We start from the raw sequence: 72,089 nt of genomic DNA, 5'->3' as shown, positions 1-72,089 counted from the left end.
AAAACTGTCAAAAAGTTACAAAAAAGTAGCAACATGTTTTCTAATGCCCCACATTTTCTAAACCTTGCCTGTATTTATTACAGTAAATGCGTGTATTTATCAAATTGGCAGGCACTGAAAGTACTTTAAAAGAATGTTCTCTCTCATACTTTATGAAAGCTTCAAAGTTATCTGCAATAGCTGGATGTGCAGTTAGTCCAATGAACAATAATAGACTCATTGCTGTAGTTCATCTGCGGGGAAGTAAAAATCAGTATGAATATGTTAATCACTATGAGGAATTCAAACATTTAATTTTATATTTTGAAAACTGATTATAAAAAAGTGACAAAGGTGCCACTAAATTCTGTGTTTTTCCCTCTCAGACCTTAAGTAGAATTGCAGTCTATTTAGTTTATTTAGTAATGGTAGTATAAACTGTATAAAGTTTTGATCTTAACTGAGTTTTATTTTATTGACACGCTATTATGAGAGTCAGCTGAGTAGAGCTGGATTTTATGGGTTTGGATTTTTTTATTTCATACTGGATAGGGTTGCTTTATTTTTTTTAATTTATCCCACATGAATGAACTCTAGAAACAAAATCAATCTCACTTCTAATGTCAATTTCTTTTCCCTACTGTCTTTTCTCTTTACAAAGTGAGATAGATAGATAGATAGATAGATAGATAGATAGATAGATAGATAGATAGATATAGATAGATAGATAGATAGATAGATGGAAGGGCAAAGAGATGAGCAGCCCTTCAACCCTTACCTTTATCAAAATGTTAAAAAATATTAAATAGTTGTTGTATGTTATTTGTTGCATTTATTTAACATTGCTTTTACAAAAACTACTAGAAGCACCAAAAATGTTAAAACAGGAATTATGAAAGGAGATAGGAAAAGACATGAGAAAATACAGCTGAAGAAGCATGAGCAATTACGAACCAAGAACAGACACAACACTTTGTCAGAGCAGTAATGAGTGTTTATTGGAAGTAGTCTACTGATTTTAAAGCAGAAGGATCATGGAACAGTGAAAGAAGCTGGTATTTTGGTAAAAACTTTGAAATTTGTCAGCTATATTAAAGTTATAGCTGCTCTAATTTAGACCTGTTGTGAGGGGAATATGGGTTTAAATCTAGAAACGCTTTGGATGTGTCTGTACTTCATAACAGAACACACCATAAAGATACTTAAACTACTGCTGGTCCAAGCTGGTATATGTACATGATTCAGAGAACACTATGCAAAGATAATAGTTTAATCCTGAAATTAAAACATTAAACCAGCTAAAACAGATTAAGCATTTTCTCAGAGTCGTGTCTGATATAATATTCCCTCCTATTACATAAAGACTAAGAAGATTCTAGAGTACCACAGACAAAGTATTTTTAGTACAGAAGAGATAGTGGTACTGTTTTTCTGGCTAATTTAAGAAGACTGATCAAAACCTCTTGCCTTCCTAATATATCAGAAAAATATTTGATATCATTTTATAAGTACCTAAATATCAGAGAAACTAAAAGGATATGTTAGGACAGGATCACATTGTTATAAATCAAGTCAACCTGAACTGAAAATTAGAAGAATAATCTTTCTGGAATAGACTGTCAGTTAAAATAGTAGGGTAAGCAACCCTAATTTTTTTAGGGAAAGGTTTGGTGTTTTTATGGGCAGGACTGCAGAAGTGGAAAATTATGACTGTGCTGTGAGTACTTGGGTATTTTACATGTTGATACCTCCATGGAGGATCAAAACCAGAATGAAGAATATATACTTTTGTTTTTACTGGTTTTCTATTAACCCTATGCTTCAGGACTTTTATTAGTCACCAGCTGAAGCTAGAAAAGGTATTTTTCTCCCTTCATGCACAATTTAGTTTAAAAATATGTATTCTGCAACACCTGAGACTGCCTATTCTAAAACCAAGATATGACACCGAAGGATTTGTGCATGTTCAGAGTGATATTTGAATCTCTCAGGCATCTGATACATTCTAACTAATAAGTTCAAGTCATCATTTTATGATTTTTGGTGCACAGTTTGGAAATACAACAATGAAAAAAACAAAGTAAGCTGCTTATTTTTATGGTGCCTGATTTTATGGATAAGATTCAATAATCCTAGTGAGGTCTTCCAGTTTTGCACTGCCAAATCAGATGTAATACCGAATGTTTGTACTGCTTTTAGGTCTGGAGCTAACACTGTTGTTGTTACGTTGAACATTTCATCCGTGTGAACCTCATGAAGTGCAACAAGGCCAAGTGCAAGGTCCTGCACATGGGTCAAGGCAATACCAAGCACAAATACAGGCTGAAAATTAGTGGATTGAGAGCAGCTCTGAGAAGGACTTGGGGGTATTAGTGGATGGAAAAACTGAGTATGAGCCAGCAACGTGCGCTCACAGCCCAGAAAGTCAGCTGTACCCTGGGCTGCATCAACAGAACTGTGGCCAGCAAGTCAGGGGAGGTGATTCTCCCCCTCTACTCCACTTGTGTGAGATCCCACCGGAGTACTTTGTTCAGCTCTGGGGTCCCCAACATAAGAAGGACATAGACCTGCTCGAGCAGGTCCAGAGGAGACCATGAAGATGATCAGGGGACTGGAGCGCCTCCCTTATGAGGACAGGATAAGAGTGGGGTGTTGTTCAGCTTGGAGAAGAGAAGGCTCCAGGGGGACCTTATAACAACCTTCCAGTACTTAAAGGAGGCCTACAGGAAAGATGGAGAAGGACTTTCTCAGGGAGGTGCAGTGATAGGATGAGGAGTAACGGTTTTAAACTGATAGAGGGTAGATTTAGATTAGATATAAGGAAGAAATTATTTTCTGTGAGGGTTGTGAGACACTGGAAGAGGTTGCCTAGAGAGGTTGTGGTGCCCTCTCCCTGGAATTGTTCAAGGCCAGGTTAGATGGGGCTTTGAGCAACCAGATCTAGTGGAAGGTGTCCCTGCCCATGGCTGGATGATCTTTAAGGCCCCTTCCACACCAAACCATTGCATGATTCTAAGATTCTGTGATTTCTGTTGTGTTTTCTTCAGCTCAGTATGTCCTCCTCTCATAGCTGACAGTGATACTCTCGAAATATTCAGAGGTGTTTTATAGCCTTGTAAATGCCCATACCTCCTCAGAATTTGAGAGTATGTTGTATTGACTCTGCATAGCAAGGTTTTGGTAGCAGGGGGCTACAGATGTCAATTCTGTGAGAATCTTCCCCTATGTCTAATGGAGCCAATGCCAGCCAGCTCCAAGATGGACCTGCTCCTCTTGGTAGTGCTCTGTGATAACATATTTAGGAAGAGGAAATAACATCTGCACTATAACAACAACCAGAATAGAGGAGTGAGAATATGTGAGAGGAATGACTCTGTAGATATCAAGGTCAGTGAAGAAGGAGAGGGAAAAGGTGCTCCAGGTGCCAGAGCAGAGATTCCCTTTCAGCCTGTGGTGAAGACCATGGTGAGGCAGGCTGTGCCCCTGCACCCATGGAGGTTAACAGTGGAGAAGATATCCACCTGCAGCCTGTGAAGGACCCCACGCAGGAGCAGGTGGATGCCTGAAGGAGGTTGTGACCCCATGGGAAGTTTCCTGGCAGGAACTGTGACCCTGTGGGCGATTCACACTGGAGCAGTCTGTTTCTGAATGTCTGCAGCCTGAGGAAGGGACCCATGCTGGAGCACTTCATGAAGAACTGCAGCCTATGGGAAGGACTCACTTTGGAGAAGTTCATGGAGGACTTTTTCCCATGAAGGGACTGCACGCTGGAGCAGGGGAAGAGTGTGAGGAGTCCTTCCACCGAGGAGGAAGAAGTGACAGAAACAACATGTGATGAACTGACCACAGTCCCCATTCCCTGTCCCCCTGCACTGCTGGTGGGGAGAAGGTAGAGAAATCGTGAGTAAAGTTAAACCCAGGAAGAAGTGATGAGTGGGGGGAAGGTGTTTTAAGATTTGTTTTATTTCTTGTTATCTTACTCTGATTTGAATGTTAATAAATTAGATTAATTTCTCCAAGTTGAGTCTGTTTTGCCTGTGACAGTATTTGGTGAGTGATCTCTCCCTGTTCTTACCTGAACCCATAAGCCTTTCATTATATTTTCTCTCCCCTGTCCAGTTGAGGAGGGGAGTGATGGAGCAGCTTTGGTGGGCACCTGGCATCCATCCAGGCTCAATCCACCACATATAGATATATAATGCAGGGCAGATCTTTCTCATGGTGTCATCACTCCCACTGTGGTTTCCTGCTCATCCACTGAGGCAACCTCATTTTATAGTACCATTTTTCCTGCCTGAAAACCTTGGATTTGTTTTGATGAAAACCAGCAGCATAAGAAGATATATGCAGTGAGAAACTAATAGGATATACTTCAGATTCTAGACTGATATACCCTTGCAAGTCCTATAGTACGGATACAGTGGAGGGTTGTCTTGTGCATCTATGCCCAGTCACTAAGTCTTAAAATTGCATAGTTTCAAGTCATACGGTAACTACAGAAACTCTTAAGATTGTTTTTACCTATATTTGGAAGGATTCTTGAGTCTGAAAACAGCCACAAAAGTAATGAAGAAGTCAGTATTTTAGAATTTGATTGTGAGATCAGTTTTTACCCATTGCTTTTTTAGGATGCAAAAGACTTACTTTGATTCCCCCTCCAATTGGCTTGAAGCAAGAGCTTGTACCCAGAACTCATACTATGGTGCAGTGTTTTAATCATCAAGAGGTTGGGTATTATTGGATGTTTGTCAGTCTTTTAGAAGGCATTATGAAATAGTAACTCAAGCAGTTATTTTAAATAGAGTCTTCTGGTTCCAGGGCAAGAAAGGTAGATGCTGGTCTGTAGAAAATAGCTTCGTAGTGCCGTCATTATGGAAGCCTTCAGAATATGATACTGGAAGAACTGAGTAACATAAAATGCAATAGTTTTTGAAATGCTGTGGGATGGATAAGCTTTCCTATTACAAAGGAACAGCTGCAAACAAGTGAAAAAGGATCTTAGTATATCTGGACATATTACCTTTTTTTGTTTGTTTGTTTATAAAGTATTAATCCCATTGTGCAAGGCAGTGGTTAGACTTCACTTGAACAAGTCAGACCACCCTTTCTGAAGTGGGAGGCAGTAGTTGCTACAAGGTAGAGACCTTTTTATGCCTATTTATGAAGATTTAAGCAGTGGTGGATTTAAGCAAAGGCTGAAGAGCTAGCTAACACTGGCTGAGGGAGAATTTGAGTGCTTTCTGTAAACCTGTGGAATAGGTAGGAACAATGACTGATACTAAAGATGGGAAAGAGCTTTTGGAACAAAAATGCTGTCAGAACAAAATGGTATAAACTACAAAGGACTGTATTCAGGGTGGAAGTGTAATGAGAAAGAACGAGTTATGAAACAGCCATCATACAAGAGCAGAGTAATACATGTAAGAAAATTTGACTTGAATACAGGTAACAAAACAATTCAGTGGTGCAGAGATAAAAGAACGGACTCAGTGACCCATTACGTCTTCTCCTCTGTTAATAACTTTTTCCATGTTGTGAATAGTAAGTATTTGTTGTTTAGCTAGGATTGAGGATCCCACAAGATGGTAGGACACTGAAAATGTGAGTGTTGATGTCCTCAGTATTAAAACGTGGTTATGAGCCATGTGGATGCAGCCATTGCTGTCATTGTCATAGATAGCTGTAGATATCCTTTCATTATTTCTTTAGCCTCATGGTGTGTTTAGATTACCTACTAGTCATGTGCTTGTAGGTATGCCTTGAAGATTATTCTCTTGGGTATGATTTTCCAACATCGTTATTTCTTTCATCATTAACCATTTCTAGAGAGCTTCAAGAAACGTTGTTGAGGTTTACGGTGTTAAAATGAGACCTATCATAAGTAACTTCACATGACCGTGAATTTTTTACTCAAACTGATCTTTCTAAAGCTTTGTCCTCTAGGTGAATAATAAATATACAGTACTGTATGTACTGATATCCTTTTTCATTATAGCTAATGAAAAATAGCTCAATAAATATATGACGTAAAGCACTGCATGAAGGAAGATTTAGGGAACTGAAATGTGTAAGTAATGTAGAATCTGAATCCCATTTAATAAAAATGAAATTGGAATTAAGATCTATGAGCTAATGTTGTGGTTTGAGTGAGTGGTAGGGGTTTTTTGGTAGCAGGGGAGGGGGCTACAGCAGTGTCCCCCTCTGAGGAGCTTCCTGAATCTCTCCCAGCTCCAAGTCAGACCTGCCTTTGCACAAAGGCCAGGCCATTAGCTGCGTCTCTGCAATAATGTATTTAAGAAGGGGGACCTGGGAGAAGTTGTGGGAGTTGTGAGGAGGAGTTGAGGGGAGAACATATGTGCGAACAGTGAGGTCAGTGGATGGAAGAAAGAGGAAGTGGGGGAGGTGAGCCAGAGCAGAGACTTCCCTGTATTCCGTGGTGAGACAACAGGGCCATCCCCCCTGTCACCCATGGAGGTCTCCAGTGTAGCAGATCCCGATTTGCAGCCTGTGAGGGACCCCAAGCCGGGACAGGTGACTGTGCCCGAAGGAGACCAGGACCCCATGGGAAGAAGACCCCGCTGTTGTAGTTGGGTGCTGGGAGGATTGCAACACACGGGGCTGACCCACATGCCTGTGAGAGTGACTCATGTTGGAGTTGTTTTGTGGAGGACTGTCTCCTGTGAGAGGGGGACTGTGCTGGAACAGGGGAGGAATGCCAGAAGTGCTCCCCCCACCCCGAAGTGGAAGAAGTGGCAGGAGTGACTGCACTCCCCATTCCCTGCCCACTGTGCAGCTAGAGGGAAATAGGTAGAGATACTGGGAACAAAGCTGAGCCTGGGAAGAAGGGAGGGGTGGGGGGAAGTTGTTTTCAAGATGTGGTAATGCTTCTCAAGGTCTTACACTGTCTGTTAAGTGTTGTTGTTGTTACTGTCGGTATTAAATTTATGTTCTTCTTTTCTTCCCCTAATGAGTCTGGTTTTTGCCTGTGCCTTAAAGGATGAGATCGTTCCTCCTTGTCTTTATCTCAAGTTCCTGGATCTTTTGCTTTCCTCTTTCCCAGCACTAGGGAGAAGGGGGGAGTGAGTGACCTTTTTGCTTATTTTTCCCTTCTAAGCACTGGAGGGGAAGGGGGGGAGCAAGCGGCTGCATGGTGCTCAGTTGCCCTCTGAGCTCAAACCATGACAGCTACCAAACTTGTTTTTTTCCTCCTGAATGATGTTACATTTCCAGAATAGGCATGCATGTTTGCATATCAGATGTTGACAAGTATGTACTTCATTTGCCTATGTTCTGTTACTGTAATGGCCAGCACAGTCTAAAGACTGGAACTGTCCTTTTCTGAAGTAGTGCTCCAGGTAGTCCTCAAATGGAAATGAACTATACTTGAGAAAAAATTTGTATATGATTTCTAAATTTAAGATCATTTTTTTCTAAAATTGGAAGGCACATAGTTATCACTGGGGATTGGGAATGCTTTGCTAAAATCTAAATCTGCCACTGTTAAAATGCCTACTTTTGCTGCAGTATTTTTCTTTGTTTCATTAAATATGTGTTTATATTATCTTAATGGCTAGATGTCTCAATTGTCAGAAAAGATTCATGTTGCTTCAGCTCTTTAGTAAAGCCAAGAAAATATGAGTGTCTGACAAAAGAAACTATTTCATAAGATGAAAAAAAAAAAAAAAAGACATAAAACAGGGGGAGTTATATCTATAAAATCAGTTCTTTGTTCAGTGAATTTAAACATTAACTAACATATATATTTTTATTTTGAGATTTTATGAACTTATCAAGGAAAGTAAAATCTATGTTGAGTGAACGATGAAAGGAAACTTGAATGGCTTAAAGGAAAAGCTGATTTATCTGCTAATCAGGGACATATTTCTTCTGACAAATTAACGTACTTGAAGAATACAGGTAGCAGGTCTCTTCTCTTGATAACAGAAATCTTCCAAATATGCAGCAGATGATTTGTAACAGAAATCACTATGGTACACTTGCAGCTATACTTTCTTTAATGGTACATGCTTGAAACTAAATAAATCTAGGGAACAAGAGTATTCATTTTTTTCCTTTTTTATTGCTGGAAAACATTATCATAACTCATGCAAAATGTTATAAATAAGCATTCAGTAAGATAGTGTATGCTGCTGAATAATATGCTTTCATTAAAGGACAGAGCACCCTGTGGATCCAATCCCAAGGAACTTCAAACACTTTTTTTTCTATAGGAACTTTAGGCAATATTGAGAAAAGCACCTCCATACAGTTCAAAGGAACTTTGCTTACATATTTTAGACTGAGTGAAACTGAAATAATCCATTCATCTTAGACTCAGCAACAGATAAAAACAATGATATTATCAGGTTTCTTATAGTTACAGGAACAGAAATTATAACCTTCTTATTTCATTTATTTCTTGACAAAAATAATGAAAAAATTTCTTTGGGCAGAGTTTTTTAGCAAGATGAGTCTAGAAAATGGATGTGGTTGAAGCCTTCATTTAGTATTCACAGTAAGTTATTTGGTTTCCTGGTTCCTAAAAGGGAACTTGGTATATGTACTTGGTGGGTTAATCTTGGCTAAAGGTCAGACTGCCTACCAGCCACTCACTTCCCCTCCTCAACAGGACAGGAGGAGAAAATATGATGAAAAAGCTTGTGGGCTAGTATAAAGGCAGGGAGATCACTTACCAGGTAGTCACACAGACAAAACAGACTTGGGGAAAATTAATTTATTGCCAATTAAAATATGTTTGGGTGGTGAGAATCAAAGATAAACATTAAAATACCATTTTACCTCTCCCTCTCCCAGGCTTAGGTTCATGCCTTCATGTTCAGCCAACCTCTCTTCCCACGCCCCTGCCCATCCTGCCCCCAGAGCAGCACAGTGGGATGTGGGCTGCAGTCAGTCCATAACAGCTCCTCTCTGCCACTCCTCCCTCCTCACACTTTTTTCTTGCTCTAGCTTCTGTCCTTCCAGAGGCCACAGTTCCTTCAGGAAACATCCACGTGGTCTGGCATGGGGTCCTTTCCACAGGATGGAAGGGAATCTCTGCTCTGGCACCTGGAGTCCCTCCTTCTTCTCTGACCTTGGGGTTTGCAGGGTTATTTGTCACTCTTTTTGTTCTCTCCTCCTCTCACCCTGTGACATTTTCTGCACTTACGTATGTTTTCCCCTAGACTTCCTACCCAGGGCTGGTGTCCTGCAATGGGTCCATTGCAGAGATGGCTGGAACTGGCTTGTCCAGCACTGGGTAACCCCAACCTCTCCTTACAGAGGCCACCCCTGCACCCCCCTTGTGCCAAGACCTGGGCTACTGCACCCTACCATGTACAAAACTGGGGTTTTAGTAAATAAGAATGTACTAATTTATCCAAGTTAAAAAAAAAAAAAAATCCTCATAAATGTATCCTTTAGGATTTATAAGGCCAAACATAACCACAGGATGTATTAGCTCATAGTATTAGAATTAGGAGTTGTTTATGTTGATGGAAAATTCAAGTCATTATTCAAAAATTATTAGGAAGTTTGAACTCTTCTTTCTTTTGTCTGAATATCTGTTTTCATGTGACAATTCTTTCTGGAGCATCTACTTGCTCTGCCAAGTAAAGTATTCTGAAATCATCAGGTGCAGGAAAGAAACACACACAAAGGATCAAACTTTATATAGAAGCTCAGATCACCAGCAGAAAAAAATCCAGACACACACTAAAGCTGTTGTTTAATACACTAGGTGTCAGTAGGACAATAAATAGGAAAGAACCAAGTCTTGTTTCCAGATGGGACCCTGCTTAGGCTAAGCAAGATTACAATATAAATGCAATGGTCAGGGCTGGCTAATAGGAGGAAGAGGCAGTCAAACTAGGGAACCAGATAAGTGGTAAGGCTTTCACATTAATCTGAACTGTTTGCAGAATTACCATGAGTCTTTGGCAAACCTGCAGCTATCCCTGAGAGGTTTCCGCAAGCCAGTCATCTGGGGGCCAGGTTAGTTGTTTGGTTGGTAGGTTGCCTTACTGAGACCTCATATAAGGGGATTTTATCATCTCTCGCTTTTTATCATGTCTGTAGGCTACATTCCAGAATCCTTGGCTTTGACATTGTAACTGTCTTGTTTAACTGTGGTTCTGAATTCCATCTTATAGTTTGTATTTTTTCAGTTTCCTGATGTTGTCCTGACTACTGGTAAATCACATGCTGGATTGATAATCTCCTTTTTAATTTCTTGAGTTTGCTTATGCTCATTTTATGGTGCCAGGTGTTATGTTGCATTTCTGATGTTTTCAATACCCTTCTACAATGTGTCTTCCACAGACTACAGCTATGGGTGGCATGAAAAGGTACAACCTAGTAAAATGTTGGATAGCATTACTCAGCTAAAGGTTGATTTTACCTTGTGGTGATTAAGGAACCATCTGTGGAAAGGACAAAATTCTTACAGGTAATTAACCCCACCTGAACCTTGACCACAGTTTCTAGTCTAAACCTATCTGTGGGTATGAAAGCTGGAGCTACTATGGTGGAGGTATGCTTAGGATATGTGGTTCTTCTTTTTCTATTGGATGGGAGTGCTGAGAGGTTGAACCGGGTAAGTGCTAGAAGTTTGAAAAAAGCTTTTAAGTAGTCAAACTGTGTAACTCTTTGACAGTTAGTAACTCATACATATACAGTTGTGCTATCTATGTGAACTAAACCCACTGAATTAAATCAAGATTGCATCCTCACCTAGGAAAGAGATACTAAAGGTGAGACACTTTGTGGAAATATCACAGCCTGATGGACAGCATATCTGACTGTTAGTGTAATGGTCTTTTCTGAAATTAATCTTTGAAGTATGTGACAGATAATGATAGTTTTTCCAGAAGAAACTCTCCAATGACTTCAGTGGAATTACTCATGACTGAAGTAGACACTATGTTTTGTAGACAGAATTTATGTATCTGTGCTTTTGCTCTCTTTTTATCTAAGTTAAAGCCCTGACACTTCCCTGGCACATTAATTATACTTTAGGTGTTATTCACCTGAAATAATTCTTCTATTTGTAGTACATTATCACAATTAAATCAGAGACATTAGAGCTGGAAGAGGTGATGTTCTGCTACACTTTTCTGTTCCCCAAAAAATAATAAAATAATGCTGTCTAAGCTTTAAGGCCTAAGTTTAAACAGGAAGGATTGATCATTACTTCAGGTAACAATCCAAATTCTTAGAATGGTACTTGCTAATAAATTAATTCCCCGGTAAGAGCTGGGAGATCTATGGAAAAAGTAAGCCCAGGAAACCCATTCCAAAGAGAGTAGGCTATCACAGGCAAAGATTTTTTAAAAATTTAGATGTTAAGCACACAATGCTGTGGGTAAATAAGTAGGAATGCCACCCACAACAATTCAGGTTCCATACCAGAATAACATAATCTAGGAGCACAATCCATCTTTTATTATTACTATTTTTAAATACATCAAGCTCTTAAAAATTTAGTCTGATTATGTTATCCTACCAGGATATGTTAGATAAATACATGTGGGCTAACTTGTAATTACATTTTTTTTTTCATGTCTTTACTCTTGGAAAGAGCTGGCTACTTCTTCCATGTGACGTTTTCTATCATTTTATTTTCTATTAGGGTATCTAAAGCTAAGATGGAAGTGCAAACAACTGTCTGGAATGTTTTACTCATCTCTTAAGTTGCTACTCCTCTTATCATCTTGCTCTCACTTGTAAGTTAATCTCATACCTTTTTCTGTATTATTATACTAGCATATCTACAAATGTCTTCTTGAAACTGTCATGTACAATACTTGGTACATTTTACTTGGCATGTTCTCAGGAAGTTCTCAGGGCTTTACACATAGAAATGACTTGAATAGTGTGACTGAAGTACAGGTTGCAAAGCTTTTCCTCTTTGTGGTCTGATTATTTAAAGTGACGAAAATTCAAGAAACTGAAAAAATGAATTAAAAAATTTTCTGACCTGGTGTTTGGGTGTCTTGTTGTAATGCTGGATGTAATGTTGTTTAGCAAAACGAATATATGAAATATTAAGGAAATTTTATGGGCATGGAGATGTATTTTTTTGGTACACGTATGAATTATGGGTGTTAAAAAAGGAGAAAAAGAACCACAAAACTTTCATTGGAAAATTGATCTTTCCAACATTCTGTAAGAAAACAGAAGTAATCATATTGTTTTAAATCACTGAAATCCTTACATGTGCACTGGAATTGCAATTTCTGGAAATTAATCCTCTGAAGAAGAACTTTATAGCACATGATTCAATAATAGAATCATTTAATATAGCTCTAATATTTTAAAGAGAGAAAACACTCTAATTTTTCTTTGATGTATGCTAGTTCTGAATGACAAGCATCGTGACAACATTTTTAGCTGGTATTGGTGGCAGGTGTTAAGAGAGTCTTGCAAGGAAGCATCACGATATATCTAACCTGAATATAAGGCAAGTGTTAATTAGGCTTATTTAGGGTTCTTCAGCCTCATTCTGAAGGTTTGATGCAAATGATAAGATGGAAATATGTGGAAACAAATTTGGCTCTGAGAGCAGGACAGAATGGGATTTGTAAGTCTGTAACAATGTGCCAGCTAAAATAAGATAAAATACACATAGGAAATTGTAACAGGGCCTTTGATCATAGATACTAGAAAGTTAATGATTAAGTATAACAATATCTCACTGCACACTATCAGCTTGTTAAAAGCTTTTATAGATATGACTTGTGCTGGTACTGGTAATGCATTAGTTTCTTAGCCTGGTTCTGAACATTACACATTTGAGTTTACTAGACTTCTGTTAAAACAAAGTCTAGTATCTTATTCATAAATGCATTAAAAATATGAACTGGACAGGGTCCTAAATGAAACATCTCTTTTTTTATGATAGATGTTGCAAAGATGGATTCTTAAATCCAGGGTGTGGGGGTTGTGGTTCATTCACATGCTACCTGCAGCAGAAATCAGGCCAGTCCTTGCTTATTCCCCATATAAACGTAAGTGACTAAAACTCCCCTACGTTGAACCCTCAGAATCTTGTTTCTGTTTTTATTTAGCCTCATCTTGGGATAATGGGTGTTTGTTCACTGGGATTTTGAAGCAGATCTGAATATAACCCGGGGCTGACCAAATTAGTCTGTGATTCAATATGTTGAACTAAAATTAAATTAACAGCAGGTTTCAGCAGTGTACACCTCTAAGAAGGATGACTTTGTAGTTCTTCAGTGTTCAAAGAGTAAATGTTCTGATCTGTAAAGAAATGTGGTGTGTTATTAAACTAGTTTTTTTTTTAAAAGATTATTTTTGACTAACTCTCAGTTTATTTGGATTCTGTTTCTTAATCTGTATTGTGGGATGTATTACTACATTTATCTTCCAGAGATGTTATGAATGTTTTAATTAAAAACATTAGGGAAATATGCTGAAAGCTTTGGATAATAATTGGTGGGAATGGAGTATCAGATGTTTTGGGTTTTGTTTTAATGGATATCCCACAACTAAAAGAAGAGAAATAGGAAAAATTTCCAGAGATGTCTGGTAAAAGAAAAATGACATTTAATAGCTTTTAAAGCCAAACTGCTTTGGAAGAGCTGTGACACAAGCTGTGAGCTATATACAGTGATTTAAAGTAGGATTTAAGTTTTCATAGAATATAGAAGAATTTGGACTTTCCATGTTGGCAAATTCCATTTTATGATCTACATGCTGTTTTAAGATGAGAGAAAATATAAATCTGGGTTGTCTCCTGCTGAGCTAGTTCACTCTGTGGTGGTGTTCAATGCCTCCAGCTATTTATTCAACACCACTAAATTAACCTTTAGGAGCAGCAAGAAGCAAGATTAGTTAGACTAAGGATGACTGGCGGGAGGGGGAGAGGGTGTAGGGAGAGGGTGTAGCTTCATGCTCAACTATGATTTAACTAAGGGCTTTGTTCATAAACTAATTAATCACCATTTGGACACATTTCCTGTGGCTCTGTTTTAAAAAGTAGTGCAGAATGAGTTTTTATTCTGTTTCTGTTCATTGTTCCCATCTATTTGTTTATTTTGCACTTTTTAGAAACTGCCTCAGCCCAGGTTCTGAGATGGTATTAAGAGGATGCAATTACACTACATCCCTGCAGATCAGAATTGGAAAGCCACTTGTGCTTAAGATGTACTTGATTTCAATATTATGAAGACTAGGATTTCTTGTTCTTCCTACTTCTTTGCTAAAACTATTCTGTATAGTGCACTTTCAAGTTCTATAATTGTTTGTATTGCATCTACTCACGTTTAAATGGATCCTATGTTGCAACTGCCAAAGGCAGGAAATGGAAAGGTTGAGCGGGCCGGGAACGCTAGGATCCCGACTTGAAAGACAAGTATCAGGTGCAGTGGCTCTTTCTAGGTTACAAATTATACAGGAAATAGGATTTGTTGCCTTGAGAGAGGGCTAGATTCTGCCCAGAAGGCAATTAATACAACCCAGGGAGTCCCTGCCTCCTCCTGAAGTAGTTTACCTCCACTCTGGTATTTGGCAGTAAAGGGTCTCTTCCACTGCTGGCACCTGCCAGGTCTGAGAATTATCAAAGGGTGTCATTGTATTCAATTAGGGTCAGAGAAATACTGTTTTTTAACAGGGGTCTGTGATTTACCCAGACTAAAAAACGATTCAGGTATAGACTGTGTGTGTGTTCAGAAGTAAGGTAGAGAAACAGCAATCCATGTGAAGATTCATTAATCAAACAGAAGCTTACATTATACCTTCAAATAGTGAGAACAGCACCAAATCATGGAACAAAACAGAAAGTCCCTCTGACTGCAATTTTACTTGTGGTAATTTATGTACAGAAATATGAAAACACTGCATTTAGCATGAGTACTAAGCACAAAGTACACACAGTAGGCAGGACCTTATGCCCAACAGGATTGACAGAGAATGGAAGAATCAGGACTTTGTAAGAAGAAAATGTAAAATGTAAAGTTTGCAATGTTTGACCCCAGGATATAGCTTTGCCTACAGTCTCCAGCAGAACTTCATGCAGGAGTAAGACTGCTGAGGTCTATGTTGCCAGATAATCTGCCCTGAGGTAGACACATTTGTTTATAGTACCCGGCACAATATGAGAAGAGTGTTGGAAATGTAAATAGCGTAGTTAAGAATAAAAAAGAAAAAAATCAGCAGTAGTTCCACGTCAACCACACCAGCTGGGCAGGAGCCTAGATCAATTGGAACATCTGGCCAAAACAGGTAACTCTGGCCATACTTAGGTTAGGCATGCCCCAAATCTGAGCTCTTGCCATTTTAGCAGGATAAATACTAAAAAAAGAAAAAAGTCTGCCTTGTAGTTTAGGAAAGTGTTAGGAAAATCTTAAACATCCTTTTAATGGAAGATGGGAATGTATGGCAGAATATGAAGCAGGTTAGGTAGATGAGCATTTATATGCATATAAATGCCTGCATTTGCCCTTTACTGGGGTTATTTACTAGGTTGTGACAGGTACTTCTGAACAGATAGGTTGCTATAAATATAGATTGTGTAATTTAGCACAATCAAACTAGCATTGGTTCTGTTGCCTCCAGATTTAAGTCTTAAGTTTAGTAAAAATGGTTTTTATGCTGCAAAGATGTTTTCAAAATGTTATATGGAAAAACAAGTAATCAGTCTGGATTTCATCCTGCTTTTGCTTACATTTGACAAAAGCTTTGCAACTGACTTTTAACAGCAGTTGGATTTTTGAAAATTTTAAAACCTCTGACATCTGTTTGATATAATACTGTAATGCTTGCCTGAAGCCTTGTCATTATTTATTTTGAAAGTAGTTCTGATGCAGAAATGATAGGTCAGTCAAAGAGTGTTTGTTTCTAACAGTCTTGTTAGGATAAAGAGTGTCCTATACTATTTTATTTCCTGTCAGCATCAAAAAAAAAAACCTATAATGATTTCCCCTCTGGTGCTTTCAATACACTTGTATTAACAGATTTGCATTCTGATCTGCACTATGAAAATGAAGTGCTTGCACCTTGTGCTGGAAATATAAATGTCTTCATGATGTAAACAGAACATCTTCCATCCAGAGGGTAAAGCTGAAAAGAAGTGTTCCTGGAACAAAATATTTTGAGTGAGATCATAGAGGCCTATTTTAGTCCTTTTATTATAAGCATTATGTTGACTGTTTGAGACTGTCTTAGGCTTTTGAAATATATTTGTTACAGAAAACAGTTACTCAGACTTTTTCTTTACTCCTATAGAAAGGAAACAGTTCATGGAATGAAAATGTAAGCCCTTGTTCTAATGCTCATCTCCAATATGGATGGATGTCCGAATTGCACCACCGTAATGGACTTTAAAGCTGCAACTCAACAAACCCCCCGATCCCCCCAGTTTTCTTACATTAAATACAATTATTATTAAGTAATGAGAATAAAAACAATTTTTAGAATAAAAGAAGAATAATTAAGGTGTTAAAATGTATCTAATATTAACATTAGTGGGAGGACAATTGTTTTGATTGACAAAAAGGAGACATAACAAAGACCTTGTGAGGGTGAAAAAAATAACTAAAAAGCCCCATGGGCCACTACAAGTGGAGATTGAAGTCAGGCCATCATAGCTGAGGCCTGTAACAGACCCGAATGTTATATGGAATGAAAACTAGCAGGAATTCACAGATAACCCTTTGACAGGAGTATAGTCTGAAATGTTATCCCCCCAAAACAGACCTCTTGGGACTCACAATGGTACTGCAGCACCTTATAACTAGAGCTGAATTTTGTCAGAGAGGGTAATCAAATGTTCATCACAGGTAGAGATTAGAGGCTGTACTCATAAGTTGTTTTAATCTTCAGTGATATCAGAAATTTTAGATGTATGTGGAAAAGTATCAAGCTGACAGACACATGAAATATCTTTATTATAGGAGTGACTACGGAATCTGAAGGCCTCTCCATAGAGAGAGCACTATACATGATACCCTGTAGCTTTAAAGTGACACGCTCTTATTTTTCACATAAGAAGCCTCTAGCAAAGGCAGTGGGAGGAAAAACATAGAACTCAAGCAAGAATGTAAACGTTTTGTTTATATATTTGTTTCTTTCTCTTGCCTAATTTGTTTTACAAATTTCTAGGTAGTGAAAAGAAATTAACCACTTATCTGACTTCCATACTGTAAATGAATAAATTACTTGCACAGTGTATGTTGTTGTATGGATTTGTAGACAGTGAGCGATGGGAGCTAGGCATCTGCAGATTATAGCTGAAGGTTAAAGCTGAAATTCAGTGGCCCAGCTGCTCTTTTAGTTCCATGTGTCAGTGCGAAAAGTGGTCATGGCCATACTATTTTTCTTACATTCTCTCAAATTAAAAGCTCCCTTGTTTTTCATAAACTGCAGCATTCTTGAATTTGCATAACATGTGCCATAGTCTTCAAAATACTAAGGTTGTTTTTCTTACTTTATCTCTCTCTTTATCACTGTTAAATATACACCAGAATTATTGTCCCACAATAGTAATCACAAAATCATGTCATCTTAAAGTAATATAGTTTATTAATAAGGCCTTCTGAGCTGCAGTGCCATTGGTAACACAATGCATATACTAAATCAAAATAGAACTGGGTGCCAGTAAATGATTCTGACATTTACACCTCATGTTTTTTGTAGAGCAATGGACTGTTTTTTTCTAAGTGTAATAGGAAAAGCTTTACTAAAACTTAATACTTAACAGAGTTAGGAAAAGAGGACACGCAGAGGTAATAGCTGTTGACAGAACAACCATTCTAGAAAAGCTGCTGTATGTATCTGTTAAATTTAAAGAAAAAACTGAGAAGGCATTCTGAGAAAACATGCACATGACAAGACAAACTAGCTGAAAAATATCAGAGAAATGTGGGCAGTAACCTTGAAAGAAGATCTAGAAGGGATGTGAGAGTGCCTCTCAGCATCTGAAATGGTATACTACATATAAAGCAGTTGCAATTTTTTTTTTTTTTTTTGTATTTATACTAAAAAAACAGGCAAACAAAAAAAAGCTCCAAAACCTCACCCAAAAAACAGGCCACTTTTTTTCCAATGTAGTATAGATATAAATTACTTTGGAGCCTAATACTATCATGTAACTCTACCAGATGGAAATAGAAATTAATTAGAGAAGGTAATATGCATGGAAGAGACCTATTAGTTTCAGAGGTGCCATAGAACATGGCTGTTATCTAGCATGCCCAAGTTAAACAGACTTTTCAGAATGAAGTGTATATATCAGATAGTTTTATATAATAAGAAGGAGACATCTGATATTCATATGGTATGTGTGGTATGCTCAGTAATGAGAAGTGCAGACTGTTCATATGTTAAGAACAGTGGTTCCTGCACTTGGAGATCTTTGTACTACAGAAATCAAAATTCTTGCAAGTGGTATTGGCTGAAAATGGATTTGAAATCCGTTCTGAACCTGAAAAATAAAATAAACTGGATATAACTTTTTGAATAATAGATCCTTTGGCTCCACTTACTGATTTTTTTTTTTTTCCCTGACCTAATTAAACTAACTGTATTGAATTACAAGAATATATAATTAGTTTATTGGATTTTTAAGAAACATGCAATCAAAACTGTAAAAACAAAATCATGAAGTGTAAAATGACATATTTGTCTTCTTCATACCCTTTCTTCTCAATGTCAGTTATGTATCTGTCACCAGTGTTGTACCACCTGGAAGGTTTCAATTAATTTTTCTACCTTTATGTTAGTGTTGACATGCATCTGTTGAAATATTTATGAAGTTACTGGAACAATTGTGCCTACTAAAGTTTATATAAGAGATAAGCAAGAGTTGTGTACAACAAATGCATATGGGTAGAGACACATGCAGGGTGACCTATTGTGATATGATTAAAATGAACAATTTCATTGAATTTTTAATGAATTAAAACTTTTCTTAGTTTTCAAAGAACTATAGGGAGAAAAAGAGTTAACAAACTAACTCCTCTTGATTACTCTTTAGTAAAAATTACAGAGGCTCTGTGGGACTTCACAACAAAAGCAGCTTGTGGAGCTACAATAAAAAGAAATCTATGGTGCATCCAATATACCTAGATAGAGAAGATGACTTGATTCTCTCTACTAGATGACAGTGATTAATACATGAAGCTCCTTGGAAAGGAATCACACAGTGTGCTATAGAATTGAAATGATGTGCAGAGTGAAAATCACATAGAGCTCTGAGGTACAAAATGCTGAGAATGCTGAAGTCCTCTTTATTGTCTAGGAGATTGGGACCTCTAGCACCAGCATTCAGTCAACAGATTAATTTTGGTCATGAAAGGATAAAGAGGGGAGATGGAGCATCAGATTATGTGAATTTAATTTAAAACTGTTACTTTGGGACTCTGCCTATGGTGGAGAGGAGTCAATGTTTTGTGCTGAAAGATTTTAGACATGAAGCAAGGGAAGGCACTATGCCTTGTTTGTGAAGTCAAATGCTGGAGCAACTTTTCGGGCGTATGCTACTTCTTGTTATGAAGTAGGGACAGAATTCAGCCTATAAGGGTAAGACAATTTGAGTTAAAGTCCTTCTACAAAGTTCTTCATGCAGACATGTTTTGTGAAAAACACGGATAGGAGTTTGGAACAAGTAGATCCAGAAAAACTAGCCTGATTTACTCTGGCATACTGAAGGCGGGACACATAGTTTAAGACCTTTTTTTTTTAAAAAAAAAAAACAAACAACAAAACAACAAACTCATACTACTACAGCAATTGTAATTTATGCTGCCCTGTGTGTTAGAGTATTGCTTCATTGCAGTTATTCTGAGCAGGGAATGGTATCTAACATCAACTGCAGAAATCTACTCTCATGATTTCTGGCCAGTGTCAAGTGTATAAAGGGAAGCTAACTTTTCTAGTTATATCCCTTGGTCTGCTTTTCCTATTTTGGTCAGAGCTGTCCTACTCTGTAACTTGGAGACATCCTTTTTGACTTCTGCATGGTATAGCAACCACCTGCAGGTATGGAAGAAAGCAAACTAGAAGCAGCTAAGAATTTGAGCTCTTTATCCTGATTGAGAGAGTTCTAAATGAGCAAGATCCAAGCTAGTTGCAAGTTTGGCATATTTTTATAGCCAGAGTTCTGCTTAACTCTTATTTGAGCATGCGCATCTTGGGGGCAGAGTACAGAAGCTCAAGGAGAGCAAGACTACTCCTAAGGTTCTTATAGTAAGCAGCTTAGAATTTCAAAGAGAAAGTTTGGAGGAGCTAGGTTTTGTTAATCCTCTCTCACTGTGCTACTTCAGACAAGTGAGCTGAGGAAAGGCTCATGATTCACCCTTAACTCTTCAAGAGCAAGTGCTCTTTCCTCCATCCCACAGTTCACTCGAGACTCCCACTTTGAGGGCAGTGCTGAAATACTCATAAGAACATTGCTTTTACTCTTTATTACAAAGAGATCATTGGCACAATGTGTGTAATGATATTTAGCTTAAACCCATGGATAAGCATGAAGGAGCAGAGGTGGCTTTTGAAGATTAGAAGTAGCTTGATTGTTAAGTGCTACCTTCAATTAGTCTAATCTTCCTTTTTCATAGACAGCATGGCATTCTGGGTAAAAAACTTTAACATCTTGTTGTTTGTCAGCTGATCTTTGCAAAGACCTTTTCTTTGCAGCTTTGCTAACGATGAGAAAACCAAATAATATAATAAAACTTGTTGGATGTTTATAAGTATAGGTTAAGGCTACCTAGCAGCTGCATTTCACAAGTATTTTAAAAATGAGTTCTTGATAATCTTATTGAAATGAGGTTTCCAGCATGGAGGACAGAGAATAGCAGTATCCCTGGAGTAGCAGAAATATTGGAAGGAACAGATATGATGATACAAACTAGATTATGTTTCTTGATAGCTAGGAAATACTGTCTTGTCTGTGGATAGCTGAGCAGGTACCCAATATATATGAGAAGGCTCAAATTACCTAGATTTTTCAAAACAGCACAAGTTCTCTTTTCTTACAGACTTTCATTCATCATTTAACTGAGCAGAACTGTGTGATTTATTATTTATTCAGAGCTGATTTCTTTATTGTGTTCATGAGATTTTTTTTGGTTGCTGACAGACCTGAAAGACAGATGATCTAATGTTTTCCCATGAGTATAATAATCATTAGAACGAGTTAAAAGAAAAAAGAGTCCAGCTAATGGACAAAAATTAAAATGAAGCCATAACTTCTCTGGTTCCTCAGTTACTTAATTAGATGATTAAAATAGCAAAGTGTTTTTCCCTTTCTCTTGGGAATAAAAATCCAATCTACTGGTATCTGTGTTATTCACAGAATTGTTGGGTTTTTTTAAACAAAACAGAAAACCAAACAAAACAGCTGCCTACAAGCAAACTACCAAACTGTATAATTTTGTGCTATGATCAATAGAAGGTGTTTAAAACTTCAACACTGATTACCATGCTGGATTTCAGAGACGCTAGAAAAAGCTGTATCTAAAAGTGCTCATGTCTCGTTACATCTTTATTTTAACAGCCATTTACTTATTTTGCAGAATAACATTATTTAATGCAAATAGTGATCTTGTATTGATCCAAAGAAAGGGAAAACCAAGTATCTTGATAGTTCAGGTTATAGTACTGTTGCTGCACAAAATAAATTTGTATTTTGAGGGCAAGGAATTTAAAGAAAAAAATTCTTAATTAAAAAATTTTCTTCTGGCTTCAAGTTTCAAATACAGGCATGTTATTTTAATTAAAGACATCTTTCAGTGCATATTCTGTGGCATTAGGTATCTGTAGTTGTATGTCACCGAAGTTTTGGGTATGGGGAAATGGCCGTGAATAGATTTTAATCTGTAATGTGCAGAATGAGATGCATTGGAACTACTCCCTAGTACAAAGTCATATGATTAAAAAAAAGCTTTACAGGCCATATTTACAAAATATAGATGGGAATACTTAAAAAACACCAGCTCTGAGAGGTTTGAAGATAATCAGATGTTTAGTAGAACATTAGTTTGTACTATGAAACAATTCCTTAAAAAATTTTAATGCAATCCCTAGTGATCTTTCACTGTGTATCCTGCTTGTAGTTGTTAGGGAAATAGTCTAAGGTTTTGTTTCTGTGCTCAAATAAAGGTGCTGAAAATTTAGAAGGTAAAGAGAAGAGGCATGAGTTAAAAAGAAAAAAATAATAATTAAAGACATGGCAAGCTCAAACTGCATGTTTTTTCTGAGCACGTGCTGCAGGGTTATCAGTCTACAGGTAGCTCACGTGAACAGATGAAATAATTCTTTAGATAGGTGATAAAATATATAAAGATCCCATGTTTGGAAGTTAAAGGTAGACTAACGCAGAGTAGAAGTATAAATATGGTGAAATACATTTTAACTATGAGTCATTGATTAAGTATCATTTTGGTGAATTCTCCATCGCTGGAATTCTTGAACTGAAGACGGGATGTTCTTCTGCTATATAGGATTTAGTCCAAAGAAGAATTCTGTTTTATTTCTGTTAGAAAAACTCTACTGTTTATCCGTGTAGTAAAACAATATTAACATTTTCTTACAACTATCTAAAGTGAAAGGCAGCTACTGAAACAGGACCAGAAATTATTGAGTCCAATTAAACTTATAAATATTGATATGGATTTATTTAATTGGTCTTGCTGATTAACTTTGTGTGAGTTTCTTGTACTATATTGTCCAGAACAGCTTTCATATGCTCATATGAATGGAGAGAAAGATAGAAAAAAAAGTCAGTTTCTTGTGCCAACATTTTAAATCCTTACAAAAATTTATAGGAACAAAGCAGACTGGTGTTTGTTATCTTAAAAGAAGTTCTTCATATACATAGAGGTTGTGTGTGGATTTAGTTATTACATCTGCTTCGGCACTTGGGTGTAAAAAACTCTGTAAGCCCAGACACACAGAACAAAGCTTTTAGGTGCACTTTGCTATGTTAAAAGCTCTATTGGAGTGCTTCTCAAGTGCATTCTTAAGAAGAAAAATTAAATTACAAAAGAGGATTCTGATTAAAAAAATTATTGTGCTGGGTCTTCTGAAGAAATTTGAGTGGATTATTTTGCAAAACTGGCCAATTTCCAAGAAGCAGTTATCACAGTGGGAAAAGATATAAGTTGTAACTATAATAATATCTCTAAAGGCATGATAAATATAGCTGTGATTGGACCAATTGGAATTTCATGGTCTGAAGCATTATGAATTTGTCAGTTCTGTTCAATTGTTTCCAGCAAAGTGACTCCATCATGTTGTTCATGTTATTTGGAGAAAAAAAAAATTCAAAATGAAAGGGTTTAAAATTAGATTGCGTACTGACTGCAAGCAATCGGTCCTTGTCCAGAATCATTTTCCTATCTGTTGATAGATTCTTGCTGTAATATTCACAATCCATTTGTGGCTAGTCACAGCCCATTAACCATCTGTTCCTCTATTAAGCAACTTTCTTTTTATAATGTAAGTATTTAATTTTAATAAACTTTATCTGCTAAGCATTTATCTTACATGTAATAAGGAACTGTTTCAAACATGGTCATTGGGCCATATAAAAGTGATAATATTTTTGATAGATTTCCTTGGATAGAAAAGAGAAAGACAGACGAGTTTGAAAATGTGAACTTAAAATATAAATTATTGTAAATAAGTACGTACTATTTCTTTAAAGTGTAATACGAACAAAAAGCTTCACATGCTGAAATACTTGCCTAATTTAACAATGTGTGAATAGAAAGTAAGCTGTGGAGTGTAGCTTTAGTTTTATAGATTACACAGTAGAGCAAAGGTAAAATCTGCCAACAGCATTATTTATAAAACATTTCAAACATGAGGTATAGATGTCTAGTGTGTTTTTACAAATCCATTTACCTGTCTTGTTTGTTTAAGATGATTTGGTGAACATAATGAAAAATAGCAACCAACAGCCATGAAATTATATCTATGAAGTTTAAAAAGCATAGCATACAAGAGGCAGAAAATAACAGAGTTAAGATTTCAGGAGTGACCTTCAGTTTCAAAATGTACACATAGGAATTATGGTAATCCTTAATTATCTCATCATAATTTATTTCTGACAAATTCTGAATGAGACAGAACTCTCACAGAAATTCACATATGCACCAATCTGTAAGATTATGGAGGAACACTTGGGCTTCTAGTATTTGAATTTTCCAGTAGCAACAAAATTACTAGTTTTCTTTTGTGGTACACTATGTTGTGGGGTTTATTAATTTATTTTACTTATATGGTACAATAATAGAATTCACTTGGTTATGAAGACTGAAAGTCCTATATGTAATTTGGAATTTCAGTGAACAGAATCTCACCAGCTCTGGTCAGTTTGTGGGGATCTCTGTCCTATTCACTTGTTACCTTAACCCAGTCTCTTTTTTGTTTTTCTCAATGCAGAACTCTTCATCTGCTTACCAGTCATCTTGGAAAAAATCGGTGTTTATGCTATTCTTTTATTCCTTTGTGTTTTAGTTTTCTTTTTTTCTTCCCACTTTATTTCTTGGTTCTTCATTTCTTTCACTTAGTTTCTTGTTTAAAGATGTTCTCCTGCATCTTCCACTGCAGTTATGTGGTGGATTGACCTTGGTTGGATGCCAGGTGCCCACCAAGCCGCTATAGCACTCGTCTCCTCAGCAGGATGGTGGGAGAAAATAAGGTGGGGAAAAAACCCACAACCTCATGAGTCATGATAAAGGCAGTTTAATAAAGCAGAAGCAAAGGTCTCGTGCAAAAGCAAAGGAAAACAGAAGATTTTATTCTCTACTTCCCATTAGTAGGCGATGTGTGGCCACTTGCCAGGAAGCAGGGCTCCACTACACGTAACAGTTGCTCCAGAAGACAAACATTGCAAATTATGAATTCCCCCCCTTCCTCTTCCTTTCTTTTAGGTTGAGGAGATGTCATATGGTATGGAATATCCCTTTCGTCAGTTTGGGTCAGCTGTCCCCTCCCAAGATGTTGCCCACTCCCAGCCTACTGGTGAGGGGGGAATGTTGGAGAGACAGTGAGATGCTGTGCGAACACTGCTCTGCAGTAGCCAAAACACTGGTGTGTTATCAACATCTTTCTAGCTACCAATACAAAGCACAACACTATGAGGGCTGCTATGGGGAAAATTAACTCCATCTCAGTCAGACCCAATACAAGTTGTTCTGGTTAGCACAAATCTGAATGTTGTGTTTACTCCAGGTAAATGTTTGACTTCCTATTTTGAATTCTACCTGAACAGTAAGGCTACAGAGATAAATATCTTGTCATTGTGTTATGTATAAAATAAAAAAAAATTGAACTAATGACATCTACTTTAAAGATAAACAGTTTGGTTTAAGTAAAACAATGTCTAAAAGGCTGTGGCAACAGAAAATAATCGAGTCTTGTAGAAAAGACTGTGGAAACTATGGCATTTATATTGCATAGGAAGTTGTGAGCATACATATATTTCTAAAATTTTCCCTTGAAACAGAAGAAGAACTTTCCATTGGATGAGATTTCAGAAGCTTCCATGCTTAAAAGTGAAGACACAATGACTTTGTGGTTTAAGTATTTGGACATGTCTAGAAAATGAAGTTTCTACAGCAAAATTTTCTGAATAAATGAATTTTGTTCCACTCTGTTTGTGACATGAATCTTATCCTTCTGTAACTTCTGAATTCATGTATCCAGTCTGGCTGAAATTGAACAAGGGATAAAGGTCTCAAAGACTAAGTTCCACCACATTTTATTAAAAATAAAGGGCTGGCAGAAAAGAGAAGCTTCCACAAAGTTTTTGCTAAAGGAGCTTAGTGCTTATTGAAAATTAAATTATATGGAAGTTTAGCCTTATGCCACAGAGGACGCCAATCTTCATTTGTTTGTGGCTCATGGAATTATTAGATTGATTCAGCTCAATTTTTTTATTGTTGGCAGTTGCAGTGCCTTCAGAAAGTCATAGTACAGAAATCAGATGGAATTTGAAGGAGCTATGTTCTCAGCTGTGAGATTGTTTAATGGTTTAGAGTCTTTAGCTTCTTAAATTTCATCTGGTGTATAACTGAACTTTCAGAACAAAATCCCTGTAGTTTAATGTTGAATTTTATTTTTTTTAAGTACCTATAGGGTTCCAGCACAGAGACACTACTGTAGTCAGATTTAAAGGTTTAATGACAGACAGAAAATTCTGGGTTAATAACAATACTAGAAGAATCCAATAATACACTGGGAAAGCATCGTATGTGTTTAGATTTAAGAAAGTATTCTCTCTTTCCATTGTTCCTCACCCCATTGTATTGTGTTTTTTGGTTTATTAGCATCTCATGTCACCCCCTTCATCTTTCTTCAGATATATAGATTTGTGAATGTAAATCATTCTTCTTCCTAACTGGCTGCTCTGGTAACATTCAGCTCTCTATTTTGGTGACCCAGAATTTGGCACCAATTTTATCACTAAAGGAGAAAATATATTGCTAATGAAGTTTTAAAGCTGTGATACTAATTTCAGCTCTGTTTATCTTCAACACTGTATTTCAAAGAAAAGAAAGGAAGTTATCACCTCTCAGATATGTTTAGGTCAAACCAGTACATGTAGAAGGAGCATGATAAAAATGAAGATAAATATTGCAAACAATTTCAGGCAAAAGAATAAAGTTAGATGATCTCTTGAGTACTTTCCCATATCTCTTTTTCTATTACTTTAGATTTCATTCCACCAGTTCAAAGTGGGGGAAAAAAGCTGAAAATTGAAAGAAGAGAGAGCACACAGAATCTGGCCTAACTGCCAGGATACCATTGGCCTTCTTGGCCACCTGGGCACACTGCTGGCTCCTCTTCAGCTGGCTGTCAATCAACACCCCCAGGTCCCTCTCTGACTGGCAGCTCTCCAGCCACTCCTCCCCAAGCCTGTAGCGCTGCTGGGGGTTGTGGCCAAAGTGCAGAACCCGGCATTTGGCCTTATTGAAACTCCTACGGTTGGCCTTAGCCCATCGCTCCAGCCTGTCCAGATCTCTCTGCAGAGCCTCCCTACCCTCGAGCCGATCAACACTCCCACCCAACTTGGTGTCATCTGCAAATTTACTGAGGGTGCATTCGATCCCCTCATCTAGATCATCAATAAAGATGTTAAACAGGAGTGGCCCCAAAACCGAGCCCTGGGGGACACCACTCGTGACCAGCTGCCAACTGGATTTAACTCCCTTAACCATAACTCTTTGGGCCCGGCCATCCAGCCAGTTTTTTACCCAGCAAAGTGTGTGCCCGTCCAAGCCGTGAACAGCCAGTTTTGCCAGGAGAATGCTGTGGGAAACGGTGTCAAAAGCCTTACTGAAGTCAAAGTAAACAACATCCACAGCCTTTCCCTCATCCCATAAGCAAGTCGCCCTGTTGTAGAAGGAGATCAGGTTTGTCAAGCAGGACCTGCCTTTCATAAACCCATGCTGACTGGGCCTGATCATCTGGTTGTCCCGCATGTGTTTTATGATGGTACTTAGGATGAGCTGCTCCATCAGCTTCCCGGGCACTGAAGTCAAGCTGACAGGCCTGTAATTTCTCGGATCATCCTTCCAACCCTTCTTATATATGGGCATCACGTTGGCCAGTTTCCAATGTGTCGGGACCTCCCCGGTCAGCCGGGACTGCTGGTAAGTGATGGAAAGCAGCTTGGTGAGCACCCCAGCCAGCTCCTTCAGCACCCTCGGGTGTATCCCACCTGGTCCCATAGACTTGTGTATGTCTATTTGATGCAGTAGGTAACTGACTATCTCCTCCTGGACTGTGAGGAGGTCATTCTCCCAGTCTCTGTCTTCTGGCTGAGGAGGCTGGATTCCCTCAGTACAACTAGTCTTGTTATTAAAGACTGAGGGAAAGAAGGCATTAAGCACCTCAGCCTTTTCCTCATCACTTGTTACCATGTTTCCTCCTGCGTCTAGCAGGGGATGGAGGCTCTCCCTCGTCTTTCTTTTGCTGTTGACATACTTATAGAAACATTTCTTGTTATCCTTGTCCCAGTCTAATGTCGGGGGAGGTTTCGATATGATCCCAAGAGCGAGATTAATACACAAACGAGGTCAAATACCATACACCCCAAACAATTTTTTATTATTAAAAAGTGAAGAGGGATAGAGATAGGACAGAATGGAAGGAAAAGACAGAAATCAAAGAAGCATACAGGATAGCCGCAAGAATAGTCACCACCATGGATCCAGCGGTGTCCCGTTGGTTCTCAGTCTTCAGTTCTTTGGTGGTGGGTTCACATGGAGAAAAACTTTCTGTTGTTTTTTTAAGTTCATTGTATCTGATGATTAGCATATCTGCCCACCTTTAGTTCTTTTTTTCTCTGGTCTCACAGGTTTTTGCTGCATCCAGCTTCTGGGGCAGAAACACTCGCCTCTTATCAGTTCATTAGCAATGCATGCATGGTGTCTGGTCTGCACAACAGAGCCACAAATGGCTACACGATGGAGCCAGTGATAAACATTTGGTTTCCACTCAGTCCATGTCTGCCCCTTTGAGGCTTATCTAAGGAGTTTGGCAATACAACTGCAAAGGAATGGGGGGTGCATTCTTCAAAACACTCCTGCTTCCTTGGGTGACATTCCTTAGGCTAATTCAAAGGCTGCAGCAGCTTGTCCTTGAGGTTTGCACAGACACAAGCAAGCTTTGAGACAGTCATTTGACATTTCAGACTCTCACAATCCTTGACTGCTGAAGCCAGATTAATTTCTAGCTGGGGTTTAGACCTCCTGATTTCTGCCCTGCATAGCCTCACAGCATCTTTGTAATCATTGTGAGTGGCTAGCCCCTTCCTCCAAAGGCCATAAACTCTCCTTTTCTCCCCGAGTTCCAGCCAAAGCTTCCTCTTCAGCCAGGGTGACCACCTCTGCCACTGGCTTCTCTTACAGCAGCTGGGGACCGCCTGCTCCTCTGCCACTAAGACTTCCTTCTTACAGAGTGTCCAGGCTTCCTGGACCCCTATACCCTTCAGGACCATCTCCCAAGGGATTCTGTCAAGCAGGTGCTTAAAGAAGTCAAAGCCAGCCCTTTTGAAGTCCAGGATGTCAGTTCTGCTGCCCCTCTCCTGGCCTCTCTAAGAATAGAGAACTCTATTATTTCATGATCGCTGTGCCCTAGTCGTCCTTCAACCGCCACATCATCCACCAGTCCTTCTCTGTTCACAAAGAGGAGGTCCAGCAGAGCACCTTCTCTGGTCTGTTCACTCACCAGCTGCATCAGGAAGTTATCTCCCACACATTCCAGGAATCTCTGGAACTGGTCCCACTCTACTGTGTTGTTTTTCCAGCAGATGTCTGGGAAGTTAAAGTCTCCCACAAGAACAAGGGCAAGCGATTGTGAGATTTCTCCTAAGTGCCTGTAGAATATTTCATCCACCTCTCTGTCCTGGTTGGGTGGCCTATAGTAGACTCCTACTACGACATCTGCCCTGTTGGCCTTCCCCCTTATTCTAACGCAAAGACACTCCACCTTGTCTTCACTATACTTGTGCTCAAATATCAGAACAGGGACTTCACTTTAACATTCAATGGAAAAATCATATGAACCAAATTAAATTTTACTTGGGTTAATATTGATTTAAACATTTGCCATCTTCTTGCTTTCAGAGCTGCCCATTCCCTTCAGAGGGTGTGATCAAAAAGTTCTCTCATCCTGAATGAAAGTACTATTAATCTCATACAATACTAAGGTCCTCGGCAGGTGTAAATTGTCTTTGCTCTATTGAATTTGGTGAAACTGTGTCAGTTTTCCATCGCTGGCAATGTGGCCATTTTAACTTACAGAATAGGTTACGTTCAAAGAGGTCTTCAATCAAAAGGTTTACTGAAGAATTAATCTTTCATCTGAATGTTGCCCTAACTCCAACACTGTCTGTCCTTCCCCTGAGCTCTATAGGCAGCATCAATCTCGTGATACAACAGCGATGTTTTATTACTTTATATAGCTATTAAAATTAGGTACTTAACAACTAAAGAGAGAAGGTTTTTTCCTTCATTTATAGAGTGTTTATAAATAAAATAGTCTTGTTTTTTGTTGAAGATTGCTTAATAAACTTTCCCTGGGAGTTGCTATAGTAACAGAGTACAAAAATTGAACCTTAAAGGTGATGTCTCATTTATGTTGAAAAATAATGCATGCAAAGGGAGAGAGTATAGAAGTCCTTTTACTAAATCATTTATGGTATGTTTAAGAAGGGGTATTAAAAGTGGCAAAATTCCTGGGGTTTTTTTTCAGGTTCTATTCAAGCAAAATGTGCAGGATAAAGGCCTGATCAATCTTCTTTCCCTCAGCTGTTCATGTAAAAAAAGAACACAAATATTCCTTGACTTTAATACAGAAGATTCCAATACATAATTTTAAATTTTTATTTAAGTTGTGAATACAATCCAAATTTGACTTCCCAAGAATGAAGTCTGCTTTCTCTGGAAGTGCTGCCACTCCAAAGGGCTGCACTTCCATGCAGAAATATGTAGTCATTCACTTGGGCACAAGGTCAGGAAAGAAAGAGCTTTGTTGTACACAACAATGTTCAGAAATAGTTTGACTTTAGTATAGCTGGTATTATTGACAAGGCTTGAACATCAGTTGTGTCTCAGTTAGGATAGAACTGAACTGAAAAAGTACGTTTTCCAGATTTCACTTCTAAGGATTGTATGGTGTATTGTCATCAATATCAAAAGCCTACAGAGTGTAGAAGCAAGGTCAGGTAGTCTGGGAGGAGTACAGAGAAACCGTCCAGGCAGCCAGGGATCAGGTTAGGAAGCCAAAGCCCCAGTAGAATTAAATCTGGCCAGGGATGTGAAGGGCAGCAAAAAAAGGAAGACTAGGGAAAATGTAGGCCCTCTATGGAAGAAAATGGGGGACTAGGTCACCTGGGATATGGAGAAGGCTTAGGTACCCAAGGACTTTTTTGTCTCAGCCTTCACGGGCAAGGGCTCCAGCCACACTTCCAAGGCACAGAAGGTAAAGGTGGCGACTGGGAGAAGGAAGAAATGCTCACTATAGGAGAAAAGCAAGTTTGAGACCATCTAAGGAATCTGAAGGTGCACAAGTCCATGGGACCTGATGAGATGCATTCGCGGGCCCTGAGGGAACTGGTGGATGAAATTACTAAGCCACTATCCATCATATTTGAGACATCGTGACAGTCTTGTGAAGTTCCCACTGACTGGAAAAGTGGAAACATAACTTCTATTTTTAAAAAGGGGAAAAAGGAAGACCTGGGGAACTACAGGCCAGTCAGTCTCACCTCTGTGCCTGGCAATGTCATGAAGCAGACCTTCCTGGAAAATGTGCTAGGACACATGGAAGATAAGGAGGTGATTGGTGACAGCCAACATGGCTTCACTAAAGGGAAATCATGCCTGACAAATTTGATGGCCTTCTACTACACAGTTACAGTGTTGGTGGATAAGGGAAGAGAAACTGACGTCATCTCCTGGAATTGTGCAAAGCATTTGACACTGTCCCACGTGGAATCCTTGTCTCTAAATTGGAGACATGGATTTGACAGATGGACCACTCAGTGAATAATGAATTGGCTGGATGGTTGCAGTCAGAGAGTTGCGGTCAACAGCTCAATGTCCAAGTGGAGAGCAGTGACGAGTGGCAATCCCCAGAGGTTGTTATTGGCACTGGCATTATTTAACATCTTTGTTGATGACATGGACAGTGGGATTGAGTGCACTCTCAGCATGTTTGCCACTGACACCAAGCTTGTGGTGTGGTCGACAGGCTGGAGGGAAGAGATGCCATCTAGAGGGACCTTGATCAGCTTGAGAGGTGGGCCTGTGCAAACCTCATGAAATTCAGCAAGGCCAAGTGCAAGGTCCAGCATATGGGTTGAGGCATTCCTAAGTACAAATACAGGCTGGACGATGAATGGATTGAGAGCAGCCCTGTGGAGAAGGACTTGGGAGTAATAGTGGATGGAAAACTGACTATGAGCCAGCAATGTGCGCTCACAGCCCAGAAAGCCAACTGTAACCTGGGCAGTATCAAGAGAAGTGTGGCCAGCAGTTCAAGGGAAGTGATTCTCCCACTCTGTTCTACTGTCATAAGACCTCACCTGCAGTACTGTGTTCAGATCTGGGGCCTCCAACATAAGGACATAGACCTGCTTGAGTGGTCCAGAGGAGGGCCACAAGTATGATCAGAGATCTGGAGTACCTCCCTTATGAGGACAGGCTGAGAGAGCTGGAGTTGTTCAACCTAGAGAAGAGAAGGCTTTGGGGAGAACATATAGCAGCCTTCTAGTACTTAAAGGTGACCTACAGGAAAGACAGGGAGGGACTCTTTATTAGGGAGTGTAGTGATAGGATGAGGGGTAACAGTTTTAAATTGAAAGAGGGTTGATTTAGATTAGATATAGGGAAGAAACTCTTTCCTGTGAGGGTGGTGAGATATTGGAAGAGGTTGCCCAGAGAAGTTGTGGATGCCCCCTCCCTGGAAGTGTTCAAGACCAGGTTGGATGGGGCTTTGAGCAACCTGATCTAGTGCAAGGTGTCCCTGCCCGTGGCAGGGGGGTTGGATCTAGACGATCTTTAAGGTCCCTTTCAACCCCAACCATTCTATGATTCTCTGAAATCTAGGTAGCTGGATAATGACAAATTTCACTGTCATCTATTTTTCCTTATCTGAATTATTGTCATCTACACATCTAAGCAAATTTCTTTCATATTAAGAAATTCCTGTGTAAACCATTAATTAATCTATTTTCATATTCTCTGTTGTATAGCGGTGCCCAACAATACTAAACCATATTAATTGAAACTATGTCCTTTAACTTTATACTCTATGCCAGGGACTGTGGTTCTTCCCATGCTGCACTACATCTGCTTGTATAGCAGTGTCCCTGTAGCTTAGAGGTGACACAATTTCTAGTGACAGTGACACTGTGACACTCTTTGTGCTGAATGTTCAGTTTTGCATGTGATGTCTTTGCATGGTGAATTGAATTAGTTATGTTCACACATCAGTTCATGAAATCTATCTGTCTTTAGTTCAGTCCTATACTTGAATAGATTTTTAAATGAATGCAGGAAGATATGAGACTTTTAATAAGGCTGATGATAAAATGAAATGATGCACATTGGTTTTCAGCTTCATGGAAGACTCTTAAAACTCATCCTTAATAATGTGACAAAATCCTCAGTTTTTGTACAGCATGACGAAAAGATGATAGTGTATTTTGCTTTGGAATTGGCTTTGATGGATGCTGCCAGAATACAGAGAGTATTTTCCTCTTCAGAAGAAGTCTACAAATAATTTTCTGATTTTTCTATTTGTTTGATGCAACTTGAAAACAAATCTAATTGAACATTAGGAGCTCACTGCAAGACTCTGCCATTTAAAATTTGGCAAGTTCAATTTATGTCTTCTGTGGAATTGTCTGATTTTATGGAATTTATGTCCTTGCAGTTTCCTGTCCAAAAGATCAGCATTGCAAGAAGGTATAGTGATACACAGTAAAGGGAAAAGGAATGTGCCTTTAGCATTTTATGTCTACTACTGATTCTGTTCAGTGATTAGTGGAAATTACTTGGGTTTGTTCATTCTTAATCCTCCAAAATTCAAATTAGCTTGTATCGTTTAGGGTCTTTTAACATGTATTAGAATACTATGGCAAATAAGACACTAGATCTATCTGGGTCCATAACCGGAGATACTGATATGTGCTTTGGCTGAAACAGAACCCCAACAATAGCTGTGATCCTTGGCATGGACAGAAAAGAAAGCATAAAACCAGCACTAACTCAATTTGTGGTAGTGGAATCCTGTTTCTAATAGGGAATATGTGGTACCCTGGGTGCAAAAAGATAGTAATCTTTTTCACTACCATGAGTAATGGCTCCCATAGCCTTTTAAGCAGGGCTTTTAATAGTCCAGCCAACACTGTAACTTGGACCCTTGTCAAACACCCCAAAACTGGCGTGTCTGGCAAACCTTTAATCTAAAGGGATATATCAACATACCTTAATTTTGAAACAGAGATCATATTAAGTTTCAGTGTGGTTCAATATTTTTTATTTCCATTGTCCATTTCTAATCCGTTTGTCTTCTGTTAAATCAAATAAATTTGACAGTCAAAGCTGCTTAGTAAGAACTAAGTTGCCAGAGGTATTTAGGTGTCTGTCTTCTATTTAGAGTTAGGTTACCATTGATTTTCAATGAGATTTGGGGACCAAAATTGGCGTTAATTTCTCCCAAGTATCTGGTGTAGTAGCAGAGTAGTTTGACACTAACAAGATGCTACAGGCATTGGAGCTGTGTTAGTGGTTAGTGAGATATATAATAATTGGAATGCAATGATAAATCAGTGCAGAATGCTCGTTATGCTGAAGACTCAGATATGGGACTGAAAGCTGATTACACAGCCACACTTCCTGGTTGGCTGCTCTGACTACACCACAGGTCTTCTGTATAGACACCAACAGAAATTTAGCCTTATGTTTTGAAATTGTGCACGAGGAAGGAGAAATTAAGTGCATTTTTGTGTGTGTGTGGTTTTATTTTGTTTTGTGTTGTTTTTTAATGTACATTTGTCTTAACATATGCACAACACCAGGTTGATTAAGGCACTGGAAAACTCATGTAGCTCAAGGAGAAATGTGAAGTTCTACGCCTCGTGCAGAATAACCCCATGCAACTGTACAGGCTGGGGATGATTGGTGAGTTATCAGCCCCACTGAAAAGTACTTGAGGTCAAATTGAATATGAGTGAACAGTGTAGCTACATCACGAAGAAGGCAGACTGCATATTGAGCTACATTACTGTGGCTAACAGATCAAAGAAGTTACTATCTCTTTTTGTTCAGTGTTACTGAGGCTGCATATGCAATACTTCCTATGCTTTTTAATCTCCCAGTTCAAAAAGCTGGTGAGAAACTGGAGTGGATTCAGTGGTGGGATATCATAAGCAGAACCAAGAAAACATGAAATAGAGGAAGCTGAGAAGGCTGGGCTTATTTAAACTGATACAGGTTCATTTGAAGGTAATTGACAGATACTTGAAGGGAAGTTACAGAGGTCACAGAGACAAAACTTTCTCAGTAGTGGCAGGACATGCTATGGGACAATGACCATGAGTTGCCGCTTGGAATTAAGTATTAGGAAAACTTATTTACTAGACAGGATGGGGAGGTGGGGGTGGTATGTGTGCAGATATGTATGTATAGAATTGGGTCAGTTTACCTAGAGATATCATGGCACCTCCTTCTCAGAGATTTTCAAGACTTCACTAGGCAAAGCCATGGCTGATCTGACCTATTGCTGTGGGTAGTTTCTCTTCAAGTAGAAATCAAACTAGGTGACCTCCAGAGATCCTTTTACAAGCCTTTTATGACTCCATGAGTTGCTTAAAGTTCTTTCCCCAGCTGCTGAACTACATCAGAAAGGACAAAAATGTCACACTGGGGAAGTTGTCAGGAAGGTAAAAATGGGTGAGGAAAGAGTAGACTCTCCCTGTGTCCTCCCCCCACTTAAGTAGTACCACACAGAGGGGTGTGCTCTCTTAACCAGACAAGAAGCAATGTCTATATAACTGACTGGCTTTACTGTATATATTTTGAACTGATTGCTGATTAGCTATCAAGGGGTTTGCAAGCTACAGAGGCAAAATACACATGGTCTGAGTTCTGCCTGCCATTCCCTCTGAAATGGCACCCAATTCATGTACAGGTGTCACATGACTTAGGAGAACTTATATCATGGAGAATTTTACTCTTTCTCTTTTTTTTTTTTCTTTTTTTTTTTTAACTGGCCAATGGCTTTAAAATATATATGAAAGACAGTGAGTGCATACTTGGTTATTACTTATTCCAGCAATTTTCTTGCTGTGGAACAAGTGGCTTAATTTTACTATCATTTTTCTTTTGAATGTTGAACTTCCTGTTTAGAGAGAGAAAAGCATGTAAGTGTAAATTTCTGCTTCCCTCTTAATTCAACTCTATTACATTTTTGTTGAGGAAAAAAAAGTCAAGCTCTGGTAGTCTTTGTTTGCTATGTGTCTCATTAATCTAGGGCAGGCATTATCTGGATTTGACAGTTAAGGGAAACACAGAAAATGTTTACTTCTTATACTCAGTCAGTTGCAACAAAATAAAAATGCAATTATTCCTAATGTTTAATGTCCAACTTTTCTTTGGAGGCTGAAGCAAAATGTGTGATCAAAGGCTTCCTCTCAGTGATTCTGCAACTGATATTTCTATTTGTGCAATTAGTTTAAAATGCTTTTAACTTTTATTAAGTTATATGTTTAGTGTCTGGTGACCATAAAGAAAAAGGCCCTGTGAGGATCAGATGACTGATGACATTAGAAGGAACACTTGTACCCTACTCCTAGGGCTATCATGGGAGACCAGTCAGACCCAGTCCCCAGTGTTACTTACCAAGAGGGCTCCATTAAAGAAACTCCTTCCCCAGAACTCTTTGCAGACTGCAACAAGTTACTGACTACAGGGGTATAGGAGTCAGTATGGGATATAAAGAGATTTAGGGATTATGTAAAATTTGATATGGGATATTTTAAGAGGATGGTGGGAATGTGTGAAACTGATTATAGGATTCTTAGGGGGAGGAATAAAGGCAGGGAAAGAGACAGCTCAAGGTGGATCGAGGAGGAACAAGCACAGGAAAATAGAGGGAAAAGAAAATGTAGGGGCCAGTTGACTGTGAGCAGATGGATTGTCGGCATATTTATCCAGTCATGCCCTGTGATTGATGACTGTAGTGTGTCCTGTCTTCTTTTTAATCTCTATTCTTGTTTTTCTGGGTGGTGTATTCTGAGTGTGTGCAACACTAGCAAGATAGTAAAGAGACAATAGATGTGAGAGTTAGCTGCTGCAGGGACCATAAACCCAAGACAACTTCCAGAGAGACTAGTGGATGTGAAGGTCAACTATGGGGAAGATCATAGGTCTGAAAAACCTACTGGAGATAACTGTTGAGAGAGAGAGATGTGTATGTACGTATATGTGTGTATAGTGAGATCTGAGTACCACCAACTGCAGTGGGTCTGCAAATCTCAGGTTCTTTTATGTCCAGGTGCCAGCAGTTAGGGAGACTAGAGGTATTTGGAGCAAGATACTGGATAGACTTGAGTGTCTAAGGCCAGCTACTGGAGTGATCCATATTATCTGTTCATTTTTGTGTATATATTTCACTAGCTGACTTCAGTACTGAACAGACGGAGAGGAGAAACAGGACTGGCCCATCTGTGCTGTTCATATTTGTGGGAGTGCTACATTTTTTTTCTGTGGATTCTGGTAAGGTAATGTTTTCTGCCTGTTATCTCTGTGCCCAACTGTGTATGTATGTGTATCCACATATGTATAGTATGGGATGTTCATGTTTGCATGTATTTGCTCTCAGCCTCACTACTGGCCAAACCTGAGGACATGTAGCTACTGTATTTTTTTGATAAGACACAAGATGGCAAAGTAAAAATAATAAACCCATACTTTCTCAAGTTAAAGTGAAAATTAAAAAAAAAAAAAATTAGCTTGTGAATGTTCAAAATTTAAATACTAGCCAAAGACAACTGGCAGAGTTTCAGATGCCTGGAATTTTTAAGAGGAAAAAAAAATAATCCCAGCAGAACGAGAGGAAAAAGAGAAGTCAAAATCAAATATTTATCTATTTCCTCCAGATATATAGATCATTTGTGAACATTGGAAGATGGGGGAAAAAAGCCTTAAATATTGTTGCATGCTACATCAAAGGGAAATCTTAGACATTCCAGAATATCATTGTAAAATTATTTTGAACATGTATTAACCAGCTGTACTAGGAATAAACAGTGGACCAAATTGTGTCTTCCAGAGTACCTGGACAGATGAAAGTTCACCATCAGAGATGGGAGTGGAGAGTATAACTTATGTTTACAAAATATGTGCGTAGTGCTTGAAACCTTATGGAAAGATTAATGTGTAGTTTTGGCCAATTGGCTGGATCTATAAAGAGCCAGTGAGGAGTCACGGAAATTGCCTGTCAGACACCACTGGACAGTGAGGACCGCAGATGGACAGTAATTCAAAATACATTAGACTTCCTCAAATGTGTGCCTAATGGACACACTTGTATTTATATAAAAGACTCCAAAAGCTCATGTTACAGTTCTTCCTATGCTTCTCCCAGTTCAGGTTTGACATGCTTTTTATTATCTGGTACTGGGAAGTGATTCTATTTGCTGGTGCAGACTTTAGCAAATTCATCTTTTCTGTGTGAATCAATTTCAGACTGACACTTTTGCTTGGGAGTAGTTTACTTCAAGTGTTTGCTGTTATAAATTTGTAGATTGTTTGCACTTCCTCCATCAGCAGCCGTGCTAACTAAGCAGTTTTGTTCCTATCTGTTAGTAAAAAGCTAAAAAAAGGGGCAAGTACTTCTTGGCTTTGTCTTCCTTGACTTCTGAAGTCCCTTCCTTTCTCTGTCCAGCTTACTTCATTGACTTGGTCTCCTAATTTTTCACCTTGTGATATGTAATTCAGAGCCTGGGCTACAGGGCTAATTCTATTTGCTTGTTGGGTTTTTTTTCATGGACTCAAGCCACAGCTACAGGGTCAACTCCTTGACCTGTCCTTCTAGAATGTATTAATTCTTTGTCAAACTCATGCTAAAAGTATTTCAAGGACAATTTCAGAACAACCAGTTATTTCATCCTTCCAGGAATTTGGCCCTGTGATAAACTGGTGAGAAAATTCTACTATTTAATCTCTCATATTGAGGCAATTGCAATATTAGCCTCTCTGATAAAATAATCACTCTCAGATCATATTTCAGTCTGATCCTAAGATTCTGTAGCAGATTCCTACCGTTGCATCAGCACACTATTCTTGATTATCCTTTTCCAAAATTATATAGTCATATCTGTTATATATATTACACCTAATTTCTTTGTAGTTTTATACATCATTAACACATAACGTAGATCACTGCCTCTACCTTTTTACTGGCTTCCCAGGGTAGAACAGTATCTTTCAATACCTCCATTCACAAATACTTCTCAGCAAGATTTGTCATGAAAAGTTACCATGAAATTCATAAGGAAAATTTTGCCCTCTACACTTGACTCGCAAAATGCCAACATAATACTTCCAGTTACATTATTTAATTCTACAATGTCTGCTATTATTCTATCAACTAGTGCCATAGTAAAAAGACCAAGTGTTTGAAAACTGAACTTTGCATAGGTGACTTTAAAATTGAAATTATTTACTGAAAGTTTTTTTTTTTTTTTTTACTATTATGTAAGTTTAAAGTTTAATATAAAAGTGCACTTAGTTTCTCCAATTATGCAATTCATGAGGAATATTCAAAGTATTGTACAGGGAGCTAATTTAGCTGAAGGCAACTGTGTAAGTGTTTAGCTCAAGTATTAGACATGAATATGATTTTGCATTAAGGAATTGTTTCTTATCCTGTTGAAGTTAATAGGAGGCTTATACTGAATTTCCCTGGATCATGATCAGACCTAAAATGTTGTTATACTTCTTAGAAAAATCCTGATTCATGTTTTGGCACCATGTAATGCTTCTTCATTTCTTGTGCTGTTTGTTTGCCTGAGGCAATAGTTGTGCACCTACAATATTATTTCAATCAAATCAGCAAACACTTTTGCTGGTTATGTATATTCGTTCTAGAAGGAATTGCCCTGCATCTCTCTGTAACATCTAATTGCTTACACAATAAACTAAACAGAGCTTATAAGACAGTATGGGAGAGTGAGAAGATTTCAAGAATTATTAGGGAAAAACAAAGGAAAATGTATGAAGTCATCTGCCACAAATTTGGAATTTGCTATAAGCATTTCATTATACTGTTGGTTTTGTGCATTATCCTTCAATTAGAAATTTTTTAAATGTCTGTAAGATCATTCTTTCCTAATGAAGCCGTACCACATGTATGATATGTATTTAATTTTATTCTTCTCATTGAAAAACAGAAAATTCTAATAAATTTTCCTACAATCTATAAGATTTATAATTCTGATTCTTATTTCTTAGAAGGACTTGCTGGAAACAGTAGTTTTCAGAAGATTTTGTGGTTAAAATGAAAAATAAATGGTGAGGGAAAAATAAGAGTAAGGTCTTCTCAAATTTTGCGGAAGAAAAATGATGTATTCTACTGATTTAAGGCAATAATGTAAACTTAGACATTATTAATCTTTTAGAGCTAGTAGGCAGTGGTGTGGTACGCAGTTCCCTTTTGCCTCTAGTGCAGAATGTCACAGAAGAATGTCACAACTTTTCTATCAATTTAGTTATTTAATTTTATGTTTCTGCACTGTGTAAGGTTTTTGTCACAAATGGCATTTGTAGCAATAAACAAGTTTAAATTTTTCTTGCCAGTTCTTCTAGGGAGTAAAAATAGTTGTGTGGTTTGAAAAGCAAGTTCCTCCATCAAACTCAAAACCAGTGCTTTTAAATGAATTGCTGTGATTTAAGCTTGTATTGTGGACTACATTTTGTAAAGCATAGAACTGCGTGCTTTCAGAAAGGACTGTGGGTGCACAGATGTTTATCTCTTAGTGAAAGATAATAGGATTTATAACTGTGAGTCATGCTGGTGACTTATAAAAAGCTTTAATCGCTGTTAGAAATACCTGTGTTATCTGACTATGCCTTGTAGATACAGTGACATGGAAACCACTGTTTCAGGATGAAGAGCAGAAATGGGGTATGTCCTGATTAGATCTGTTATGGTGTCTGGTGACTGGATTATTCCTTTAGCTGGGAATACAGAGATAGACCACTCTGGAGTTGGGGTCATTCAGACTTTGTGCAGCCACATGCCTCAGTCTGAGTTTTCCTACACCAAGAAGGATAGGTTCAGAAGTGTGACTGCTTATTCTGATTTACAGAGTGGAAGGTACTGCCAGTATCCTCTCAGTTAGCAAGCAGGCCCTAGTTCAGGTGTTATTAGTGCTATGCTGCTGTTCTAGTCCTGGGAGACGATTGCTAGTGGCATGGTGCTAGCCAAGACTGTGGCTTGTAGTGTGACCTTTCCAGGAACAAAGAAGAGCAGTGCTGGAACAATTGGTTTTCAGCCCACGAATGCTAGCAGCACTGCCAGCTGAGGCCAGGACCTGACTGGCAATGGTCCTCTTCTGCTCCACTTCTAGGAGACACCAGCCTCATCATGCTCTTCTCTGTCACTGAGATGGTCTCCCTGTGAGAACCAGGGGAAGGAGGAACCTTGTGCTGGGAGACAGTCCTCCTATTTGGGATCGGTGCCAGTAGTGTCGTGCTGCTCTATTCCAACAGTGCTGAGTAGCTGATCTGCTCTGTGGGAACTATGAGCACAGTGGTGTGCTCTGTCTCCCTCACCTAGCACGTACCAATACTCACCACCTTTGTCTTATGGCTGAGACCTGTGCCTGCTTGAGCAAGCGCTCTGTCACTGAGCTAAAGCTAAGCTGTCTGTAAGGCAGTTTGGTACTTGGTACTTCTGCATGTAGTCTGAGAAGGATGGGGCCATTTATGCAGGCTCTGATAGGCAGGCTCAGTCTGTTGTCTGGACAGGATACCTGTGAAGGTACCTTTTGCCAGCTACTTGGGAATTCATGGACAAGAAGGTATCCTGTTTGGGGTAAAAGACTGGAGAATCCCACTCCAACCAGTTTGATGCCCGTTTCAATAATATATGCCCAGAGCCTGGAGAGGGGTCACAGGTCAGCAGGAGAACACCTGAAGAGCAGCACAAAGGAATTCCAGACAGTAAGTCAGCTTCATGGGTGCCCAACTTAAATGCCTCTATGCAAATGCACATAACATGGGGAATAGAGAACAAGAGCTAGAGACGTGTTCACGCCTGCAGGGCTACAATCTTATTGGCATCATGGAGAGGAGGTGGGGTGGATCCTATGACTGGAGTGTTGGAATGGAAGGATACAAGCTCTTTAGGAAGGATAGGCAGGGAAGACAAGGAGTGGGGGGATCACTCTCTATGTCAATGACCAGCTGGAGCGCATGGAGCTCTGCCTGGGGATGGATGAGGAGCTGACCAAGAGTTTATGGGTCAGGATTAAAGGGAAGGCAGGGATGGGTGATGTTATAGTGGGGGTCTGCTACAGGCCATCTGACAAGGAAGACCAAGAGGATGAGTCCTTCTATAGACAGATAGGAGCAGCCTCACATTCACAAGCTCTGGTCCTCATGGGGGACTTCAACCACCCCGATAACTGTTGGAAGGAGAATACAGCAGTGCATAAGCAATCCAGAAGGTTCCTGGAATGCACTGATAATAACTTCTTTCTCCAAATGGTAGAGGAGCCAATAAGGAGATGTGCTATGCTGGATCTTGTTCTCACCAACAAGGGAGGGATGATGTGGAGTGTGAAGGTCAAGGGATCTTGGCTGCAATAATAATGAAATGGCAGAGTTCAAGATCCTTAGGAAAGTAAGGAGGGTGCACAGCAAGCTCAATACCCTGGATTTCCAGAGAGCAGAATTTGGCCTCTTCAGGGACCTGTTTGGCAGAATAACATTGGATAAAGCCCTGGAGGGAAGAGGGGCCCAAGAAAGCTGGTTAATGTTCAAGGATCACCTCCTCCAAGCTCAGGAGTGGTGCATCTCAACAAAGAGGAAGTCTGGTAAAAACACTGGGAGGCCTGCATGGATCAACAAGGAGCTCCTTGACAAGCTCAAACATAAAAAGGAAGCCTATAGAGGGTGGAAGCAAGGACAGGTAGCCTGGGAAGAATACAGAGAATTTGTCTGAGCAGCCAGAGATCAGGTTAGGAAAGCTGAAGCCCTGGTAAAATTACATCTGGCCAGGGACATCAAGGGCAACAAAAAAACCTTCTATAGGTATGTCAGCAAGCAGGTTGAAGGAGGTCATCCTTCCCATCTATTCTGCTCTCATGAGACCCCACCTGGAGTACTGCATCCAGCTCTGGGGCCCCCAACATAAGAAGGAGATAGACCTGCTTGAGCAGATCCAGAGGAGGGCCATGAAGATGATCAGGGATCTGAAGCACCTTCCTTATGAGGACAGGCTGAGAGAGTTGGAGTTGTTCAGCCTAGAGAAGGGAAGGCTTTGGGGGGACCTTATAGCGGCCTTCCAGTACTTAAAGGGGGCCTACAGGAAAGATGGGGAGGGACTCTTTCTCAGGGAATGTAGTGATAGGATGAGAGGTAATGGTTTTAAACTGAAAGAGGGTAGATTTAGATTAGATATAAGAAAGAAACTCTTTCCTGCGAGGGTGGTGAGACCCTGGAAGTGGTTGGCCAGAGAAGTTGTGGATGCCCCCTCCCTGGAAGTGTTCAAGACCAGGTTGGATGGGGCTTTGAGCAACCTGATCTAGTGCAAGGTGTCCCTGTCCATGGCAGGGGGGTTGGATCTAGATGATCTTTAATGTCCCTTCCAACCCAAACCATTCTATGATTCTATGAATTTGTTCTGAGGAATAGAAATCTATTTCAGTGCCTCAGAACAGGCTTTCAATCTGTGAAATGGAATTTTAGCAATTGTGGATGCTAAAATATTTGACAATGTTGTAGTGTAGGAAAAGAATGCTACTTAGCATGATGCACTTAACACTGGAAGGAGAAGGAGTAATGGGAAAAGAATTTGAATTTACATGACATCGTCCATTCCATTTTGGCCCATGGTAACAAGGAAATGCAGTACTAAAGAATTATGTGGTTCTACCGAGAGTAAATACTGCTCCAACTAAGCAGTTTAATTGCAGATAGATGGTATGCAGAGTATACAGTGCCTGGGTTCATGTTAAGAGTGGGTTACTGTCCTATTATCCCTCTGATTTTATTTGCTTCTGTTCCTTTAAGAGATTCTGGTAAAACCATCTGGAAGGAGGTGGAAAGTTGCTCTTTCTCTTTGGGAGATTATAGGGTAAGGCTAGAGGAGAATTTCAGTTTGCAGCTGGAAGTCTGCACCTCATGCATATTGAGAAACTGCTGCAGGCTGAAAACCAACAGCCAACAACACTGGAGATGGTAGGAGCTATCCCAAATGGCTGCAGCTCAGAAAAAAAAAACCCGAGTTGGCTGGAAGAAAGGCCTTCCCTCCAAGGCTGCAGTGTGGAGTGCTTGTCAGCCCTCCTCTGTTTCCCTAGACTGCTTAGAGTTTTCTCTATTTAAAAGTTTAGAATTTTTTATTCAAACAAACTTTGGGGCTTTCATGTTTTAGGAATCTGTCAGTCTTTTAGGGGAGGTCCAGTCAGTCATCAGTAAACATGCCACAACCTAGGAGCCAAGTCGTCAGTCAGATTCATTGTGCTAACTGTGCACATGGGTGTGGGCAAGCTTCATAGTTTATAAAGCTTTGTCATGAAGCACATGCCTGTTGGAGGCAATAGAACTGCAGCTCGGGCTCTTTGCCTCAGTTATAGACCAGCACATGATGCCTGGAACTAGAGTTCAAGTGATGGTGGTGATCAGGAGGGAGAGCCACAGGCAGGGGAAGAGGCTTTATCTGGCCTATTCACACCCATTGCCTGCTGCTCTGTTATAGCTCTGCTGCTGTACATGATCCCAGTAGAGATGAAACATGAAAGCCATTGAGATGGTGAATATGAAGGGTTAAAATACTGTTACATGTCTCAATAAACTGACATCTTAAACAGATAAATAGAGAGTAATATTGGGAAGGATGGTCTTCTCCATCAGTGATGGAAGGGGTAGCAGGAGAGCTTTCTGAACTAAGTTGTTGCATTTTGAGCTTTGACTTTTTTCCTCATACTGACGTTGCACTTGCTTTCTTTGAAAAATATGTTATCTTTTCCAAATGCACTTTGTAGTGCAGATTTGATTTCTTACAGTTCATATTACAGGATTAATTAATTGTTGGTTAGTGCTGTGTACTTTACATATGAGATTTCTCGAGGAAATTTCCCTAGGTTGTTCTATTCAATCATCTAGTTTACAGTAAGCAAATTAGTTTCCATCACAAGGACAGATAAGTCATATAAATATTTGTTCCATCTCTTCTGTCTTGCTTAGTACGTGGGTAGGATTGCATGTGTTTTCATCTATTTAGTATTTATCAATTTACTTGTGACCTTCTTGCACTTTTTCCAGGCATTTTAGATTCTGGCTGACATCACCGACGGTGAAGTCCTGCCCCTCTACATCTCTTTTAATTGAGCCTTATTTTCTAATTCTTTTCCAAGTGCTGTCAAAAATGCTGTGTTCTCTTAAGATTTGTACATTAATGTGTTAACAAAGGCAGTTCAACTTGATGTTTATCCTAAAAATCAGGGTGTTTAAACAGTAGCTGCACTTATGGTGGGGAGCTGTTCAGCAAACACATCCAGAATGTGAGTTCAGTTTTTTTCTAACTCATGAAAATCCACATATTATACATGTATACTGTGTTTTTTGCCTCCTTAATTTGACATATAGCAGTGGTTTTCTTCTGATTTACCTTTACATGTAAGATTTCATTAAGAAAAGACTACCTGACAGCTGGATATTTATGATTGCTCAAAAAAGTTCATTCTGTATATTGGGAACATGACAGGCTTCAGTAAAAAACTGTCAAATCCTATGCTTGCCCTTTAGAAGGAATTGCATCCTTAAGATCTAAGACACAAATCATTGAAGTTAATTAGGCCTCTAGCTGCCCTGGTTTTCTAATATAGTTAAGAGCTTAAATTAATTTCAAATCTGCTCCCAACTATGACAAATGTCAGTCCAAAATGTTTAATGCTCTCTATAGCCAAGAAATTTCCTTACAGAGAGTATTAGCAACATTTGGCTGAGAATAACCATGTTATGCTAAGTAGCTTTCAAACCCTGAAGCTGAGAAAATTGTTAGGTACAGAGTTTGTTACAGAGTGGAGAGAGATGAAAACAGGGAGAGGATGAGTATCAGGGAAAATTCATAATGTTAAGAGATAATGTATGATGTGAATATAATGAAAGTCCTTTGATTTGGATCTTAAGTGTTGCATAATAGTTAGAAAAGCTATGAGGAGCTGTCCTGTATCTACAAACAAATTGACCAGACTAGCTAATAAGCTTGTTCTATATCCAGCTTCTGTGATTAGATAACAGTCTTGTAGATCAAAGAAATAAATTTGAACTTCATGTTATGCAAAATTAGACTAATCACTAAAACAAATAAAAAAAATCTGGTTTTAGGGTGATCATTAGTCTAATGTACTTATTTTTATTGTGGAGTACAGACCTTGATTTCCCATGTAATAATCTGGGATGCCCTCTAGCTGATTTGCAAGCCTGGGAGTAATTGTACTTTAAAGAATACATTAGAATGGAAAGAAAGATCTCTCTTCTCTGGCAGGTTTACATTTTTGCAATTTAGAAGAGAGCTTTTATCCTTTACCTAAGCACACTGTGCTTCCAGCAACACAATACCAAGATAATCTCATACAATGCTATTGCCAGTTTACAGCCACAAGACAATTGCTGGTGATAGGTTAATTTCTAATGTCACTGGACTGAGAGGCTAAGGGGCACTCATGCTTTGTACATCATGTTACTACATCTTGACCTGCAGTTTCCATGCATCTGGCATTGTATTGTTTAAGCTTTTAATTCTAAACAGCTACCAGTTTTCATCACCTTGTAGAAACCCCAGATACCGTGATTTTTATTTAAGCATAGCTTAACAATGTTGTGAACACAAGTTGGTGTAATGTAACTTGTTTGTTATGATTCCTGTATTGACACTTTTCCAGTTACATCTCAAATGTGCAGGTATCAGAAGTGAAATAAATTCTTCTCACAAGTTACTGTCTTCTGTGGGCTTCTAAGTTGTAAAAGTAAATCAGCAGCCATCCTTAGTTTATTGAAAATAAAACTTAGAATCTGTGTAATCAGTCTTGAGGTAGTGGAAAGTACCTGTGGTGGTGATATCTCGTAACTTCAACAGGAAGCACAAATCTTGTGTTGAGTGTGTTGGCAATAACAATTGGGGGAGATTTGGAATGATTGTAGCTGTAAAGGCAGTCTTACAAAAAGCAGTCAGATGCTCCTTTATATGACTGGTGCTAGGTAACTATTTGTTTTATGCAGCTACAAGGGGATTTTATGTCTAAGATACTGTTTTTTTCAGTAATATTGAATTCTGCAGTAATTTCTTATATGTAACACCAATTTTTTTTTTTTTTTTTTAATGTTCATGTCTGAAACTCCCAAGAAATTATTTATACTGTGGCGATCCACAGAAATCTAGTATCTCCAGAAATGCTTCAGTCCAAGTGGAAATAACAATGTGTAGATTAAGGAAGAGCAAGGAAGTGCCAGGAGTAGCCTGCATCATTTTGGGAGGCAGTAGGATTCCGAGTAGAATTTAGCCTCTTGATGCTCAGTCATCTGGATCCTCATCAAGATGTCTGAGCATCAAGAGACTTTATTAGCTAAGGCAATGCTACCCCTAGGGTGCAGGTGGAGGGCATCTATTTTCATTTTAATTTTTCATATTCACAGAAACTCTGCTTCTTCACCCAGAAACTTTGAAAGAAAAGTGGGAAATGCAGTTTTCAAATTAAAGGTTTGAAATGCTACACTAATATTTTGAGGGAATTTAGAAGGTTAAACTTTCATAAAAATAATTCTCCTCACTTTCTGCTTCTTGTATGTATTACACTTACGGCGGCACTTGCCCTTAACATTCCATTTAGTTTTTCCTGAACTTGAAACTTTTTATCTAGCTAAAATACTCCTTAAAGTAAGCATTAAGCATGCCTGGTTTTAGAGTGTGTATCTTCATGTTCCAGTTTCTTCTCAACCTTTAAAGAAATACATTTTTATGCAAATTGAAGAAAACTGCTCAAGGTAAAAGTTCAAGAGTATCTAATGTGTTTAAATATTGATGTATTTTCTGTTGCAATTTTTTAAAATGTGCCTTTCCAGAGCTTTGAGGTGCATGTACAAATCAATTTAAAAGCATACATAGAATCTTATGTGAAAGCATGGAAAGGGAATCTTCAGAACTATCAGTCTGAGGAAGATTTACTCTCACTACCTAATTGAGAAAGGTATGGTACAATATAAAATAAATACCTCCATTCATTTTTTCCTTTATAAACCTAAAAATGGAAATGGGAAGGCTTAATTACATTTGAGACAAGTAGTAGAACTGTATAGAAATCCATTGCTAAAGCTTCGTAGCCTTTTTGATAATGCATTTTCATTCATTCATTATAATGCAGTATAATTAAATGGCTTTTTAGACCAACAAAATATTTTGCTTGAAGGAATACTTTGTGTTGAGGAGAATTCAGTGAGCAGAGTATGCCAGGAGAGGATGTAAGCCTAACTCATTATCTCAATTCAGAGTGGAAGAATAGCTGTAAGACTGCAGCTGTAAGGGTAATGTGGGGCTAGTCCAAATGTCCTTGTACATGCTGTCTCACAGAAACCTTTTAGGGTTCAGAAGAGAAATGGGATTTAGGGTGGAAAATTAATCTTTGCTCTGGAAATACTTTCTTCATCCAGAAGCAAATGTTGAGAAAGCTAGGCAGTGGTGCTGCATGGGTTTTACTTCTAAACTGTAGTCTTTATTGTTCTGGATCAGATATTCTGTTAAAATACATAGGATTCTTTTGTCAAACTTAAGATTATGGATATTTCAGTGCTATTACCTATTAAAGAAAGTGTAAAAGTATTTAATTAAGCCAGTGCTTTATTGCCAGAATGTTAACACAATTCGTTTGGCATGTTTTATAACCTCTTGATGTTAGATGATGTTCTGAAATACCTTGAAGCTCAGTTTATGTGGTAGTGAATATCAGGAGAATATCCATGAACATATTTTTTTCTGTGATACATATTTATACAGTCCAGAGTCACTACTCTGAATTGGTTTGATGATTGGCATATACATGTCAATGATGTCAACACAGTGATGTAATTTTTCCTTATCACTGATTAACACCCCTGTAGATCTCCCATTATGTTCCTCAAATGAGAAAATGGGTGCACCTTATGTGAGGTTCCAGATTTCCCATGGCATAATATGCAGCTTTGGGAAGTGCATCTTGATTAACTTGTCTCTAGGTTTAGGTTCCCTTTTTCATCCTCTAAGGCTGAGTCTGTGCTAGTAGATTAATCAGAGTCAACGAGCATTTCTAGGCACTGGAATGTGATTGCCTGTCCAATGTTCCCTAAATGTAAATTATCTAATCCCAAACATTTTTGTGGCACAGCTCAGGGTTTACATCACTGCAAAGGCCATTCCCAATGCTCAGCTTGCCTGCAGCAATCTCTGTGATGGAGACTGAAAGAATTTACCATCATAGATCCAAGCTATTCCATGCTACTGCTACTTCTACTTAGGGAAAGTTCCTTGGCACACTCAATTAAATAGTGTAATATGGACATAATCCTGAGAGTCTTCCTTATGAAAGAAAATGAAAGTGAAGGAAGTCCTCATTCTGCGTAAATTTTATCTTTTCTAGAAATCATAGAATCTAAATGTGAGCCTTTTCTACCTTTTCTGTTAGTTAAATGGACCAAAACTCCTGTATATTCCTACTGTTAAAATAAAAATGGTTTATTTTAAACAAACTGCCCACAGAGTGCAAAAACAATAGCAACAGAGAATAAACAGACCCCAAATATAATCAAATCCAAAATCTACCACTGCCATGATGTAATGAAATATAACCAGTGAAATCAGTTTGATGCTAAGCCATGCTAATTGAATGTCATGAAATAAGACAATTTGTATCAGAAGAAAATGAAAGACAATAGATTCCTTGTGCTTTTTACTCACAGAAAGTACAAGGCTTCGAAGAAAATCAAAGCTTCCTTCAGAACACCCTGAACTTGTCGAAAGTGCATTTCTTACAAAATCATTCTGATTAAAAAACTCCTGTCCAGCTCTTCATCTGATGTATATGTACCAGATACTTGTCCAAATTAAATTCATAGTTCAAAATCTCTCCCTCTTCAGAGCCCTTCTGTAGATAAGAGATTTTCAGAGTATTAATAAAATATATTAATGCTGCATTATTTGAAGTTTTTACTATGGGATTAAGATTTTTTTTTTCTTTTGGTAGGCTTCCGTAGGATAAAAGTAAAGAGCAGATGATTTAAAGCCAAGACTACCATTAATATATGTGTGTGTTCGTATGTGTATTTACATAAAAATTGTGTGCTAAATTATCTGTGTGTTTATATTAATTTAAAATAATGTGTTTTAAACATCTAGTTATTTTTTCTCTTCCAGGCCAGAAATGTATCTAATACCATGCAGTGATCTGAACAGACACCTAATTGCAGATCTGCTAGAAAAAAAAAAAAAAAAAAAAAAAAAAAATTCTTTAAAGATTAATTTTGTTAGGTTGAGGAATAGAGAAATGCTTTATACCTACATACATGTATAAATAATTGGATGCCAGTAGATGGTGCTCACTGTGTAGTATAGTCCCCGGGGTTACTAAGACCAATAAAATTTGTTGTTGTGCAATGAAACCAACGTCTGTGCAACTTTTTACAGCTACTCTGAACAGATGGTAGGAATGTTCTGTCTAATTTAGTGTGTAGTACTAGCTTGAATACAGATTCGTATACCACATGAAGATTTTTGAGGGAGTTCTTTTACTGGCAAGATAAAGAGGTTGCTACCACTCTTGTGGGTGACAGCTTGAAGTAAACATGGTGACACGAGTGGAGGTATATTGGGAGGGATTCAAATGAGAAAAGATACAAAGGGACACTCTTGAAATAGCAGAGAGCTAATGCCAAGGAAAAAAAAAAAAAAAAGATACCTACAGTGGGTTGAGGGGAGAAAAGAAAGTGATAGGCAAGGGGTTACAAGATTGAAGGAAATACTGCTGGAGATGGAAAAATAACAACTGGAATAGATGAAATAAAGCTGAATATGGAGAAGAGGCATGGAGAACAGAATATATTTAAGAAAATTAATAGAGAAATATTAAGAAGTTGGAGGGTGCTAAGAGAGAATTATAGGTACAGGGAAAATAGTCAATAGGGGAAAAGGCAACATGTAATGAAATGACTATGTGTATTACCAGGAAATAAATATTATTGATAGTTTGATCTCACATGTGACAATATCATGTTGGTGTAAGGTTTGAACAAGAAGAGTGAAGATTAAATGCCTAGCAGTTCTTGAATACAACACTCTGACTTGTTCTCCCACTTAAACATTTGAGAACATTAAATTTCTTTGGTTGCTTTGATTAGAATATCTTGTGGTAGGTCTATCTAAACCATTGTTTTGTGCGTGTTTCCTGGCAGGCTGTTATATTTAGAAGTATGTTGTAAGCAGTGCTGTTGCCTCTGTGTGGTAATTTGCTATGATGTTGCCTTTAGTTGTGATGTCAGGCCCAGGGACACTGCCTGGTGTCAAACAGAAACACACTGGTGGCTGGATTGTGCCATGAGACATGTTCTCAGATTGATTTTGCCTGTCTGATGGTAAGGTTAATAGGTCTAGTACATGGCAGATGAAGACCACTACGAGTTCACTCAGCAGGTCTCATTGTATACTCATTTCATTTTCCTATGGCACAGGTGTAGGCAGAAGGGTAGCTATGGGCCCAAAGAGATTCCGTGCAAAAATCTCCTGCTGAGAAGGGGGAAGTAGAGAGGGAAATGAGCAAGACCTTCTTGCTCTCTTCCAGCAGTTTACCAATAGGTGGTGGCAGAGATCCTTTCCTAGACCATCAATAGCCAAACTGTGGTCCTCTGTTTCTCAGTCCTGTGGGGCTGAGGTCATGACATAAAGGTAGAAAGATATCTTTGCATGGTGGAACAAGTGATGAAAGGGAGATGGGATCGTCGAGAGCAGAACTGCAAGATCTGAGAATGTCAAAGCTCTTTGTTAGAGCTGTGTACACTAGTGCAACTTCATGGTTTGGATAGGTAAACCTAAGAGTTTCTATTTAAGACATCATCTGTGTACCTAGAATCCTAAAACTTGTCCTGTTTACAAGAATAATTGTTAAAAGTTACAAAAAAAAAAAAAAAAAAAAAAGATAATAGCTTAAAAACATGGAAATTTAATGCAGTTTTACTTTAACAACTCTTTCCATCTGTCCTGCTTTACATGAAACAAAATTAAGCAGCTATAAAAAGAAACAAAAAGAAATGTAACTGACCTATGAAACAAATCAAACTGTAAAACATCATTAATATTGCTTGTTAGAAATTCAGTTATTAGAATAGCTTTAAACCTACTTTACCTATCAACCCCTTATTTAACTTTGCTTTTTGTGTAAATCCTTTAAAAATTGCTAGCATTTAAATTTAGTGAATACAACTGATTATATATAAATATATGACACAAAACAATCCAATATGTAATTCAGTTGTTTAAGGTACATATTGGTGTTTAGCTTTAGCATCCACAGGGATCTTTAGTTGTAGAAACTGACTAATCCTGCTCTGGACAGGGAAAAGGTGTTCCAAACATATAACCTATGATTTGTCATCTTTGATCACTTTCTACGTCTTACTAATAATTCTCTTATTACATTGTGAATTACATTTAAAATATTGTAATTTTTCTTATGTTATTTACTTAGCTGACTTACTGGTTTTGCACAATTTTGTGCTTTTATAAGTTTCACACAATTATTTCATATAGATATGAGTTAGCATGCACATACCACACCAGTTAAAATAATGGTGTTATTTGCTTAAAACAGTGATGATGCTGTCTGGCAGCCTGCTGTAGGCACAGTTATTGTTTTGAGGACCTATATCTAGCAGCCTGGTCGCTCTTTACCACAGTCTATGCAAGTGTTATGAAACAGAGTCAGACACAGTCCTTCACTCTGCAGAGACATTTAGGTGGGTGTATGGTGTGAAGTGCCGGTACCTGGGCTGGAGAGAGTCTGACTCCTACACCAACTCTGATTCAGTCCTTCTTTCCTGAGCGAGCCTCTCGTTAAGGATGTAAGTACTCTCTTTGAAATCAATGGGAGTATTCACGCACTTAGTCAGGCATGTACTTCAAGTAGATTGCTGAACTGGGACCATTCTGCACCATCTAAATGACTATACACACTTCAGGACAATGGAAAATCAGTCTCACAGTTATTTTAAAAATTACTCAGAAAATGATTATATTTGCCTTCAACTGTCTTCTGGTGAAAATGAAGGGTTCGAGCAAAATATGGAGAATCGCCACTCACAGCATTGGAAAAACAAATATTAAAAGGTTTTCTCATGTCATTTTGACAATGTTACACTTGATTTGTGATGTTGTGCCAATAAAGTTAAGGAAGTGAATTGTGTTTCTAGCATTTCTGGTTTGGAGTACAATACAGAGACTGATTTTCTGTTCATGAAATGCTTGAAAGAAAAATAGGTGGTGATTACTTGTATTTCATTCTTTAAAAAGTCAAATATAACAGAGGAGAACATTGTGCACCCTTTGTAAATCTAAACACCAGCAGATTTTCAGTACTACTTTTCCTTCTTAAAGAATGTGCAGTTTGGTTTGTACAGAGCCCTGCTCGGTTTTCTTGCAATAGGGACTGTATATTAACTCTTAACATAGAGAAATTTTGATGTAGTAAAAACTCATGGTGTTTTCACAACATAAATGTTTTGTCAGTAGAATAAACAGTAGATTGACCATAAACATAAATATTGTTTAAATCAGGGTTCAGTGTTATTTTGACTTAAACCAATTAAATAATTGTTATCAATGGTCCTTGACCACCCTTACCAAATGTAGCCTTGTGCACTATGTAACTGGAACCTGGGGAAAATAGCATAATGGGAAATATCTGAAATTAAAGATCCATGTGGTCTCTCTGTATCTACTGGGCTCAAGGTATTGTTGTCCCAAAACCAGGGGTCTTCACCTGGTGTGCAAAGAGTTAATTAACACACAGAGTAGAGGTATTTGTATTTATTACAGTTCTGCACAGAAAAGGGTGCTAGTCATCCAAAGTGGCCAGCACACCCAGTTACAAACACACACCATATTTATTTGATTCTGAACACACAAGCACACACCTCTCTGTATAACTATTGGTTAGTATTTTATCGCAGTATCATCTATTGGCTAGTTTTATTCCTTGTTTTCATTTAACGTCACAGTATTTACCTATTAATGTATGCATCAGAGGGTGAGGGGTTTCATGAAAAGGTGGGTAACTTAAGCTGCAGACTGTGGTTTTCATATTATTATGAGCTAAGTTCTCCTAAAGGACACAAAAATAGGTACTTTCTACAGCATGGTTTCAGATCGTCATTATGTTGGTCATAAATCTTAAAAATACAATAGTTCTACCCTAGAACTAAGTAACCATAAATTTGTTTATAGCAATAGTGATCTTGATTACAAAACAAAACTTAGATTCTGAGCTGCAGATTGTATGAGAAACATTGTCTTTTTGTCTTTTGCTAAATTTTTGCTCTTTTATCCTTTTACAACAGTATAGTCTCTGTTGTCTTTGGGTAGCAGACTTTTCTTACTAGTTATTTAGGCATGGATTTTTATGACTCTGCATTAATTTTCCTGTTTCATTCCAGCCTCTGTAATTTTCTCATCCAGCAAATCAACCTGTATAACTGCAGAAAAGTCAGGTTTTATTTTATTTTTCTTCAGCAGACATTATCTTTCTCTTTGTATCATTTTACTTGGTAGATAATGTTTTTCATTATATTAGACAAATTTTTATTTATAAAATCCTTTGGACTTTTTGAACTGCTCTCACCTCTCTCCTTAATTGTCCAAATACAATTAGAAGTCTGGATAAAATGGATCACCTTGGCAAAAATTCAGCCAGCTTTATTGCCAAATTCAAAGACTGACTCAGTGGGGAAAAAATAGTATACTGGCACACTTGATTTAAAAACAATTCCAAATGTGGCTGTGTGTGGTATTAATTTCATCTGAAACTCTGGAGGGTGATTAATTAAAATGTATTGTTGTAAATCCATTGTGACACGCTCCAATACTGAGTGTGCCAGGCCAGACAGTGGTTTAGAATACATATCCTAAAAGAGCATAAATTATCAGTGGTCTCCTTGCATGGCTTTCCACGAGAGGAGAAAATGATATAGAAGCAGTAAATACCTATCATCTGTTGTTTTTTCTTTTCTTAACAGTGGCCAAACAGTGGCAGGAAAGAGAACGAAGGAAAGACTGCTAACCAATATGTCTGGATTGAGTCAAGAGGGACACAAAACTGATGTGAAGTGGGATCTATAGCACTTCAATTAACTGATAAGAAAGGAGGCAGGCAGGTCAGAAAACATTCTCCTTTTTTCCTGTGTGTGTCATTCTTTCTGTTCTCAGGATGTCACCTGAGAATGTTGTTCCAACCATGCCTGAAGTTTCAGTAATATCTTTCACAGCAAGATTCCAGTGTTCAGGTTTGACAGAAGAGTGGTGTGCACCAGCTGTGGTGCCTAGGGAAAAGTAGTTGCCTGCTGGTGGAGGTGTAGTGTTGTGGGCTCTGACTGGAGCGAAGGTAGCTGAGACAGAACAGGGAGAGTTCAGCAGCTTTGGCTGTTATGGAGGTTCTATATTAGGGGACGTGGGGACAGGGAAAAAGAAATAGGTGGAAAAGTAAATAGTAGCTTTGGAATAGTTAGGAGAGCTGGAGCAGAAGGAAAACTGAAACTCAGAGATTTGTGGTAAACAGAGAAGGGGCAGGGAGGAGCTTTGGGAGGAATGAAAAGATTCTCTGCAGTGGATGGGAGACATAGAGAACAGCTCTGTAGTCACTCAAAGGGACAAAAGGAGCTAGTTATTTAAACATTCAAGTAGAAGGGGCTTGGGATATCACCTGACTTGTCCTGCAGGAATATTAGACTGGTGGTAGTATCTCTTTCGTCCCAACTCATCCTCTGCAGGATATATGAAAGTGGTAAGTAAAGAAAAGAAAGCTTCTTTCAAAACCACAATTGGTTTCCCGAGGCAATACAGTTACCTCCACATCTACTGCTATAGTACTGTCTAACCCCTTACACTATATTCTCACCCCTCTCTAGAAAGGAGAGCTTTTTGTTTTGTTTTCCTTTAAATGTGTACTTTTGTGTTTCAGTAATCAAAAAGTCATTTTTCAGTTAATATGCAACTGTCTGTCTTCTGGTCAGACACCTTGATCTGGGCACAGAATGTTGACAGCACCCCTAATCCTTGAAATATCACTCACTGAAAGGTTCCCACTGAATTCAGCTTAATCTTTAGCAGGATTTATATGCACAAGCCAGAAATGTGTAAAGGTGCATGTCCAACATGGAAAACCAAGCCACAAGTAGCAAACATAACAGTGTTTACAGGATGGATTGAAAAAAAAGACCTTGCTATCAGAATGCTTATACAGAACAGGTTCAAAATAGACCTTCAGCTTTTAGGAGGTTTTACTGGATTTTTCTTTAATAAATATGAGCTAAAATGTTTTAAATATCTTCCCATCTTTTTACTTTTTCTTACAGCTGCTTCTTTCATACTTCTCCTATTCATAAACATATGATGAAAAAATAAACATATGATTTGGTAATTGCCAGAGGGTGTCTTCATTCTGATAGCTTCCTTAGAGGCTACATTCATCTTCCACCATTTTTACATTCACAAGCTAAAAGATAATTGTAGGAGTTGTTTCGACTGTGGAGAGAATGCTCTCCCATCTGTGGCAGCATACAAAAGTGACTTCTTATAGAAGGGTTGTTTGGGGTTCTTTCCGGATAGATAGATACCAAGATGTGTAGGTTTATTGATGAAACATCTGAAACTGAGGAGAGATTGTAGCATAATTGCACATCTTCTGCACATCTTCCACATCCTACATAAGAGTTATGCTTCAACAGTACTCCACCTGCTCTTGGGTATGTTTAGTTTCCTATGAAGATTTCATCTGCAGTTTCTTTGTGAAGGGTATGCATATAGAATATGACATTAAGTTCCAACATTTCTGAGCTTCATTTAGCTCTGTTACCCATTAGAAAAGCAAGATGCTAGCGTCTGCTCATCTTAACAAAGTTTAGATATCAAAATAAATCAAAATAGACCAAAAGAAGAAAAAATCAGTAGACTATTTAACACTTACCTGAATTCACCTCTCATTCCACTCACCATTTAAACAATTATGAATAATATAGACAAAGAAATGGATAATATGGAGGAGTGATAGAGCAAAACTGTCCCATGTACATTTTTGTAGGGGACTTTCAAATCATTTCAGTTTCTAAACACTTTCCTCCTTCTCAGAAAAAAAAAAAAAAAGTAAAATGGCATTACCCAAATGTGGGTTTTCTTTTCAATAATGTGAGGTTAGATTGATGATCTAACTGTACCAAAGGTGAAAAATAATATTCTATGAGCATTACTTTAGGGTGGTAAAAACTGGTGTAAAATCACTAAGTAAAATTGAGCATCTTACTTTTACATATTAACCAACACCTGCATATTCACAAATGCAGAAAGAATGAATGTCCAAATGGTTTAATTTTCACAGTATAGTGCTGAAGCAGGTACTTCAAGTTATTAGATTGCAAAATCTGTTTCAGTGATGAGACTCTGAGTCATGTATGACAGGGTCTTCCATGGGTAGCAGAATTTGGAGTAAGAATATAGCCATAAAGATTTTGTTATCCTTTTTCCCTTTCAATTGTTTGTTTTTCATTGCAGCTCTTTTCTTTACGTCAGTGAGACCACAAAAGCAATTAGCTGGACAAGATCAAGGCTTAATGTTTTGATTTACAAATATATTACAATAGCCTAGGTAAGGATTGGAGAGAAAGATAGATTATGGGACCATTAGGGGAGGCAGACAACTTCAGTTGACCAAAGAGATCAGAAACATGTTAGAAGTTACTATCCCTGCATGTGGGGGAGCAATGGTGTAGCCATTCAATATGAATCTTTGGCAGACACTTAGACTGGAGAATCAGAATTGGGACTTCTGCATAGTCTTTATATGAGGGGGTTTGCAATGCTGCTGTTCTTTTGGAAAGCTGGATTTCAGCTCCAGGGGGTCACGTTTAGTATTTTGGTATGCATCTACAAGAATACATGTGCTCTGTCTCTGTCTTCTGAGACCTGAAGAATTATCCATTTTTTCTGTATTTCCATTTTGAAATCTTTTCTTGAGTCTGTGGTGGTTTGATGTTGGCTAAATGCCAGGTACCCACCAAGTCACTCTATCACTTCCCCCCCCTTCCTCTTTTTTTCTCAACAGGGCAAAGAGGGGAAAGAAAATAAGATAGGGAAAAAAACCCACAACCCTTGTGGGTAAAACAAAAGCAGTTTTAGTACAAGCAAAGCGAAGCAAAGGTCCGTGTGTGGAAGCAAAAATAAGAAAACAGATTTATTCTCTACTTCCCATTAACAGGCGATGTCGGGCCTTCTCAGGAAGCAGGGCTCCAATACGTGTATTGGTTGCCTCGGAGGACCAAGGGTGACCCCACCCCCTTACTCCTTTTACCCAGCTTTATACTCGAGCAGACATCATATGGTATGGAATATCCCTTTGGTCAGTTGGGGTCAGCTGTCCTGGCTGTGTCCCCTCCCAAGATCTTGCGCACCCCGTCCCAATGCGGGGGAAAATGTCGGAAAGGGCCTTGGTGCTGTGTAAGCACTACTCAGCAGTAGCCACAACACCAGTGTGTTATCAACACCCTGACAGCTCCCAACATAAAACACAGCACCATGAGGGCTGCTATAGGGCAAAACCAATTCCGGCTCAGCCAGACCCAGTACAGAGTCATAAGAATATATAGTATGGACCATATTTATATTTAAATGAAGACCCCATAAGTGATCACTAATCTTGTACACAGGTGAGCTGTAAAAATACATAATTACATATGCTTTATGTGTCAAACAATTTAAAAGAAGATTGTCTGCAGGGTGGTGAGGCACAGTGAGAACTCTCGAGTATCTTACTGATCACAAACTGTACTTTTTCTTCCACGGTTGCAAATAAAGAATATTAAATTCAGTGATGTTAACTGGGCTACCATAGAAATAAAGAACAAGTGTATAATCTGCAACTTCCTGATTATTGATTACTCAGTCACAGATATCAGAAAATCACTTTATAAGAATAGAATCAGAAAAGATTAGAATCAGAAAAGCACTTTAATACTGTTGTATCTAATTTTGAAAATTAAATAAAAGGTTTCACATTAGAGTCCTGAACCCATATTAAGATGGCCACCAAAATCCTCTGTTAAAGCTTTCATTAACTAACTGAATTAACCTGCTCTCAGAGAGACATTATAGTTAATCAATAGTATTTATGCACATCTGGGTCTATCTTGCAGCAATCAACAGCAGTTCAGACAATGTTCAAGTTCTTCAGGAATCTATTTTTTGGAATCAAGACCTGTGTCTTGAGTGGTAAAAGCATTGCAGGTGAAAAAAAAAAAAAAAACAACAGATGCAATTCTATTTTGTGTGCTTTTATTTGTAGACATCTTTGCCTTCTTTTTAGGACTGCTGCTTCCATTACCTCAACTTCATCACCAAAATGGAAAGTCCCTTTGTTTTTGTTGAAACAAATATCCGTAGTCGTTAGCAGTCTTATCTATGATGACCAACTTCTGAAGAGGCAAAAACCGAAGTCTTGCTCATGGTGTAGATAATTCTATTCCATCCAAAATCAAGTGTGCATATCTGCTACTCTGTTCTCACATCTATGGAGATGCGTTTAAAAATATTTCTCTGAGGTTAAAAAAATCTTAGAATTGGTAGAGCAACAGACTTATTGCAGTGTTATTAGTGACATCTAAATGCATTTAATAACAAGGTAGAATGTTGGACTTCCCTGATAGTCTTATTTGTCTATAAATTTCAATAAAATAACTTGCTACAAATTATGCTACAAATTGTATGCTGAAACAATGTATGAGCACCATTATTTTTATGTGTAGTCACAAATGTATTCTACTTTAGCAGATGACTAATACTAACAATTTGGATGTGTTTTCAGTTGTAGAGGCATAGAGCAAGCAGCAGATTAGAATGAAGTTAGTCACTCCTGGAAGGTCAACAGGACATTATTTCACAGTTGTCTAGAAACCGAACACTCCATTAAATTGGTAAAAGAATGCTTACCAACCTAGAATAATTACTTAAGATTTAAAGAGATTGGGTCCTTTCAAGACCTGGTCTGGACAGAGTTTCAAGAACTAGAGTTACTTTACAAGTAAAAATCAGTGATTTAAAAGCTAGGCAAAACTCATACTGCCATATTCCCTGCTCACTTGTGCCAGTGGCTTGTTTTCTGCTGATCTCTTTCCTTAGTAGCGTTTGTTAGCTGAAGGAAGGAGATGGGAACAAGGGACAGAAGTGATGGAGCTATGGCAAGACTGCATCAGTGCTACTGTAAATTATCTTATTAAGTCAAGGAGCCACAGCCTCAGTTCTGTACGTAGTGGAAAAAATAAAGACAAGGAAGAATTGTTCCTTGGAAGTGACTTTTCCTGGCTAATTATACTGGGAAAAGTAATGAGTAATAAGACTGGACATTTAATCAGCAAAAATTAGGTGACATAAATTTAATCCTAGGCATAAAATAAGAAGAAAATTGAAGTAAATGAGGGAATTAATGATTTCTACTGAGGAAGAAAGAAAAAAATGTATGATAGGATAACATATTCTATATTGATTGGGAGCTTTGTTTTTACTTTGTGTTCTATTTTTTATATATAAGTTTCATTTTATCAGAAAAGTGATAATGTCTGATGTCTCAGGCCTTCAAAGTCTGTAACCTGTCACAATGATCTAACAAGGATAAAGTGTGCATAGGGTTCAGTCCTAATGGGACAGCTAGAGTCTGGATTTGCCATTGGTGTATTTAAAATAACACTGGTGTTACTTGGATTTGTCCCTTGCTTGACTCTGGTTCCTGTGTAGCTGTTGATCTCTAAACTTGATTGGTTCTGGCTCTGCTGAACTTGGTGTTCCACCAAAGAGGGGCTTATGGAAACTCATAGTCCTAAAGGTTTCCACCCTTTCTGCAGGCTGATTGATATAGCTTAAAGCAGAGAGAGGTTTTTACTCATACACGGAAACAGATCAAGTCACAAATGAGATCATAAATTCTGGTTATTTATTCAGGCTCTATAATCTGATTAAAAGCAAGATTGAAATGCTCAAGTAGTTTTTATTACTGGTAGAGATGTATTCTTCTTGCTCTGTACTCAGGAATCAGAGTGGGACTCTTATGGCATTCATGGCAGGGGAAAATAACCCAGCCCATTCCAATTATTTATAGGTGTTGGATGTTTTGGGGTTTGGTTGGGGGATGGAGGAGGAATGTTGGGAGACAACTGTCAATTTTCAAGTAATCAGTGTTCCTTACCATTAAGGCAGTTGAAACAGATGATCCTAATTCTCAAAAGATCCATTCTATGAGACAACAGAGGAGAAACTCTCAATGGCACCTGATTTGGATATATATCAATGTAAGTATATAAATAGAACTCACAGACTTCTAACATATTTTGGAGGACAGATTTATTTCAGTCACACCTGTATGAGTTAGTAAACAAGAACTCTCAAGAGTTTTTGAAAATCATAGTATAATTATACTTGAAAAGAATAAATTTTATTATTGCTACCCTGCTTGATCCATGAAATAACAAGTGGTTAAAGAAATGTAGGAAAATTTCTTGTTGGGGAAAGATGCAGTTAACTGTGTAAGTAAGAAATTTTAGAAGTATTTTTTCCAAATCCTCATTTGACCAGCTCTATAATGAAGCATAATTTGGTTTTAATATATAGCATTTCAAAGTCACATTAGGACAGTCAGAGAATGCAAATCTTTGGGTTTGGCACACCTTCAAGTTGTCTTTACTTTTGTTATGTATACCTCATCCATTCTAAGAAATTGGAAGTGTAATTAAATGTAATTTAAAATTGTTTAAATACTTGCTTCTCTCTTGTTTGCTTTAAAAAAATAAAAATAATGAAAAAATCTTATGCTATTTGAGTCTACAGTGTCATGGTATTTTTATTCCTGTAGCTCATGTTGTAAGATTCAGTCAGCTTGGGGGAATTCTCAGCATGTCATTGATTTATAAAGAAGGATTTTCAGGGAAAAATTATTATTGTGAAATAACATCACGTTTTCTTTTAGAGTAGGGAATAGCAAGTAAGAACTGTGGTGAAGATTAATCCTGCTTGTTCCATATTTGTTGTTTTAATGAGTTCTCGTTGGAAAGCAAAGAGGTATAAATCCAGGGGAAAGCATGTGAGAGTTTCTGATAAATCATAAATCATGGAGATTGTTAAATGGAATGATCTGCCATTGAAGATTAGAGTAAACCAAAGTTTGCCCAGTTTTATAGCCTTTAGTATGGTCTATATAATTGGTCAGGTTTTATTCTTTTCATTATTTATGTTACAGTTGTATTAAGGCTCCAACTGAGAGTAGGACCTTATTTTGCTATTTTGCACTCTAGAAATGTGTAGCTCATCATTGTCCCAAAAGTCTGCAGGCTAAATAGACCAACAAGAGGCTAGAAAAAAACTGGAGACACAGCTCTAAAGTTATTTGACCAAGGTCACATAACAAGTCTCTTGCTAATGACAGAACTCTTTTGTCCCAGTGGAAATCAAGTATTTAAGAACAAAAGGAAAACTCCATCTCAAAAGCATAAATTTCTGGACTCTGGGAAAAGCAAGAAAAAGAAACATTAAAAGTCATCTTATGCATCCATGTATACATCTACCTCGTAAGCCCACAAAGTAGCATGAACTAATCCGATTTATAGTGTTATAAAAATTACATAATTAATTGAAAGCATATTTGATTGCAGCATTTTGGTGCAGAATCAGGGAGATTTCTGACAGTTATTTGTTGCTGTCCAGAATTGGTGATGTTATCTGGATTTCTTGGTCAGGGATTTTATTTATTGTTTCTTTTTAGTAAAGGTAAAAGTACAGATGGCTGGGGAAGAACTGTAGTAAAAAATTCAGGATGCACCACAATAAGGTTGGGCCTTGCGGTTAAAGGGAGAACAGGTCTTCTAATTATTCAAGAGATAAAGACAGTGAAGTCTTCATTATACTAAATAAATATATAGATATATACATGCATATATTTAACATGTGCCAAAAATTGCATATTTCTACAAGACTTTTCCAATGTTCAATGAAGCACAAAGGAAGTATATTTAGCATGACCAGAAAGACTTTAAAAGAAATTCTGGTAAATTGTTCAGTAAAACAGCAGGTAGAACAGAATTTCCTGGGTTAGTTACAGTGCCTTGTCTAAGTCTAAATAAAACACAGTGTGAGAATTTTTAGGTTAATTAGTCAGGTTAATAACTAAATTATTAACCTGAGAAAAATTCAGCAGTGATTTTAAATTCAGTATTCCACATTTCTTTGTAACCTCTAATTGGAGATGGTAAAATCTTGACATAAAATCCAATTCAAATAACCCATTTTGTGTGTTGTTGCATTTTTTCATTCAAAAAGAAAATAAACATGGGTTTGTTAGGGGCCTGATATAAGAAAATAATGTGATACCATAGTAGAGTAGAAGAGTAAAGTCAGGAACCTGAATTTTAGGAAAAAACCTTGCAGCTCTTCAAGGAAACTGCCCTTGGGGACAAAGGAGCAGAACACAGCTCGCAGATATTTAGGGATGCTTTCCATAGAGCACAAGAGCTCTCTATCCCCAGGTGTAACAAATCAGGAAAAGACAGCGAGAGACAGCATGGATGAGTCGAGACCTGCTGATCAAACTAGAGGGCAAGGAGGAAATGCACAGGCAGTGGAAGCAGTGACAGGTATCCTGTGAAAAGTATAGGGACGCTGCCCAGTTGTGTAGCGATGGGGTCAGGAAGGTCCATGTGTGGCTGGAGCTGAACTTTTAAGAGACACAAAGAATAATAAGAAGGGCTTCTACAAATATGTCAGCCAGAAAAGGAAGCTCAAAGAAAGTGTACCCCCCCTGATATTCAAGACTGGCAAACTGGTAACAGCGGATGAGGAGAAGGCTGAGGTACTCAACAACTTTTTTACCTCAGTCTGGCAACTTCTCTTCCCAAACCTTTCAAGTGGATGGACCTCAAGATGGGGACTGGGAGAACAAAGTCCCTCCCACTGTAAGAGAAGATCAGGTTCATGACCACCTGAGGAACCTGAACATACATAAATCTATGGAACTTGATGAGATGCATCCCAGAGTCCTGAGGGAATTAGATGATGTAGTTGCCAAGCCACTCTCCATGATATTTGAAAAATCATGACAGGCAGAAGAAGTCCCTGGTGACTGGAAAAAGGGAAACATTGCACCCATTTTTAAAAAGGGTAAAAAGGAGGACCTTGGGAGTTACCGACCTGTCAGCCTCACCTCTGTGCCTGTGAAGATCATGGAATAGATCCTCCTAGAAGCTATGCTAAGGCACATGGAGGACAGGGAGGTGATTCAAGATAGTCAGCATGGCTTCATCAAGGGAAGTCTTGCCTGACCAGCCTAGAGGCCTTCTATGATGGAGTGACTACATCAGTGGACAAGGGAAGAGCTATGGATATTCAACTATCTGGACTTCTGCAAGGCTTTTGACACAGTCCCCCACAACATCCTTCTCTCTAAACTGGAGAGATGGATTTGATGGATGGATTGTTTGGTAGATGAGGAATTAGTTGAATAGTCACATCCAGAGGGTAGTGTCAACAGCTCAATGTCCAGATGGAGGTCAGAGACAAGTGGTGTTGCTCAGGGGTGTGTACTAGGACCAGTACTGTTTAATATCTTCATCAATGACATAGACAGTGGAATTGAGTGCACCCTCAACAAGCTTGCAGATGACACCAAGATAAGTGGTGTGGTTGACAGGCCTGAGGGATGAGATGACATCCAGAGGGACCTGGACAAACTCAAGAAGTGAGCTCATGTGAACCTCATTAAGTTCAACAAGACCAAGTGCAGGATCCTGCACATGGGTCGGGGCAATCCCCTCTATCAATAGTCTGGGAGATGAAGAGAGTGAGAGCAGTCCCACTGAGAAGTACTTGGGGGTATTAGTGGATGGAAAGCTGAATATGAGCCAGCAATGTGCGCTTGCAGCCCAGAAAGCCAACCATATCCTGGGCTGCATCAAAAGAAACGTGACCAGGAGGTTGAGGGAGATGACTCTCTTCCTCTGCTCTGCTCTGGTGAAACCCCCCCTGTAGTACTGTGTTCAGCTCTGAAGCCCTCAGCACAGGAAAGACATAGACCTGTTGAAACAAGTCCAGAGGAGGGTCACAAAAATGATCAGAGGGATGGAACACCTCTCTTATAAAGAACGGCTGGATAATTGGAGTTGTTCAGCCTGGAGAAGAGAAGTCTCTGGGGAGACTTTATAGTGGCCTTTCAGTACATGAAGGGGACTCATAAGAAAGATAGGGGCAAACTTTTTAGTAGGGTCTGTTGTTATAGGACAAGAGGTAATGGTTTTAAACTAAAAGAGGTCAGATTTAGACTAGATATAAGGAAGAAATTTTTTACAGTGCAGGTGGTTAAACACTGGAAAAGGTTGCCCAGAGAGGTGGTAGATGATAGAATGATTTGGGTTGGAAGGGACCTTAAAGATCATCTAGTTCCAAACCCCCTGCCATGGACAGGGACATCTTCCACTAGACCAGGTTGCTCAAAGCCCTGTCCAACCTGGCCTTGAATACTTCTGGAGAGGGTACATTCACAACTTCTCTGGGCAACCTGTTCCAGTGTCCCACCACACTCACAGGAAAGAATTTCTTCCTTATGGCTAATATAAATCTACCCTGTTTCAGTTAACTGTTGCTCCTCATCCTATCACTACACTCCCCGAGTCCCTCCCCATTTTTCTTGTAGGACCCCGTTAAGTACTGGAAGCTCGCTATAAGATCTCCCTGGAACCTTCTCTTCTCTAGGATGAACAACCCCAACGCTCTCAGCCTATCCTCATAAGGGAGGTGCTCTAGCCCCTTGATCATGCCCCAAGCCTGGAAAAATTTAAAGTCAGGTTGGACGGGGCTCTAAGCAACCTGATTTAATTGAAGATGTCCCTGCTCATTACAGGGTGGGTGGAGTAGATGACTTTTAAAAGTCCCTTCCAACACATACTATTCTATGATTCTATGATATCATCCCCAATCTCTGCTTTTTCCCTAATTCTAACTTCTCAGAAAAATGTTTATCTGCTGTAAGTGTCAAAGTGACACTTGAAATGACAATGACAATTTGACAAAGAGGTGTCTTCTACCCAGTAGTTAAATTACTGCTTTTAGTAGTATGGAACAAAAACTTAAGGATGAAACCTAGCTCTGAAAAATATCAGTGTTCCAGCCTTGTCGTAAAACTCTACTCACTAGATATAGTCAGTATGCTTTAAATATAATTTTCCAGGGAAAAGCCACTTATTTTCTGTGAAGTTTGAACACCACAGGTGTTACTCTGGCCGCAGTTTTCCAAAAATATCATTCTCTTTTGGATAAAATGTACCTTTATTTCTTCTCGTCATCCTGAGTCTCTTCACATGAGTCTCAGCTCCTGTGACAGAAGTTAAGTTTAGTGAATGGTATGTTTGCATGGAGGAATTGGTTGATAACATGCTCTCTGCTCTCTGGCACATGTGTCCAGAGGTATAACTCAGGTCATCTTTGATTAAACGTGTCTTCACACAGGCTGCATAAACTCACATCAAGGTTTAGAAGCTGTGTGACAGTTACTGGCATTTAGCAGATAACATCTGTGTTAGTCTGTCATTACCAAGTCTTCCACATCTTTCTTTGATAACTCACTGAAGAAGCAAAATACCTTTCAGCTTTACCACCTCAAGTTGTTGTGAAGAAATGAGTTTGCTTAGGTTTTCATGCCTGCTGTAACATGTACAATGCAATTATAACTTATTTTTTGAAAAGCAAATGACATTTGCAAAGACAGTAGTCATAGGTTTCTTGTAGAGGAAATTCTATTTTAAAGTATTGACTTATCTGAATTACTTGGGTTGGAGAAATCATGATTTTGAGGTTCAGCATTCCTTGCAATATTTCCAATATTTACTCATTTATACTAGGGTGAAAAGAATAATTTCTCTGCCCATTTTTGACAGTTGTCCCTTCTGTCCTAACAGAAATGGGGAACTTAGCAGAATGTGAAAATAATGTCAGTAACACCAAAAGACAAGGAAAAAACCCAAGGTTCAACTACATATGGAATATGCTCTTATCAGATTGCATCATCCATTCGTAGTTAAACTACACTGCATTGGAGGAAAAAAGTATAATACTTCAATGAAGATTACATAAAAGGTCTTGTGAAGATCTTAAATGAATAAACATTAGTTCTTATGGAAGCAAATCAGCATACCCTTATAGTCACTGCCAAAGATTCAACTACTGTTATCAAGACATTAATCTATATTAATTTATTCAAGTGCTTACAGTACATTTTAACAATTCAGTGCAACTGTTTCCTTCTAAATCAAACCATTGAAATTGGAATGCTTCAAATTCTTGCTGCTTTACACAAATTTAAATCAAGGTATATTTGAAAAAGTTATTTAATAGATAATATTTTCGATCTTAAATCTTTCAGTTAAATAATATTTTCATCAGCAGAAGTTTTTCCACTAAAGATAAATGCTTTAGGTCTTTCTATCTGCATTTCTTTCCTGTTAACATTCCTGAGATTATCCTGTTCAACTAGGAAGAAGAACTTAACTGTGGAGTTTTCTTTCTTGCAATAATTTGTATAATTATTCTTTTAAACATTTATGTTTTTACACTTAAGCCCTGAGTTTTCATGTTTTGTTAAGAGTATTCAATAATGAAAAGGTCAATGTATTTCTATATTTAATAAATATTTCTAATATGTAATTACTGTATTCCAAACTGAACTACTATGAGGTTTTGAAATATAGTTACCTTTTTATGTTTGTATACCTTTGAGGTCTTGTAAATTTCTTTTCTCTTTTCTGGGCATCCACTATTATACCTTAAGGCACATGTACAAAAGAAATATTTAGCTGTCTTCAGCCTCAATAACTAAATGACAGAATTATATAAAAATGTAATCCCTCTGTTCCCAGAGGCACTGGTCTGTAAAAGGCTTTGGGTTGCATTCTTAGCAGGAAAGGGTTTTGCCTGTCTGACTGAGGGTGACAACAACGAAAACCTTTATTTTTAAAGGATCATCTATTTATTCTTGTTTGCCAGAAGTACCTACATTCTCTATATAGTGACAGATAACATTAGTTTTACTGTGATGCAGCAAGGGCTAAAGAGAAAAAGTTTGGATGAGTGTCTGAATCAGTTTGTATGTATTAATGATTTTTAAATAGAAAGTGATCGTTGAATTTCATCTGCCATCATACTGCCCAATCTTGAAAGGTCCTAGAGCTCTTCACAGTCAGCCTTCATTTTTATGCTCATAAATGATGTAATATCAGGTTTATCCCCTCAATAGTCACCCCATTTTCCTCATAATTAATATTCTTAACTGCAGAACCCAGTGAACATTCACTCCTTGCTTTGTGAAAATTGGCTTTTAATTCCTGTCTGTTGTCATCCAACCTTCAACTAGCTATTTATTCAAGGGAGCGTCCTTTTCCTTATCTTGCAACAGCTTAGTGTTTATTAAAGATTTTGATAAACACCCTTTGGAAATTGAAGTTGACCAAATTCACCAAATTTTCTCTTGTTGTATGCTTGTTTACTCCTTTAATGAACTCCAATGCATCTGTAAGGCAGGAATGTCCTTTACAAAAGGAGTATTTCTTATATCTGCCTTAAAACTCCTGGACAGCAATTTAAATCTGCTTCTGCATGTTGCCAGTCAACACTGAGAACAGTTTATTTTTTTTCCCACTTACATCACCACTTTGAGTTTGGGTTTTTTTTAAGACTGTTTGGTCTTAAAAAGGTTTTCCATTTGATTAAAAGATTTCCTCTCTCCGCTCCCTTTTCTCTCTGCCTTTGTTTGCCTGTTTTCTGATTGTCTGTGTAGTGGGGAAAGTAATGGATTCACTGCATCTACAATCTCCATTCTCTCTTATACCCATAGCAGGGAATAACTCACACAGAAGAGTAACAGGTAATTATATTCCCTTATCTGACTGGAAGTTTACTGGCTCACAGTGAGGTCCTTAAAGAAAGAGAGCAGTTACCTAAATGAGTTCTGTATTTAATTTCTTCTTGGTCAGCCTCCCATTATGAGTGTATGTCAGGTTTTCCACAGCATCAAAGGAATACTGATTCATTTAATGATGCAATAGTCTATAAAGCAGCTGTCACAGCAGTAAAGGCAACCATTTTAAAATCTGAGTTTGTGTATGCTGATGTGAGTCATTAGTCTTTCAGACCATTTTGTAGGGTTTAGTAATTATAACCTCAAGTTATCTTTAATTGGTGACACTGCAACTGTCCCTTACACTATCCTACCTTTCAAGAACTTGCACAGATGTTTCATTTAATTGTTGACCTTACTTTGTGCTCTGTTTGGAACTCTTCCTATCTTAAGAGTCTGGGGAGGGAGTTGGCGTTGCTAGCACCTCAAATTTTAGGGCTTGAAGTAATACTTTTCATTCTCTGAATTTACCTTTTATTTGCTGGTAATGATATTAATCATTACTGAATAGTCAGTGAAAAAGTGTTGTACGGAGCCAATCTTACTTTGTTTTCCTTTTCATTTGAGAAAATATCACTAGCTGAATGCAGAGCCTGGACAATAAGTTGATCAATAATGATGACTCCTGCCAAACTGTACCTCAAGCTTGAGAGAAAACAGTTAATTAACATGCATCTGTGAACAGGTATTATCCATTTTCATTGATCCAGAAAGTATGTGTTGAATGGCTGAAGAATGTGGCAGAAAACATATCCCAGCATTGTTTCCTCCCTGACTCCCTCCCCTTTTGCATCCAATTTAGTGAGTACTATTTTCCTAAGTTCTAGTTCTTTGTTTCATTCATATCATTTTTAGTAAGTACTAATTTGCTAAAAAAATTACACAGAATGTATTCTCTCTACACATCACTGGGTTACTAGGGAGTTCTGATGTATTCTGGGACAACCTTAGGGAACTAGAAAATGCCATAGGATTTCATGAAGAGAACATTATCATTAACGTTTTCCTAATTTGGTCCCTGTTTGGTTTTAATCAGAACTGTATAGTTATTGTAGCATAGTATATTAAATGAAAATCTGCTGGGTACTTCATATTATACCACAGTGGGAAAATATTATGTTTTCATAAAATAGATTTTATTTTACTCATTAAACATGTAAGTAGTTTACTTGTTTTCTTTTGTTAGTGTATTATTTATCACATTTTCAATGAGACCTCAGGGGTATCCTTTAATTAACGTACATTTTATTTGGAATAGAACCATTTAGTTTTACTCCAGGACAGGCTATTCCTAAACAAGACCAGATAAAATGGGATATGTAATAGTAGAAATGTTACAGGTACCTTCAGAGCTCTGCTTCTCTGAGTACAGTTTGTAGCACTTCCATGTACAGAACGGGCTGAATGAAACACATGGACTTTGCATGACCAGATGTCTATGCTGGGAAAAAAATATTTCTCCAAATTGCTAACAAGAGAAGGAGAATTTTTAGCCAAAAAAATGTTTGCACATGTAGCTGTTGTCACGTCCTGCTCAGATGAGGGAGACAAGTGACTCAGATTCACAAATCCCCAGTGGAGCGGACAACAAGTCTCCAAGTTCAAATATTTATTAACTACCCACAATGTACTAATTGAACACACGATAGTTGGCTAAGTATATAGCAAGTTGTGGCAAGCAATACAATATGCCTTGCATTTCTTTATATAAAAGGGAGAAGAGGGAGATAGAGGGAATAGGGAAATACAGATCACCGGTCTGGGTTTCTGCACTGATCCTGCCAGCGAGGGTTCCAGGAGGCAGCTGTCTTTTTCGCTTGCATCCGTCTTCTTCGCTTCACTGCATTCTCCAGTCCCGCCCCCACCCCCCCCTCCCTTTCTTTGCCCCCCCCCCCCCCCCCCCCCTTGATTTATACACACTTTCCTTGGGTCCATCCCCCCAGGTCGTAAGGTGTTTCATGGGATGATGTAATTAGCACGATCATGTTAGCTTTCGTTAGCATATTGAGGGGTGTTAACTTTAATATGCATTTCATGGATAATGAAGCAAAGGTCATTCACCGGACAGATGGCCCTTGAAATTTGGCCAGGTGCACCAGAGCAGAGCTGTCCTGTCTCCACAGGGCTCCCTCCTCCAGCTGCATCTTGCGTTATTTGGGCAGCCTTATCAGCTTTGACCTCCACACTATCCACCCTGTGACTCATAGTTTTGTCTTGCGAGTGTCTGAGGCATTCCTTTGATCAGCCTCAACTTTTGCTTTCTCATGCTGTTTTTCTTAGTTCATCTCTCACAGCTGTACTACCCTAAATATTGAAAGCAGCCCTGCGGAGAAGGGCTTGGGGATATTAGTGGGTGGAAAACTGACTATGAGCCAGCAATGTGCACTTACATCCCAGAAAACCAACTGTATCTTGGGCTGCATCAAGAGAAGTGTGGTCAGCAGGGAGAGGGAGGTGATGCTCCCCCTCTACTCCACTCTTGTGAGACCCTGCCTGGAGCACCATGTCCAGCTGTGGGGTCTCCAATATGAGAAGGACATAGACCTGCTTGAGCAGGTCCAGAGGAGGTCTACAAAGATGATCATGGGGCTGGAGCACCTTCCTTGTGAGGACAGGCTGAGAGAGTTGGAGCTGTTCAGCCTAGGGAAGAGAAGGCTCCAGGGAGACCTTATAGCAGCCTTCCAGTACTTAAAGAGGGCCTACAGGAAAGATGGGGAGGGACTTTTTATCAGGAAAAATAGTAATGGTTTTAAACTCAGGAATAATGGTTTTAAACTGAAAAAGGATAGATTTAGATTAGCTGTAAGTGAGGGTGGTGAGACACTAGAACAGGTTGCCCAGAGAAGTTGTGGATGTCCCCTCCCGGGAAATGTTCAAGGCCAGGTTGGATGGGGCTTTGAGCAGCCTGGTCTAGTGGAAGGTGTCTCTGCCTATGGTGGGGGGGTTTAGAACTAGATGATCTTTAAGGTCCCTTCCAACCCAAACCATTCTATGATTCTGTGATTGTCACATCCATTATCACATCCATTATCATCAGACTAGTAACATCTGACTCTACAAATGCTGAGTTGGAAAATCCCTAGGATGTTTTGAAGAAAACAGGGTTGTGATTGTGACTGAACCATTACTGAATATGGGACTGAACCAA

This window comes from Strix uralensis, chromosome 1 (assembly GCF_047716275.1).
Source record: "Strix uralensis isolate ZFMK-TIS-50842 chromosome 1, bStrUra1, whole genome shotgun sequence".
NCBI lineage: Eukaryota > Metazoa > Chordata > Aves > Strigiformes > Strigidae > Strix > Strix uralensis.
The sequence above is the reverse complement of the archived record's forward strand: the minus strand, read 5'-3'. Positions refer to the sequence as shown.